Source organism: Euphorbia lathyris, chromosome 5, assembly GCF_963576675.1.
Source record: "Euphorbia lathyris chromosome 5, ddEupLath1.1, whole genome shotgun sequence".
Classification (NCBI taxonomy): domain Eukaryota; kingdom Viridiplantae; phylum Streptophyta; class Magnoliopsida; order Malpighiales; family Euphorbiaceae; genus Euphorbia; species Euphorbia lathyris.
In genome coordinates, this window is record NC_088914.1 from 5765768 (window position 1) to 5837856 (window position 72089).

Consider the following 72089-nt stretch of genomic DNA (forward strand, 5'->3'; position numbering starts at 1 on the left):
TGGCATGGATGGAAAGGTTAGCACCTACAAGGCTAGGTTGGTAGCGAAAGGATATCATCAAAAACAAGGTGTTGATTATGACGAAACCTTCTCTCCCGTTGCTATGTCCAAATCAATCAGAATCATGCTTGTAATTGCCACTCATTTTGATTATAAGATTTGGCAAATGGATGTGAAAACAGCTTTCCTAAACGGAAACCTGCTTGAGGATGTATACATGATGCAACCTGAAGGTTTCATATCAAAGGATGCAAATAAAGTTTGCAAACTTCAGAGATCCATTTATGGACTCAAGCAAGCATCTAGAAGCTGGAACAAACGTTTTGACGAAACCATAAAACAATTTGGTTTCGAACAAAATTGCGAAGAAGCTTGCATTTACAAGAAAGCAAGTGGGAGCTCTATAGCATTTCTCATACTATATATGGATGATATACTGTTAATGGGAAATGACATTGCTCTATTACAGTCAGTGAAAATATGGTTATATGGTAACTTCTCAATGAAAGACCTCGGTGAAGCAGCCTATATACTTGGTATAAAGATCTACAGGGATAGATCACGTAGACTGCTTGGTCTTTCACAGGCTACATACATTGAAAAGGTGTTAAATTGGTTTAGCATGCTTGAATCGAAACGAGGTAACTTACCCATGGTACATGGAGTAAAGTTAAACAATCATCAATGTCCTAAAACTGATGATGACAAACGACGCATGGCTGTAGTCCTGTACGCCAGCGCGATCGGTTCGATTATGTATGCTATGCTATGCACTAGACCCGACGTAGCGTTCGCGTTATCTGTAACGAGTCGTTACCAAGGGAATCTGGGAGACGAGCATTGGATTGCCGTCAAGAACATTCTTAAGTACTTGAGAAGAACTAAAGATATGTTTCTAGTGTACGAAGAAGGAGATCTGAAAATACAAGGATTTTCAGACGCTAGTCATCTCACAGATGAGAATGATTTTAAATCCCAATCAGGATACCTGTTTATCCTAAATGGGGACGCGGTCAGTTGGAAAAGTTCCAAATAGGGAAGCGTAGCTTTCTCTACGACCGAGTCAGAGTACATCGCTGCTGCGGAAGCAGCAAAGGAAGCAGTTTGGATTAGAAAGTTCATTACAGAACTAGGTGTGGTGCCTGACATTGTCAATCCCATTACTCTGTACTATGATAGCAATGGAGCCATTGCGCAAGCAAAGGAACCACGGTCTCATAATGCATCTAAGCATTACCTAAAGCGATACCACATAAGAGAGATTGTGGCTATAGGAGATGTGAGAATAGAAAGAGTACCTACAAAGGACAACGTTGCAGATCCGTTGACAAAGCCTTTAACCCAGAAAGTACATGATCGTCATTTAACTTCTACTGGGATAAGTTTTAGAAACAATTGGTTTTAGTCCAAGTGGGAGTATGTTGGGGTTTTGTGTCCTATAGTCAATTGTTGCAGGATACAAACTTATTGTAAATGAATTGTTCTTTATATCATTTGTTTTAATGAGATATATGTTTTATAACTATATAAAGGCAATCCTTTTTAAGCACTAAATAAAGTCTAATAAAAGGAAATCCATAAGTTTGTTTAAAGTGATTATAAAGTGTTTATACAAGCATGAAGTGAGACAAAACTTTATAATAAACTAATAAACTTAAAACCACCCCAAGTCAAGTGATATGTTTAGGATTGATATATCACTGTTGAGACTTGTATGTAACAATGTCTTCTGTCCGACAGAAAGCTGATCTCACAAGCTTCATATATACAGATATCTAGACAGTTACATAGATCCGATGAAACGTTGTTCATTGGGATTGGGGATCCGATTTGAGATAACAGGATGGGTAGATTCATCCTTGTCAACTGTTCATCTCATTGGTATTAATAGGTATAACTAATCCTCAGACTCAAAGGAATGTTAATTGGTCATCCTGAATTACTGAATGTGAGACTTTGATCCTGTGGTCCCATGATCCTTAACAGAGATGACTCTGGGGTGTGAACTGAAAAGGTTGGGTGTCACAGGAAGTAATTTTCAGGGTAGTTATACATTGGATTGAGCATTTATCACTCCCGATTAATGGGAGATACATCCAAGGATCGCTTGTGGAAGACTTGACTCTAAACCCTTACAAGGTGATAGCTTAAGAGTAGAAATACAGATTTCACTTAACCTATCTTTTTGAGTTTACTCGGCCTATACAAGTAAAACGAACGTCTCGCTATATGTGACTTGACATCACCCATAGTCATAAGATTCAGTTCAAGGATGTAGTTGATAAAGGATCGTATTATACCGTAACTAATACGGAAGGGTTAACGACAGAATCAACCTGTCTTCTTAACGGACTCTTGGGGAATGATTACAGAATTGCCAATAACATACTTTGTACATCATTCCGTTATGCAAAGGATTAAATATAATTCTTGAAGAAATTAATTTAATAGGTTGCATACGGCCAGAAGTAGTAAGGACCTAATGGATCACACATAAGACTTGGAACCAAAAGAAAGATGGATATGATTAATAGATGGAAGCCCAATTGAGCCCAGTAAGGCCCAAATACAAGGAGGGGGCCGAAATTTGTATGTATTAGTAAGGGATTGATTTTATTCCATTAATCCTAATTTGATTAGGATTATGAATTAAATTAATTAAGAGATAATTTTACTAGGAGTTTTAATTAGATTAATATTCTCCTACTATTATCCAATTAGGTTATTTATTATTATCCTAAATATATTAGATATATAGTGAGATAATAATTAGGAATCCTTTTTCGAATTGGATTCCTATTAAGTAACCTATTCCTATCTAACTAGGGTTTAGATACAAGCTAATATATACACCCCTCCCTATAGTGAATTTCGACCAAGCTCTAAGCCTCCCCACTTGTGATTTTCGAAATTGCTTAGAGAGAGAGAGAAAAGAATTCTATTCCCCAAGTTCGTGGACAAGAATTCATACGGAATTCCATCGATTGATTAATCTTTTTCATCCCTCTTTCTCCTTGATCTTGTGTTGGTTAATTAGAGGCAATCTATTTTGGTTGCATCTCATAAGGGTTGATTTTATCTTAACCTCACCGTATTCTACTTTGCGGTTGGAACCTCGGAGAAGAATTGTGGCCGCTACTTTAACAACGGTAGATTGTTCATCGAAAGGTATTCCTTCTTATCCCTCTTTATATGAAATAACGATTAACAGATTCTATGGTTAAAAGGAAATAGGCTAAAAATTTTATATTTCCGCTGCTTTACCTTAGCCCTAATTTCCTTCAGAGTTGGTATGGAGTCAAGCATCTTGACCCACTCAAGGATATCGTTAACATATTTGGTCTGACACATATGAATGCGTTGCTTGGCATATGTGATTGATGAGTGCCGAATCCACCAAAAATAATCCCAACTTCCCTAAACGAATAAATTGTAATAGAGCAAGTAGAGGTCGAACCCAAAGGAATAATATTGATTTAAAACTTCTGATGACCTAACAAAATTATTAAATGGGGGTTTAAAATAGTGAAGCTTATTAAATTAAAGGCAATAGGTAAAGACCATAACAAAACAAAGCAAGAATTAATGACGGTTTGTGAATGATATTTGGATGAATTCAGTCAAGGGGAATCGCATGATAATTCATACGTTAACGATCATTGACGGATAAAATTATAGTCTCATGCATTCGCCGGGTCAGTTGACGTGTTCTTCCTTAATAGTGAACTAGTTAAGCACGACAAATAACTTGTTCCTAATCAATAAACAACCCTATCTCAACTCCTAAGATTAAATTTATTGACAACTTAAAAATTAGAAGAACTTGATCTTAGTTAATCGTCTCTCAGCGTCAGCGATTTTAGACTAACTTATCCGTTCACTTGGCTCAGATAAACCCAACTAGATTTGTATTAATGTCATGTGGAATACAAACTCAGGTTTGTCCAACTTGAGTCCGTCCTTCCAAACATGAAGCTAGCTTGATTTAAAAAGCCAACAACTGCTTGTTTGGTTATCTTAGGTGAAACTCTAATAAAGCAAACCAGTCTTATAATTATTCGATTCGACAAACAACCTGCAATTATCATTCATCGAACGAACAATCAATTGAGAATAATTCTCTAAACATGATGAACAAATAAACAGATTAATAAATTGAGAAAAAGGTAACACGACAGTCTCACGATAACGAAGAGAATCTCCATTGAATTATCCATTAACCAAAATAAAGAAGTTAGCTCCGAATAGCCATGGAGCGTATATGTTTTTCTACTGGAAAAATAAAATGTAAAAATTGATGTCCTGAACTTGGAAAATCTGTCGTTCTTAAGTCTATTACGACTCCTCAAAATAAGGAACTAAATCCCTTCAATGAGCTTTAGAATCCTTCTTCAAATTTTAAATTAATTGCCTCCTCATTTGTCTCCTACAAATTCGTGCTTTAGCTGAAAATCTTGTTCTCAAATCGTCCAATCCGAATCAGGAAAGCAATCCTATTCGAAGCAGGAAACTGTCAGCCCGTAACTGCCTTAGTCTTGTGCAAGACTAACTCTGACTCAGACCAATATTTGCCCAATTAGCTTCGGATCACGACCCGCCATCAGCTCGGCCCAATTTAAGCCTAATTTATCTCCCTTTAGTCATCATTGGCCTGTAGAGATGAAAATACCAAAAACAAACAATAAAACCCGCAAAATAACAAAACATGACAATTATAAAGCACAAAAGCGGGATTATTTATTGTCGAATTATGCACTTATCAAACACTTCACACTTGCCCAGTGCTTGCCCTCAAGCATACCAGATCATGGAATTAGCTCCGCATACTCTTAGGTTGTCTTGTCATTCGTTCCTAATTCCCCTAAGCGTTATAAAGACATTGACTACCAATCATCCAAATCAAGAATCTTTCAAATTTTGGAATACTTCTAACTCCCAAAAACGTCTCAACAACACTGCACGTAATGTTTAAAACAAGAAACTAGAAGCAACAATACCCTCACGTGATCACTCTATGTGTTTAGGCTTATAATTCATTTTAGAGGATTCACTCAAGTCAAAATCATAGAATGTAGTTACCATAGGCTTACCAATCAATTGAACCTCCACCATGATGCGGATTCTCGCGAATCCGATCTGAGGGATAAATGTACCCCATCGTTATCAAGTAATAAATTTCTGGTTTGAGTTCAGGTTATCATCAACAGGATTTATTTCTGCAAGTATCAAGCTACTCGGTCTCGGATGTTATCTAGGCTTAGGGGGTTTTGAGTTTGGTTCTTTTGATTAATCTACTCCTAGGTTCAATTACGCTAATCCTAGCTAAGTTATCTAATTCTAACTAAGTTATCTACTTCTAGCTAAGTTATTCTATTCCTAACTAAGTTACTCTACCCCTAATTGATCTTTCATTAATGAAACTATTCAAAGGAACATGCAATGAACGATAATAATTAAGATAGATTATCAAGTCTATTGAATAAAAACCTAAACTGAGTCACTTGTATTCAAGGCGATTAACCCTACTTACCCTCCTGAGGTTCCTAGCGCGTGATTCCCTAAGGCCGAAACTAGGTCTAAAGCTCAGTAAATTGGCGCTTAATCAACTAAGAGGTCGTCAATCTCCTAGGCTCTGACTAGGTCAGATTCAGCTTGCAATATGTGCCTACTAGATTTTGGGGCTTTTGAATGAGTTAAACCAATTGAATAAAGCGTAAGACATAGATTAGACAAATAATCATAGAACAAAACAAGAGCTAAATTATTATTAAAGGCGAGATGATTGTCACAAGATACAATAAGACAAGTTCGGCAACTGTATCAAAGAGTACAAACATGGAAAGATAAAAGGAGATACAAAAATCCCTTTCAGGGAACCTGTTTACTCTGCAGCCGGCGGCTTGATCTTAAGGACGGACCTTGATAATTCCTCGAGGAAAAGCTTTGAAGCAGCTTCAATGGAGGTTGAGGAAGATGGAGGATATGGAGAGGAATTACAAGGGGAAAGCTAAAACAATTTACAAAAATGAAAGATATCTAATTTACAATTGAAAATTCCTATTTATAGACGTGTCTCGGGCCTCGTTTTGACCTATTTTTGTGTCCTAGTTGGTGTAGGAAGACGTGGGGCCGAACGTGGCTTCGTGGGGGTGGAATTGGTCTTTTTGACCAATTCCCGCAGGGTTGCTCGCCGAGCAGGGCTGCTCGCGCCGAGCAGGCCACCAGGGGCCTGCTCGACGAGTAGAAATGGCCCGTGGGGCCCTGCTCGCCGAGCGTTTTCGCCTGAAACGTGCTCGATCCATGCTCGATGAGTTCCGCACCCTTTTTCGTCCGTCTTCACACCTACACACGCATAAAAACTCCGAAAAACATTAGTCCAAAGGCCAAATTGATCTGTCAATCGCTTATTTTGAGCAAACGCTTCGTTTGGTGCGACTTTTGACGGACCAATTAGCTTCAAAAGATAACGGAATTCTAATATGCATGTTATTTCGGCCGTATTTGCCTAAATTGATCACAAAACGAGCCTAAACGATGAAAAGTAAATAGAACGTTTCCAATTTCTAACTAACTCACACAAAAGCATTTAAATGCGAGAATTGCTCGCTTATTAACCAAATTACTCTAAAAACCGTCCTAAAACCGTACCTAAAGATAGGGGTTTTTGACCCCTATCAAACCTCCTCGCACTTAAAACTTTACTTGTCCCCAAGTAAACTAAAAAACTAAACCCGCCACCACAAGCAAGCTAGAAAACCTCCCGGTTTGACTGGGTGCTTGACATAACTTCGAACATCTATAATTACATGCATTCGGAAATACAAAGTAGAGACACGATATCCAAAAGCCGCATTTCAATTATCATGGGTCATAGTTTTAAGCAAATGGACACATGTTCAATTAAACGAGTTTAAGGGGATTGCTAAGTAGAACACCTCACCATAGGTAGTTCACTCATTCACACAATTTTGGTGGCTAAGGTGTTTACTCTCGGCTTATGTTCTTGCTTAGGATTACGCTGATTTGGCACGTTCATCCGAGTTCCTCTACTATGCTACATGACTCCGATGATATCAAAAACAGCCTGTAATTGGGGTTGTAATGTGGTTAGAGGGTCAAAGGTACAACAAAGGTTAGAAGTTCTAGCGCTACAAAAACAAGGTTAAAATGGCTTTAGCAAATACGAAGTGACTGAGCTTTTTATTCATCCCTTATTTTTTATTTCTTTTTGAGATGTTTTCTTGAGACGTTTTTATTTTTAGGAACTGGGGAATGAAGTTCTTCCCTTTTGTTCGTCTCTTTTCTTTTCTTTTCTCTTTCTTTTTTTTCTGGTTTTCTTTTGGGATAGTGATGCTCATTCACTTCTTAACTTTTTGACTTGCTACTATAATGCCATAAACAAAGATAAAGCGCTAGAGAAAAACAAATGCTCAATTCGAGCTTTGCAAAAACAAAGGTTTAAGCAGCGAACCAAGATGTGGTTCGCAAAAACGGGTTAGAACGAAAGAAAAATCTACAAACTACAAAAATTTCGGCTCAAAGGGGCTTCCTAGAGTGAATGAAAAAGAAAAAAAAATAAGGTAAGGAAAAGGTTAATTCTAAGGAGGCTGATTCATCGTTTATCATCTCAAATCATTGCATGTAGGTTCAACACAGTATTAGGTGCAAAATCTGTAATCTTCCACAAGTCAAAGCATTCACACAAAAATGTCAAGAAAAAGAGCTTTTTGATGTTCGCTCTTAGGCTCAAATTCAGCTCACAATTCTTTGGGTTTGAATTTTGTGTTTACTAGTTTTCCCCAAACTCAAGTTTAATATCACATGCCTTCAATTCTTAAGTTATCTACCTAAGTAGTGATTTTAGCATTTCTTCAAAAGTAGGGTCTAAATGCAAACTGTAGCTCATGCTTTTACAGATACAATGGTTGTGTCCTACACCTAAACTAGTTGTCATGCAATTTTAGATTCGGTTTTCAGCCCTCAAAGACAAATAACAACGTTTAGATTCGAAGGAGGTTCACGATTTTAGGTCCTACACATGCAAAAACGTAAACAAAACCTAAAAACGCTAAACTAAACCAGACACGACGCAACAAAATTTTTAAAAATTATACAAATTTTTATAAGTTTGTCTACCCCTCCTCCTCACACTAAAACATGCAATAAGTTCCAACATTGCATTATAAATCATGAAGTGCAAATGTAAAGAGTTAGGGTGGAGAAGACAACTTACTGATCGGCCGGGGGGTATGGCCAAGGCATGTTGTAGCGCTCGCAGTAGTCTGCCGCTACGTACTCAAGACCCGAAAGCCTTCGGTCCATGTTCTGCTCAAAGTTGGTGAACCGTTGATCCATTTGCTGAACAATGTTAAAGGTCCGTAGGTTGAGATCTCGTATTTCTGCCATCATAGTGTTGATGGCTTGGAACTGGGCCTCCGTCCCCGACGCTTGGTGTTCCCTTTGATCTCCTGCCGTCGCAGGTTCTTCCTCCTCAGGTTCTTCATCCCTTTGCTGTCGTGGAACTCGTGTTCTTTTTCTTCCCCCTCCGCTAGAGCTTGCCCCTCCAGTTGGATTCCTGTTTAAGACTTCTTGAAAAGTAGATTTCCCCAAAAACTTGGAGTTGAGCAGAGTAGGGTAAATAGCAGTTTCGGGATTATCTAAATTTTTGAATTGGCTCTCAAGTGAGTTGGTGAGTAAGTGCACAAGACCTAGGGAACTGCGTTTTCTACTCGTTTGGCTCGAGAAGCCTTCAAATATGGTCTTAACATTGTCCATGTGTTTGTGGTTGGCCACGCACCACAGTATGAGCAATTCCGTCTTTGAGACTTTATTGCTCTCGTTTTTGCCCAATAAGTTGTGGGCCACAAATTTGTGAACAAGATTGAGAAGTGGGTCTAGGAGAGCGACTGGACTAGCAGTCTGGGAGTTAAATTCTGATATGTCTGTCAGTTGTTCCCAGGCAATATCTTTTGTCATAGGCTTCTCAAAGTCTGAGATTGCCTCTGGGTCGTTATAAAATCCCATTAGGGCTGCTAGTGTGGTGCCATCGAGGCGGTAGGGTTTACCGTTTAGCCTAAAAGAGTGTTTACCACCGCCCAATGGTAGCTCTTTTTTCCAAGTGGTTAAGAACTCTATGGTGAAGTTGTGATAAACTGGAGTGTGTGTGGTGGCTAGTCTATACCAGCCGTGGAATTTGAGGATTTCATTGAAATCCTTCTTTAACCCTATACTCGACAAGTAAGTTTGATCGACAACTACATGTGTGGCAAGGTCTTGCTTGGAAAACCTATCGTATAATACTCCCTCATGCTCATCAATAAGACCAAAGGGTGGATCATACTTATCTTGGAGGCTTTCGTCGAATTCAACCTCAGAATCGGCTTCGTTCTCGACGACGACCTTAGCTTTGCCCTTCCGACCCCCTGAGGAATAGACCAAAAATGGGAGAGTTAGAACATATTTACAAGTTTCAACATAAACCCCCAAATAAACCATTTATAGGCAAAAACATAGCTTTAGGCACTTAGGGACTAAACCATAAGTATTTGGTCCCTAAGTGTTTTACCCGAAATTCTCAAATTCATGTGAAATTGGAGATACCCAATGACTAAAACATAAGAAGAATGCAATTCACAACTCTATTGACAAGTTTCTAACTATAATTTGAATAGTTGAACTTTGAGCTAAAATGGGGATTTTGCCCAAATTGAGCAATTTCTCCAAATATCCACAAATTGAGAATATAAATCACACTCAAATCATAAATTAATCATTATGTCAACATAAATTTCAAGGAAATCAAGTATTTGAAAGCAAACAAGAGATTAATTTGAGAGAAGAAAGAAAAACCCAAAACTTAGGTTTTTCTCAAACCTCAAAAATTATCTCACTAAGCTAAAATCTAAGCATATAAACATGTTAGAAATAAAAAATATGTAAAGATTCATACCTTATATCTTGAATTCGGGTTAGAATGGTGAATTTGGAGGGTTAGGTTTTTGAAGAAGCAAAAAGGGGAAGGAGAAGGGGAGAATGGAAAAATAGAATAAAAAGAAAGAAGAGAGAAGGGAAGAAGAAGGTGGGGAAGGGGATGATGAGTCACCCCCCTTTTTTTCTTTTCTTACTCTTTTCTTTTTCTTTAATTTATTTTTCTTTCTTTTTCTCTCTTTTTTTTTTAGTTCGGGATTTTAAAAATCCCGAACAGCCCGTGTCGGCCGAGCCGGCTGACTGGACCGACCAGCCCGGCGAGCTGGGCAGTGCCTAACTTGCCCGGGTTGGGCGAAATATTTTTTTTTTGGAGTGCGGGGGAACAAAGTTTGACAGTGCAAATAACCAAACGAGATTAAAATTTAATATTCAATAAAAGAAAATAAAAGCAAAATAAAAATAAGAGGAAAAGAAAACGCAGAATCAAATTGTTCAAACTTTGAAAAAAACCGAGGAGAACCCGATTTCTCCCCCTTACTCAATCCTTTCTCAGGATCTTTGGGTTCTTCTCCGTTGTGCTCGGGAGAGAACCCTATGGCCTTTCCTGCCTGTCCCTATTAATCTGAGCCACCTGATTGCTCAAGTCCTTGCAGAAGGCTTCGTTGTTGGCAAGCCTAGCTGAGATCTCTTTCAGAAGAGTGATCACTTTGTCAGATTCCTTAGGGTGTTGCATTGGCCCTTGATTTTGCTGTTGGTATGAGGGCATGCCAAGCCCCTGCTCTCTATGCTCTTGAACAAATCCGCTAGGAGGTCGGAGCACATTCTGATTTGAATTCCCGTAAGAGAGGTTCGGGTGCCACTACACCATAAAACCCCTAATGCAACCAAGTGAAATTGTTGGCTTAGACCCATTTTTGAGTTGCAATAGGCCAAAAATAGGCCTAACGCAACAAATTTTCAATTGTTGCGGATGCTCCTGTAGCATTATTTACTAATGCAACATTTCTAAAGAATAGCAACAATTAACAATTGTTGGACATTTTTTAATTAGTTGCAACAAATTTTTTATTAAAGCAACAAATTTATAAAATAATGCAACATGTTATCATTGTTGCACTAAATCAAATGCAACTAAGTTATTTAATTTTGCAACAATTTTAATAGTTTTTGCAACACGAATTTTGCTTCGTATGCAACAAATTTTATTATTTGCAACAATTTTAGTTCAAATTTGCAACATAATTAGTTGAAATTGCAACAATTTAATTGGTTTCCGCAACATATTTATTAACTTTTGCAACTATTTTAACTGGAATTTGCTACATATTTGGTAGCATTTTACAACATTTATAATTAATTTTTGCAACAGTTGAAATCTGCATCTTTTTTGTTGCATTCTTTTGAATAATTTAGACCTATAATAAATACAAATTTTGCCTAATTTCGAAAAGTATAATATGAAATATAATAAATATACTTCTAAACAATGATCCAAATCATACATACAGAATCTCTTATAAAATAAGATAGAGTATCATAATATATGTCCAATACATAGTTTTCAAATTCTAAGAAATCAGGACCATCTTTCGTTAATATCACTCGTTATCTTCCCCATCATCATCATCCTGTACAAGAATTGACGTATAACTCATGCCAATTGAAAATTCTCATTATGAAATTATATTATAATGATGTACAAGTTATATAATATATTTCCCTTAGTGCTTGGCTCATTCGATACGTCATTTGCAGGAGAGAGAATCAGCTAACAAAGATGCGATCGAGTCAACATCAATATTTAAACTTGGATTGTATCGTGCCAATTGTTTCATCATCAAAGTCATCTTTGTATCCAACATTTTGTTCACTTCTCCCTCCATCTTTTTGTGCATTTCTGCCTCCATCTTTTTCTTCAAATTTTCTTCCACTTCTTGTCTCACTTCCTCCCTTAGGCTTATTTTTAATTCATTCACCAATTCAGGTGGAGCTTTCAGTTCTTGGTCCTTTTTCAACACATATTTGGCATCCCTACCAAGAACCCATGAACGGGATGAATCACCGAATAGCACTTGATCAACTAGGAAAGCATTTGTTCCATCTTTGCCTAAAAAAAGCAAATATATCAATAGAAGAAGTTCAAAAGTTCAAGGCGATTGTAACAAGAATAACCCGAACAAATTAGGAATCAAAAATATTTTTCATGCATTCCTATATATAATCAAAGAAATTAGCAAATATGTATCTGGTCTCTCTGATGGTGCTGCTAATAGTAATTTATTTATTACTCATACATTCCTATATATATATATATATAATATTGTTTCGCAACTTATAAGCAAAATTAAGATGAAATTTTCTTATAAAGATTAATGATGATGAGGGACCACTAACACCACAGCCATAAGATCTTTTTATAAAGGAAAAGCACAAAACAAAATTATCTCGTGATTGTGAATAAGGGTAGGCTCATCGCATGACCAATTATGGGAGACTAATTGAAAACAAGACCAAATGGTTTGAGGGATTTAATATTCTTTTTTCCTGTTGCTAAACATGACCAATTAAACATTTAATATTCTTTCTATAATCTAGGGAAAAGGTACTAAAATAAGTCTAAGGTTTTTGAAAAAATACCAATTTAGGTCCCACGTTCAAAATAGCATCAATATAAATTTAACGTTTACAACATAATATCAATTTAGGCTTAACATTTACAACATAACATCAATTTAGGCCTCACTTACATAATAGTACCAATATAGACTTAACGTTTATAAAATAATACGAATTTAAGCTTAACGTTTACAAAATATATCCAATTTAAGCTAAACGTCACAATTAATCATATTATATTCTTTCCCTATTAACTTTACATAAATTTAAAATAATGTAAATGCAGCCACAAAAATGTGAAGAGAGGAAAAAATATAATATGATTAATTGTGGCGTTTAGCTTAAATTGGATTAAGCTTAAATTCGTATTATTTTGTAAACACTAAGCCTATATTGGTGTTATTTTATACGTGAGACCTAAATTGATACTTTCTACAAACCTTAGGCCTATTTTGGTACCTTATGTGACGTGGTGCTGATTTGGCAGACTTAACGGATGATGTGTCACGTTCTGTTAGTAGTTCCTAAATTGATGCTATATTGGTGCTATTTTGAACGTGGAGCCTAAATTGGTACTTTCCCAAAAACCTTAGGCCTATTTTGGTACCTTATTCCTATAATCTATTTTCAAATATTTATTCATCAAAATGACCAATTAAAAGGGGTTCACATATAGTGGAAAAAATAAAAAATGCAAATAAAAAATAATCAATGAGAAACACCTAAATCCCAAAGTTTATGTGAAACTCACTGAAATTTGTTCAAATACAAATATATGATACTCATATAATCATACCAGGCCTGAAAGAATTTAAAATCACAAGTTTAGATGATATTGGTAATTTTGATGCCACAGACCTAATAGATTTGCATCAATGGATCTTTTGGAGATTCAATTTAAAATGACCAGCAGGAAATTGCCTATACAACAATCTGAAATTAAATGAAATAATCAACTTCAGCCCCATCAAATGCTATAACATTCTATTATGAATATGTGAAATGTTAACACAATTACATCACTCTTCGATGCTAAAGGAAGCCGTGCCTTTGAGGTTACTATAAGCCAATGTATTGCCACTCGCACAGGATATGCCCTATGCGAACAACAAAATCAGTCATGTAGCTTGGTCTAGCTTCAGTACAGACATAAGGCGAGGGAACTGCCCTTTTTGCAGTTTCCAATTAAAACCTATCCATTTAGATTTTGGTTCTTCTCTAATTCATATAGGAAACATATGGTTGACTCCTATGACTTGAACAAGACAACACCCGCATGCAATCACATTAATTGAAATATTATGATTATGTCCTGTGTAAGAATCCCAAATTCATCTAATAATTAGTATTACTAATCAAGTTAGATCTATCTCATCTAATCATAAAGGGTATTCATAATCAAGATATCTATCTATGATTCCAAAAGGAAAAGTTGAACAAAAACAAGAAGAAATGAAGATCCAATGCAATTTTTAATCACTGAATCATCCAGAAAAAAAGTGAATGAGATTTATGAGTACCGTTCGATTGAGATGTTGCCTTCCACATTTGCAAACAACACTGCAAGTATCATTTTGTTGGATCTCATTTCATCCATTTGAATCAGTATAAATTGGAAAACTAAGAAAATCATTTTGTAAACAAAATTTACGCACCTCTTGAACTGCAATGCCTTCTCTGCTATCATCAGTAACCGGACTCCATCCCACAAGCATTATTAATGAAGAGTGTTGCTGCTGCAAAAGTTGGAGTCAAGCTATTTTTGGACACATGTGGATTCTCAATATAAGGAGGATATGGAATATCATCTTCATCTTCCCCACCTTTGTACTGCCCTGACAACAACATCTTCTAGTTGAACATGTCTCAGAGATTTCAGAACTTTAACCTGAATCAACACATGTTGTTAAAAAAACATCTCAAACTTACATTCAAACCCCATTCATACACCTATTTCCCCTTTCCCAAGTGAGCAAGCGGCTCTTCAAGTGCCTGAGCATCAACCACAATTTGAAGAACGAAGGGAAAATAATCAATTATTTTCTAGCAAATTGCATAAACTAATTTAGTAAAAAAAAATACACAAAAGGGAATTATAATAAAATTAAAAACTAAGAAATTAAGACAGAAGAACCAAGAACCGAAAGTCCATGAGATCAAATATTAAGCAGAAAATTCAGTAGGTAATGAATCAAATTCTACAAATACTTAGAAGCAAAAAGGTACAAAGTAGAAAAAGGCCTGAGGGAAGGTGGAGCTCTGGCCCAAAACCTTACGTCTATACCAATCATGGCGGCCGCAGAGAGATGATTGCCCTAAGTTTTCCAGCGACATCTTTATGTTCTGCAGAAACGCTAAGAAGCTCCGAGACGAAGTTCTGGTTTTGAATGAGAGAAAGCTGCTTAACTAAAGAGAGAGGGAGAAAGACACGAACTAAGTTAGACTGATGGAGAGCTACAAACGGCGTTCAGTGAGGTGGAGAGCGGCGAAGAGAGGAGGCAAGCATCTGTAAATTGTTTCAAAAGAAACTAGGGTAATTACCCTTAATTGAAACCAATTGTTTATTATTCCGATCCTACCCCTACGAATTATAGGTTACCCCTCTCCTGTTTTATCAATCCTTAAATTTCACCCCAACTTTCTTTAATCCCTTCAATCATACTCTTCTATATATCGATTTAGCCCCAATTGTTTAAATATGGTTCGATTAAACCCTATACATTACCATTACATGCTTTAAATTATTGAAACTTCAATTTAACCTCCAAAATATTTCTTATTGTTTGTGCTTTGTAAAATGGGGGTCTCATATGATTGATTTTTTTCCATCCAAGGATTAAAAACAACTCAACCTATTATTATAAATTTTTTATACCCAACCAATTTTTTTGAAATACTAAAGATTGCAATATTTCTTTATAAATTAAAATTCCATCCATAGATATTTAATCTAAATAGAATTAAAAAGTATTTATTTATTTTTAGAAAAAATAATTTTGGTAAATAAATTCAAATTAATTTGTGCAAAGCACCATAAAACAGTAAAAAGAAAAATTTCGTATAAAAATTAGAAAATTTCTTTTGCAAATTTATATATTAATAAAAAATAAATATTTAATATTGTATAATTGTTTTCAAAAATTAATATTATATATTGTTCTCAAAAATAAATATTTATATATATATTAATAAAATAATAAATAATTTTACTTGCAACATTATATATTTGTTAGTTTTTCTTTATTTTTGTTGCATTTGATCAATTATGTAAATGCAACAATTATAATTTTGTTGCCTTTTCGGTTTTACCTTATTTTTTGCAACAATTTAAATAAATTGTTTGATTAACTTACTTAAAAGCAACATGACAAGCAACAATTAATATTTTGTTGCATAATTTTTTATCATTTTGCTAATTTGAAGATTAATGCAACAAAAATGCAACATTATTGAAATACAACAAAATAAACTTACTTAATGCATCAATTTTCAAGCAACAAATTCAAATTTGGTTGCAGTAGAGGTTTTATGGTATAGTGTGCTGAGGCCTCCTGTAGTTGCCATTGTTGTTGTTGTTGTAGGAGTTATAGTTGTTGGGGTTGTCGTTGTTATAGTTCTGATTGTATCTCGGCTGCCCCCCAACGTAATTGACCATCTCCACCCCATCTCCAGCGAAAGGGCTACCTGCTTGACAATCCTTTCCATTGTGGTCGCCGCCACAGTGCACGCAGGTGGGACGTCGGCTAAGTGTAGCCAACAATACATCCATCTTCCTACTCAAATCCGCAACAACTGGATTTTGTTCCTACTCTTCCACAGTAAATACCCGCTGCCTAGTGGGGCCGGTGAGCTTTTGTTCTTGCCACTGCACACTCTTTCTGGCCATCTCGTTAATCATGTCATATGCCTCTGTTGCTATCTTTCTAAACAAATCTCCACCCGCTGCGGAGTCCACAATGGCTCTGTTGGTGGGTGTCAGTCCGTGATAGAAGACGCTCACTAATTGATGCTTGGGTATGTCATGATAAGGGCACATGCGCAGCATTTTCCTGAATCGAGTCCAAGATGTGTGGAGCGCCTCATGCTCGGGTTGGTGGAAGGATGTGATCTCACCCCTGAGCATTGTTGTCTTCGAGGGAGGGAAGTAGTAGGACAAGAATTCCTTCTCCAACCCTGCCCATGTTGTGATTGAACCAGGCTCCAGTGTTCTCAGCCATTCCAAAGCTTGCCCCGTCAGAGAGAACGGGAACAGTTTCAATTTAGCAGCATCTTGGGGGACCCCATTGGTCCTTACAGTGTCTGCGCACATCAGGAAGCGATCCAGATGATCATTCGGGCTTTCATGTGCTTCTCCTCCAAACAGTCCAGTCTGTTGGATCAAGTGAATTATACCAGACTTGATTTCATATGTGTTTGCCGGAATGTTTAGAGCAGCAATGCCTGACAGATGCTGATGTCGGTGCGATGCCAGGATCTCACTCATCAGACGAGTGTCGGTTTCTGGCCCGGTGTTCTCAGGGTTTCGCTCATTGTTCCGTTCATTGTCAGTCATCTTGATAGGCTTGATAGGCTCGATGATCTCGTCTTGCTTCAGCTTTCCGATCTGTTTGCTCCTACGAAGAGTACGTTCAAGTTCAGGGTTAAGAGGGACAACCGGTATTTTCACTGATCTTGTAGGCATACGCTGAGAAGAGATAAATACAGAAATAAATGAAAGCTGAAGGGAAATCACACAAATCATACAGTTTTGTACAAGTATAAGAACAGTTTAGATAAACATTTACAGACATGTACAGATGAATTGATAACTATAAGTTCGTACAAACGAATACAAACAAGCGTAAGTATAAACAAGGATGGTTATCGTAAATGAGTATGTATAAATATGTGTATACAAACAAGTATAAGTGGTGTAGATACATAAAAAGAATCATGATTATGAACAAATATATATGATATTAACAAAAGATATATTCACAAAGAATGCCTAAACTAACAAGTCGACCTTTGGTCCGATATTGCAGAAGAAATAAATCCCCGGCAACGACGCCAAAAACTTGATGCGGATTCTCGCGAATCCGATCTGAGGGATAAGTGTACCCCGTCGTTATTAAGTAATAAATTTCTGGTTTGAGTCCAGGTTATCATCCACATGATTTATTTCTGCAAGTATCAAGCTACTCGGTCTCGGATGTTATCTAGGCTTAGAGGGTTTTGAGTTTGGTTGTTTTGATTAATCTACTCCTAGGTTGAATTACGCTAATCCTAGCTAAGTTATCTAATTCTAACTAAGTTATCTACTTCTAGCTAAGTTATGCTATTCCTAACTAAGTTACTCTACCCCTAATTGATCTTTCATTAATGAAACTATTCGAAGGAACATGGAATGAACGATAATAATTAAGATAGTTTATCAAGTCTATTGAATAAAAACCTAATCTGAGTCACTTGTATTCAAGGCGATTAACCCTACTTACCCTCCTAAGGTTCCTAGCGCGTGATTCCCTAAGGCCGAAACTAGGTCTAAGGCTCAGTAAATTGGCGCTTAATCAACTAAGAGGTCGTCAATCTCCTAGGCTCTGACTAGGTCAGATTCAGCTCGCAATATGTGCCTACTAGATTTTGGGGCTTTTGAATGAGTTAAACCAATTGAATAAAGCGTAAGACAGAGATTAGACAAATAATCATAGAACAAAACAAGAGCTAAATTATTATTAAAGGCGAGATGATTGTCACAAGATACAATAAGACAAGTTCGGCAACTGTATCAAAGAGTACAAACATGGAAAGATAAAAAGAGATACAAAAATCCCTTTCAGGGAACCTGTTTACTCTGCAGCCGACGACTTGATCTTAAGGACGGACCTTGATAATTCCTCGAGGAAAAGCTTTGAAGGAGCTTCAATGGAGGTTGAGGAAGATGGAGGAGATGGAGAGGAATTACAAGGGGAAAGCTAAAACAATTTACAAAAATGAAAGATATCTAATTTACAATTGAAAATTCCTATTTATAGACGCGTCTCGGGCCTCATTTTGACCTATTTTCGTGTCCTAGTTGGTGTAGGAAGACGTGGGGCTGAACGTGGCTTCGTGGGGGCGGAATTGGTCTTTTTGACCAATTCCCGCAGGGCTGCTCGCCGAGCAGGAAAGGCTGCTCGGCGAGCAGGGCTGCTCGCGCCGAGCAGCCCCCTGCTCGCAGCCTGCTCGGCGAGCAGAAATGGCCCGTGGGGCCCTGCTCGTCGAGCGTTTTCGCCCGAAGCGTGCTCGATCCAAGCTCGATGAGTTCTGCACCCTTTTTTGTCCGTCTTCACACCTGCACACGCATAAAAACTCCGGAAAACATTAGTCCAAAGGCCAAATTGATCCGTCAATCGCTTATTTTGAGCAAACGCTTCGTTTGGTGCGACTTTTGACGGACCAATTAGCTTCAAAAGATAACGGAATTCTAATATGCATGTTATTTCGGCCGTATTTGCCTAAATTGATCACAAAACGAGCCTAAACGACGAAAAGTAAATAGAACGTTTCCAATTTCTAACTAACTCACACAAAAGCATTTAAATGCGAGAATTGCTCGCTTATTAACCAAATTACTCTAAAAACCGTCCTAAAACCGTACCCAAAGATAGGGGTTTTTGACCCCTATCAAACCACATAGTATGAATTCAAACAGAAAATCAAAGGGACTTAACAAGGGTGTAACGTAGGTTAGGCTCATGGGTTGGAAAAGAGAGAGGGGAAAAAACTTTGGGGGATCCGAGAGTGGTAAAATAGTACAAACTACTCCAAACTAGGCCAAAACAAAAGTAAAACTGCATACTTACAAGACTACAAATTCATTAGTCTCACATGAATATCTAGAAAACAATTCAAGATAATCATGAAAACTATTGAGAACATAAACGAAAGAGACTAAAACAGCAAACGAACTAGGACAGAAAAATGACTATAACCTATTTATTCTTTTCTCTTTTTTTTTCTTTTCTTTGAGGCTTTTTTTTCCTGCCTCTATTTTTTTCTTTCTGTTTTTTTACGAATACCCACAATAAGTAATTATAGAGCACAACAATTTTGTTATCTCTTATGACACGAAACATAAAATCAAACGACCCAACACTCTGTACAAACTTCAACTGGACTCTGAAGGCTTAAAACTTATCCTTGGCCAAAGGAATAAACAAGGTATCAAGAATGGGGAAAAGGCTCAAATTGGCAGTCTAGAGGATGGTTAAATTTTGGTATGTTTTTTTTCTTTTTCGGGGTTCAAAAGCGTGGAAAGGTTGACATCAAAAGAAACCTAATGCCCTTATCATTTTAACAGTTCGAATTCATCAATCAGGTTTTGAAATGTATATCATGGCAAGTTCTAGAACTAACATACTATGCGGACGCACTCAGAAAAGAAAATAGAGCAAATGCGTAATGAGTTTGCTCTTTTCATTAGGCTCAAATGCTTACCAAAAATGGGGTGTAAAGTGGTGTTGCTGCTTCTAAGTCAACTTATTAAAATGGGTTTTCATGCAATGTTGGAAACAATTTAGTTTGTCAGCGTGTAGGCAAAGCATTTACTTGACTCCCACTATGCAGAAAGGCACTCGCAAGACTCGATAACTGTAACACCCTATACGTATAATTAATTTTTTTTCTAAACTATTCATTAGAGAAATTATTTATTTTAAACTAAGACTGTTCAGTAGACAGAAGCATTTATTAATGCGCTTACTCGTAGTAATATAAAACACATACACGTTAAGTATACATATGTATTTATACACAAAGTTTACAAACTTATTTAGTCCAAAAGTTTACTTATTCTACATGCTTATAATGAGAGGAGAGAGTGTGAGACGGAACCCAGCATACCGACCTTTCATCCATGAAATCTACAGTTCTTTAAGCGTCTAAAGTCCCAGTCTAACCTTCACTTCAACTAGCTGGAAAATTTAGCGATTTATATGAGTCGCAACTCAGTGAACATAAACATTCAATGAATACCAATCACACACAATCACGTAAACAAGTCTCACACCCAAGTCATATAGATGCAAATGAATGAACTGTTATATTAATGTTGTGACACCACCAGCCAGTCACTACCCGGGATCAAATAACATGTAACAGGTATAACATAATCTTGTTTCGGTCCATGTAATCAAGCAGTCCATGTATTGACCCTTTAGGTCCAAGTAGTACAAATGTTGACCGTATAGATCCAGGTAGTCCAAATATTGACCGTATAGGTCCATGTAGTCCATATATTGACCGTATAGGTCCATGTAGTCCATATAAATTCAAGTGGTCATAACTGTGACTGAACTGGTATGTCACAACGCCATCCATTTATGTTTCATGCAATCGTGTGCATATGTTCTATATCAATGAAATCACATTTAACATATACACATACTCCTCATTCAAATCCAACTATCACAAATAATATTCAACACGTATCACATTTAACATATACACATATTCGTTTAAATCCAACTATCACAAATAATGTTCACCAAGTATCAATTCATATCTATTCAAGTTAATTACAACAATTCACATCAATATGTATCCAATCAACACCACAATTCTAAAATCACAAACACAATTAAGAATTAACTTCACATCATGTTTATACTCACTTCTAAACCGCTAGTTTTCTCGATGACGGCTTGTACCCTCCTCCAGAATATCTTCAATATTACGAGCACCTATAATATAATTTAGCATATGATTCAATATAATTTACACACTCTTTAAACCCAAAAAAATTATTTACTTATTACTTTTTATCTTCCATTTCATTACACTTGTTTCCACCAAATGATATTTGTACCTATACTAGTATGACCATTAAACTTAAAAGCCTTATAACTCCTCTTTCACTTATCTAAATGAACTAATTCTAATTTTATTTTATCCTAGACTCATATATGCATACCATACTAAAGTTTTATAGAATGTCCAATTATACATAATTTATTACAAAATTTCTCTTTGGGTCTTACTTTAATCATAATTTGCCTGTACCAGTTCTATGAAATCACTCATAACTCAAAATATATAACTCCAAATGGTATGATTATTTTTCCTACTTCAACTAGACAAACAAGAGTATACTATATCCAAAATTCAGAATTTTATAATCTCTGTACAATTTATAATCAAATTTATAATCTGACCCTGTGCCAACATATAGGCAACACAACACATATTAACTTCTTTCCTAGTTATATCCTAACATACAAATTCAATAATAACCAAACTTTCCAGAACACTAACTAACACATATATGAACATTTATTATCTGTAATACCTCTCCAAATTAAGTCTTTAAAGTCTTCAAAAACGTATCACAAAAATAGCTTCAAGTATAGGATTCAACTTAGAGCTAGTCTAATAGATTATACCTTATCTCCCAAAATATTTAACCAAATTGCATGCAGTAAATTTTGGGAGTTACCTAAGACCTAAACTCAAAACTTTCCCTTCTTCAACTCCCTCAAAATCAGCTTCCAATACCAAATAATTCATGTAAGATGGTGTATAAACATACCTTTCTCTTCTTCTTCTTCTTCTTCTTCTTCTTCTTCTTCTTCTTCTTCTTCTTCTTCTTCTCTTTTTCTTCACTTTCTCACTCTAAAAGGAGTTTCTCTCTCTAAAGTTCTGGAAAGTTTGAGATTAGAACCACCCATCTAACCCTTCTCCAAACATATCTAATTGATCTTGGGTAGATTTCCCCTTTTGCCCATATATATCTCCTATTATTACAATTATATAAGTTTCATCCACTATGATTATCTTTATTATTGTTATTATTATTATTAGATCTGAAATTATGTATAATATTATTAAATCATAAATTTGGAAAATTACCTTTTAGTCCTTATACTTTTGAGATTATTCAATTTAGTCCCTATTTTTTGAAGACAAACTTAAATATCTATTTCATATACTTTCACTTATCCTAATATTAGTATCTACATAAATTTTCATGTATCCAATGACATAATGACATGTAAAATGCAATATTATTTTCTAATGTCTTGAATAATGTCGTGTAATGCATAAAATTGAGATGTTACATTTCTCCCCCTCTATAAAGAATTTCGTCCACGAAATTCAATACCTGATTCGTGAAACAAGTACGGATATTCTTTTCTCATCTTTTCCTCTGTTTCCCATGTAGCTTCTTCTATTGAATGACTTCTCCACAGAATCTTAACCAATGGTATCTCTTTATTTCGTAACTGTTTTGTTTTATACCCAATGACTGCCACTGGCTCTTCTACATAACCGAGGTCATCAGCAACTTCAATGCTTTGATCGTTTATTATATGTGTAGGATCTGATCGGTATCTTCTGAGCATACTTACATGAAAAACATCATGAATTTGAGCTAACTCTGGAGGTAATGCTAATCTGTAAGCAAGGGGACCAACTTTTTCAAGAATTTCATACGGTCCAATGTACCTTGGACTTAATTTTCCTTTCTTTCCAAATCTTATCACGCCTTTCCAAGGTGATACTCGAAGAAATACTTTCTCTCCTACATCAAATTCCATCTCTCTTCTATGCTGATCTGCATAACTTTTCTGTCTGTCTTGTCTACTTCTGATTACCTTCACTTTCTCCATTGCATCTTGCACAATCTCAGGACCTTCTAAAACACGCATGCCTTCTTCGTCCCAATAAATAGGACTTCTACATTTTCTTCCATATAATGCCTCATACGGTGCCATTCTTATATTGCTATGATAATGATTATTATAAGCAAATTCTATCAAAGTAATGTACTCATCCCATGCACCTTTGAACTCTAGAACACAATCTCGAAACATATCTTCTAATGTCTGAATTGCTCTTTCAGATTGCCCGTCAGTTTGAGGATGAAATGCAATGCTAAAATTTAACCTTGTACCCAAAGCATGTTGTAAATTCGTCCAAAAGCGAGATGTGAATCGTGGGTCTCTATCTGATACAATAGATATTGGCACCCCATGTAATCTGACAATCTCATTCACGTACTTCTTAGCCAAATTTTCAAGTGAACAACCCCACCGTATAGGTAAAAAGTGAGCTGACTTTGTTAACCGATCCACAATTACCCAAACAGCATCATTCTTGCTTGGAGTCTTTGGTAGTCCATAAACAAAATCCATAGTTACCCTTTCCCATTTCCAGACTGGTATAGATAATGGCTGTAGTTTTCCAATTGGAGCCTGATGTTCTATTTTGATCTGCTGACATGTTAGACATTTAGAAACATATTCTGCCACATCTTTTTTCATTCTAGGCCACCAAAAATGAGACCGCAAGGTATTGTACATCTTTGTCATTCCAGGATGCATGGCGTATGGAGCAGTATGAGCCTCTTCTAGAATTTCCTTACGTAGATTATCTACATTTGGCACACAAATTCTTTGTTCTATCATCAAAGTACCATTTTCAACTGCAAAGTTAGTACTTTTCCCCTGTTTTACACTTCCCATTATTTCCTTGAACTGTGGATCCCGAATTTGAGCTTCTTTGATTCTATCGTGTAACACTGGTCTTACCTTAAAGTTGGCCAACAGAACTCCATTCCTATTCAAATCTAACTCAACATTCATAGCGCGCAATTGCACCAAATAAGGAAATGTAGATACTTGAAAATGAGCCAAAACACTACCAGGTTTTCTGCTTAAGGCATCTGCTACCACATTCGCTTTTCCAGGATGATACTCTATTGTGCAATCATAATCCTTTAACAATTCCAACCATCTTCGCTGTCTCATATTTAAATCTTTTTGGCTCATCAAATATTTCAAACTTTTGTGATCAGTAAAAATTTGAAATGTTTCTCCATACAAATAATGTTGCCAAATCTTCAAAGCAAACACCACAGCAGCAAGTTCTAAATCATGCACTGGATAAGATAATTCATATGGTTTTAATTATCTCGATGCATATGCAATTACCTTACCATGCTGCATTAGAACACACCCTAAACCTTGATGAGACGCATCACTATATACCACAAATCCTCCAGTGCCAGAAGGAATCGTCAAAATTGGAGCAGAAGTCAATCGTCTTTTTAACTCCTCAAAACTTTTCTGACAAGCGTCTGTCCACTGAAATGAAATTTTCTTTCGTAATAGTTTAGTCAATGGAGCAGCAATAAGAGAAAATCCATCAACAAAACGTCTATAGTATCCAGCTAACCCCAGGAAACTTCTGACTTCTCCTACAGACCTTGGCGCTTCCCAGTTAACTACTGCTTCAATCTTCGTAGGATCTACATGTATACCCTGACCTGAAATCACATGTCCCAAAAATAAAACATGATCCATCCAGAATTCACATTTGCTAAACTTTTCATACTACTGCTTTTCCCTCAATATCTGCAGCACAATTCTTAAATGATGTTCATGCTCCTCTCTGCTCTTTGAATACACAAGTATGTCATCAATGAAAACAATAACAAACTTGTCAAGGTACTTTTGAAATACCTTATTCATTAATGCCATAAAGTTGCCGGTGCATTTTTCAAACCAAACGGCATCACAAGAAATTCATAATGCCCATATCGAGTTCGGAAAGCCGTCTTTGGAACATCCGGTTCTGAAATTTTGAGTTGATGATACCCCGATCTCAAGTCAATTTTTGAGAATACGCGTGCTCCCTGCAACTGATCAAATAATTCATCTATTCGAGGTAAAGGATATTTATTCTTCACGGTGACCCGATTCAACTGTCTGTAGTCAATACATAATCGCATTGTGCCATCCTTTTTCTTGATAAACAAAACTGGAGCACCCCACGGGGACACACTAGGTCGGATAAACCCCTTATCAAGTAGTTCTTGTAATTGTGTTTTCAACTCCTTTAATTCAACTGGCGCCATTCTATAAGGTGAGATAGAAATTGGTGCAGTTCCTGGAATCAAATTAATTGTAAACTCTGCTTCTCGACTAGGAGGTATACCCGGCAAGTCTGAAGGAAATACATCTGGAAATTCATTTACCATGGGAATATTCTCAAGTGCTACATCTGTTGCTTTAGTGTCAATGACATGCACCAAATATGCTTGGCATCCACCCTTCATTAAATGGAAAGCACTGATGGAAAAGATTAAACAAGTTGGTACAAGTTGGCGGTCACCTTGAAAGATAACTTTGGGTTGATCTGGTGGTTCAAAAATAACCTCTTTAGTGAAACACTTAACAGTTGCATGATGCCTTGTCAACCAATCCATACCCAGTATCACATCAAATTCTCTAATATTCAGCAATATCAAGTCTGCACTTAATTCTGCCGTGCCAATTTGAATCAAACAATTCTGATACACCCAATTTACTATCACAAACTCTCCTAATGGAGTCCCCACATTTAAATCAAACCCCAAGGATTCACAATCTATATGCAAATGTGATGCCAAATTTGATAATATAAATGAATGAGAAGATCCAGAATCAATTAATGCATAAGCTTCTAGATTGCAAATTGAAAGTTTACCTATCACAACTTGTGGTGTAGCAATGGCTTCCTGTCTATTCAAAGCAAATGCTCGAACTTGAGTTTGTGAACCCTGAGCTTCAGATCTACCAGTACCTCTAGCAGTATTCATTGTTGCTCCTCTGCCTCTTCCTCTACCTGCTGGGATAACAACCCCACTCCCCCTTGTATTTTGTACTGTAGCCTCTGAACCTTGTCTGTCAGATACTCCCCTTTTTGGACAAGCACGGAAGAAATGATCTAAGGAACCACAAAAGAAACATCCCCCAGTCAATTTCCTACATTCTCCCTCATTCCACATGTATTACAGGCTGATTTCAATCCTGAGCTTTGCCTTTGACTCTGTCTTGAATAAGATGGAACACTCATTCTTCCTCCTCTATTCGAAGAATATCCACCTCTAGCATTTGATTGTGAAGGAGATGAATTAGCTTGACGTTTGACAAACTTGTTACTCTACTCAGCACTAGAATGACTATAACCTCTTTTAGTTTGGAAATCAACTCTTTCTTTTTCCAACCTTTCTCCTCTAATAGCTGCAGCTTTTAGTTTTTGATAGGTTTCAAGATCAGAAGCTGTAATTTTACTTCGAATTTCATACCTCAACCCTTCTTCAAATTGTCTGCATTTATCTTTTTCTGTTGCCAGCAAAGAAGATACATAAGTTGACAGCTGATTAAATTTCACTTCATATTCAGCTACACTCATTTTTCCCTACTTCAAGTTCAAGAATTCTCTCCTTTTATCATCTAAATACACTTCTGGCATATAGTTATTGCGAAACTCAAGAACAAAATCATCCCATGTCAAGACAGGAGGCTGAACAGTACTGTTAGGAATAGTTTCCCACCAATCATATGCATCTCCCTGAAGTAAAAACACAGCATAGTCAAATTTTTCTTCAGATGTGCACTGCATCAAATTGAAAACCCTCTCTATCCTCTTCAACCATCTTTCTGCTTGTGTATGATCAGTGGTACCAGTAAATTCTTCAGCACCTTGGTTTTTCAGTTTATCGAACCTCCTTTCCCTTTGAACCATTTGATTCTGTCTCTGCTCAAAAGGAGGAGCTTGACGATGCAAATTTGATGCATGAGAATGTGCAGGTGATGCTTGTGGATTATTATTTGGGGCACCTATAGAAGGTGGTCTGACTGGTCCCTCTCTCCTCATTTCATTTTCATTTCTATTCTGGTCACCAACTTCTTCAACCCTATATGATTGTAATATCATATTATAAACAAATGATATGTATGTCATGCAATATATGCTTATGTATGTCCCTAAGGTCATATTCTTGTTCTAATACCAATAAATGTAACACCATATACGTATAATTAATTTTTTTTTCTAAACTATTCATTAGAGAAATTATTTATTTTAAACTGAGACTATTCAGTAGACAGAAGCATTTATTAATGCGCTTACTCGTAGTAATATAAAACACATACACGTTAAGTATACATATGTATTTATACACAAAGTTTACAAACTTATTTAGTCCAAAAGTTTACTTATTCTACATGCTTATAATGAGAGGAGAGAGAGTGAGACGGAACCTAGCAGACCGGCCTTTCATCCATGGAATCTACAGTTCTTTAAGCGTCTAAAGTCCCAGTCTAACCTTCACTTCAACTAGCTGGAAAATTTAGCAATTTATATGAGTTGCAACTCAGTGAATATAAACATTCAATGAATACCAATCACACACAATCACGTAAACAAGTCTCACACCCAAGTCATATAGATGCAAATGAATGAATCGTTATATTAATGTTGTGACACCACCAGCTAGTCACTACCCGGGATCAAATAACAGGTAATAGGTATAACATAATCTTGTTTCGGTCCATGTAATCAAGCAGTCCATGTATTGACCCTTTAGGTCCAAGTAGTACAAATATTAACCGTATAGGTCCAAGTAGTCCAAATATTGACCGTATAGGTCCATGTAGTCCATATATTGACCGTATAGGTCCATATAGTCCATATAAATTCAAGTGGTCATAACTGTGACTGAACTGGTATGTCACAAACGCCATCCATTTATGTTTCATGCAATCGTGTGCATATGTTCTATATCAATGAAATCACATTTAACATATACACATACTCCTCATTCCAATCCAACTATCACAAATAATATTCAACACGTATCACATTTAACATATACACATATTCGTTTAAATCCAACTATCACAAATAATGTTCACCAAGTATCAATTCATATCTATTCAAGTTAATTACAACAATTCACATCAATATGTATCCAATCAACACCACAATTCTAAAATCACAAACACAATTAAGAATTAACTTCACATCATGTTTATACTCACTTCTAAACCGCTAGTTTTCTCGATGACGGCTTGTACCCTCCTCCAGAATATCTTCAATATTACGAGCACCTATAATATAATTTAGCATATGATTCAATATAATTTACACACTCTTTAAACCCAAAAAAATTATTTACTTATTACTTTTTATCTTCCATTTCATTACACTTGTTTCCACCAAATGATATTTGTACCTATACTAGTATGACCTATTAAACTTAAAAGCCTTATAACTCCTCTTTCACTTATCTAAATGAACTAATTCTAATTTCATTTTATCCTAGACTCATATATGCATACCATACTAAAGTTTTATAGAATGTCCAATTATACATAATTTATTGCAAAATTTCTCTTTGGGTCTTACTTTAATCATAATTTGCCTGTACCAGTTCCACGAAATCACTCATAACTCAAAATATATAACTCCAAATGGTATGATTCTTTTTCCTACTTCAACTAGACAAACAAGAGTATACTATATCCAAAATTCAGAATTTTATACTCTATGTACAATTTATAATCTGACCCTGTGCCAACATATAGGCAACACAACACATATTAACTTCTTTCCTAGTTATATCCTAACATACAAATTCAATAATAACAAAACTTTCCAGAACACTAACTAACACATATATGAACATTTATTAGTTGTAATACCTCTCCAAATTAAGTCTTCAAAAACGTATCACAAAAACAGCTTCAAGTATAGGATTCAACTTAGAGCTAGTCTAATAGATTATACCTTATCTCCCAAAATACTTAACCAAATTGCATGTAGTAAATTTTGGGAGTTACCTAAGACCTAAACTCAAAACTTTTCCTTCTTCAACTCCTCAAAATCAGCTTCCAAAATTATGAAATAATTCATGTAAGATGGTGTATAAACATACCTTTCTCTTCTTCTCCTACTTCTTCTTCTTCTTCTTCTTCTTCTTCTTCTTCTCTTTTTCTTCACTTTCTCACTCTAAAAGGAGTTTCTCTCTCTAAAGTTCTGGAAAGTTTGAGATTAGAACCACCCATCTAACCCTTCTCCAAACATATCTAATTGATCTTGGGTAGATTTCCCCTTTTGCCCATATATATCTCCTATTATTACAATTATATAAGTTTCATCCACTATGATTATCTTTATTATTGTTATTATTATTATTAGTATTATTATTATTAGATTTGAAATTATGTATAATATTATTAAATTGTAAATTTGGAAAATTACCTTTTAGTCCTTATACTTTTGAGATTATTCAATTTAGTCCCTATTTTTTGAAGACAAACTTAAATATCTATTTCATATACTTTCACTTATCCTAATATTAGTATCTACATAAATTTTCATGTATCCAATGACATAATGACATGTAAAATGCAATATTATTTTCTAATGTCTTGAATAATGTCTTGTAATGCATATGTCTATATGAAATGAAATGCATAAAATTGAGATGTTACAATAACACTTAGGGGCCTCAGTACTAAAACAACAACTAACTTTGTCAAGCATTTGGAAGAAAATGAGCTAGCAATGGTAAAATCTCAACGGAACAAAACAAAGGGCATCCACCTCACACTAGTGTTCCAATATTATGCCAATAGTTTCACAGATTTCTATCCTAAAGAGTGTGTTAAACATGTACAAAACTACTAACAAAATGGACAGCAAAACATCTATCGAATGCAACAACCATATTCACATGAAAACACTTCTAATACATCATCCCTCCCCCTATTTTCTCCTAGCGCCGTCCTTGGTGCGAAATTTAATCAATTAGGGGCAAGGGCAGCCACCTCAACAACTAAAAAGATAAAATTCGAACTAAAAAACCAAAATATTAACGAGTTGTGGAAAGGCTTACTGCCTCTTTTGGAGGATGGGGCCTCGTGCCTCGTCCATTGCCTATAGCAGCCCGTTTCAGCTTCTGAGGGATTCCCGATAGTACTGTTGGCGGTGGTGCTGTTTGGCGCCTTGTAGGAACCGCTACATCAGCAGGGTGGTTGCCTCCATCGTGTGGTGACTCAGGCGGTATCGACGACGATGTGTCCATAGAAGTTGCGGCCATCACTGGTTGCGGTATGAAAACTGATTGCGATTGAGTAAAACCATTGTAACCTGAGGCTATGGTGGAGCTGTGTGTTAGAATTTGAAAGGGAAAATTTAAAGTGAGAAATTGAAGGAAATGAAAAGAGAAAGAAAAAAATTCAAATAAATAATTAAAGGAAGTGGAAGTTGATGAAATATGGTGATGTGAGGAGAAGTGAGTTCAAATGTGAAATTGAAAGTGAAGGAGAATTGGGTTAGTGAGGTGATGTGAGTGGGTCGAATTGGTGAGGGAAGAAAAGGGAAGTGGCGATGTTGTGGTGAGGGAATGAAGGAAACGGAAGAGACGGTGGTGGAGTTGTGAGGGTGCAGATTTGTGATGAGATGGAGATGAAGTGGGCCAGGATAAAAACTGTGACTTAACAACAATTGAAAAAAATTAAAACAACGGTCAAGTCAAAACTTTTTCCTCTTTTTAACCCTTCTTATTTAGCATACCATACTCTGCTTCTTAATGCTTTATTTGACCATTTTTTATTTCTTCGCTTCTTTTGGCCTTTATTCCTCAATTCTTTTCATTTCTTCACATCTATAAACCAAAACATAGAATTTTAAGCCCTTTGGAGAAGATGATGGTAGTTAAGTTGGTTAGTTAAATAAAAAACAAATCAAATGAAAATGAAATTATGAACATTGGTCTTGGGCAAGACCAAAACTGGACTGCCTCCCAATAGCGCCGTTAGTTAACATCTTTGGCTAGACGCTCTTGAGCTCTAAGGCTAGTCTCCAAGAACTTGTAGCTCCATAACTTCACCACTTTCAATCGGGATATTCTCATAAAATGGCATGACACGATGGCCATTTACTTTCTACGCTTTCCCATTCTCCAAAAGCTAAATTTCTACTGCACCATAAGGAAAGATATTAGTTACCAAGAAAGGTCCGATCCAACATGATTTTAATTTTTCTGGAAATAATTTCAAACATGAATGGAACAGGAGCACTTTCTGTCCTATTTGAAATTGTTTCTGAACTATCATTTTGTCGTCATGGAATTTCTTGGTCTTCAATTTGTAAATCCTTGAGCTCTCATTAGCTTCATTTTGTAGCTCTTGAAGCTCCTGTACTTGCAGCTTCCTAACACTTTCTATTTCGATGCTTTCTTCAACAACCACCTGTAATTCATCTTCCCTATAGGACTTAAAAGCATGTTCTGTTATTGGTCTGATAACATCTATACCACAAACGGAATGCACTTCGTTAGGAAATTTCATGACCTCATAAACATTAAATTGAACTATTTTACCATCGAATTCCATAGTCAGTGTTCCTTTGTGAACATCTATCTTGGTCCGAGCGGTCGTTAGGAATGGTCTACCTAACAAGATTTCTGATGCCTCTGAGGAATGATCATCATCTTCCATGTCAATAACAAAGAAGTCAGATGGAAAAAATAATCCATCAACCTGAACCAAAACATCTTCCAACAGCCCCTCGGGGTAAACAATAGATCGGTTAACAAGTTGAAGCACTACTCCAGTTTCTTCAAGATGACCAGCATTTAAAGAGGAATAAACAGACTTAGGTATGACATTTATAGACGCTCCTAAGTCACACATTGCCCTTTTAATACTATTATTCCCAATCTGACATGGAACAACGAACATACCTCTATCCTTACTTTTTTGGGGCATTTTTCTTTGAAGTACAGCCGACACATTGGCACCCATGGAAATCTTTTCATACCCAACTCTCTTAGTTTTATTAGTGCACAAATATTTAAGGAACTTAGCATATCGAGGAACTTGTCTAACGATATTAATTAATGGAATGTTTACCTCAACCTTGCAAAAATACCTCAAAGATGTCATTCTCTTCCTTTTCCTTCTTCGATTTGTCAAACCGATTCGGGTAAGGTGCTGGAGTAACTAAAGGAGGGAGTTTATCTCGCTTTTGCACTTCTTCTTCAAGAATTTTATCTTCCTCGATGACGTTCTTCTTGCTGGCTGGCCTGCTTAAAACGGGTTGCTCTATTTCTCTTCTGTTACGAAGGGTGATTTCGCTCACGTTTGGCTTTGGATTGTCCACTGGTTGAGAGGGCATCTTATCTTGAGATTGAATTTCACTCAGAGCAGTAGCTATTTGAGTCATCTGTTTATGGAGTTCCTACACATTAGTTGCAAGATTATGGACAACATCAGTTAAAGGCATACCTGAGTTTTGGGTGGATTGTGAGGCCGTGACTGATAATTTTGCTGTGATTGATAATTTTGCTGTCTTGGCCCATAGCTGAGGTTTGGATTATCACGCCACCCCAGGTTCTACGTATTAGAGCATAGATCGTACTTTCTTTGATTTTGCCCTTGGTACCCATTAAGTGCATTGGCTTGTTCAGAATTTTCTTCATACAAAATAGGGCATTCATCAGTAGCATGTTTAGTGGCAGTACAGATCCCACACTTTTTCATCTGCGCCGCCTTGCCCAAAGCTAAGTTCTGCACAAGACTAGTCAGTTTATTCAACTTTTCTTCGATGTTAGAACTGCTTGCTTCATACGCCTTCGTGGGACCTTCCTGAACTTTCCCAAACTGTTGAGAAGTTGCTGCAATTACTCTGATCAATTCCTTAGCCGCGGTTGGCATTTTATCAAGGAAACATCCCCCACTTGCCGCGTCCACCATTTTTCTTTCCATGCTAAGCATCCCTTCATAGAAATATTGGATTAGGGAATTTTCAGCTATGCCGTGTTGAGGGAAATTTTCACATAGCTTCTTGAACCTCTCCCAATACTCATGAAGCGATTCCACATCTTTTTGCTTGATTCCACTAATTTCTCTTCAAATTAGTGCCGCTCAAGAGGCTGGAAAATATTTGTCGAGGAATGATTATACCATCTGATTCCATGTAGTAATGGTTCCTGATGGCAAATTTAAAAGCCAATCCTTGGCCGCATCTTCTAACGAGAATGGAAACGCTCTCAACTTCACTTGTTCTTCCGTTACTCCTCGTGGTCTCATGATGGAGCACACCACATGGAATTGCTTAAGATGTTTATGAGGACTTTCACTTTCCATGCCGTGAAACTTGGGCAACAAATGAATTAACCCGAATTTCAGCTCAAAAGACACATCCAAGTTGGGATATGTGATGCAGAGGGGCTGATTGTTGAACTCCTGCACTTGAATTTGTCTTTGAGTCCTGTCTGCCATCGTCTCTTCTTCGGATCGTTCACTTTATTTATTGCAGATTTCTTCTTCTTCACTAGAACTCAAAATTTTGGCACTTTGTAATTTCTGTAACCTTACTTCCTTGCGAAACCTCCGAGCCAGTAATTCTATTTCTGATTCAAAGAGAAGTTGTTCTGAATTGTTGGACCTGGTCATAAAAGAAATTAAATCAAATTAGATTATTCCCCGACAACGGCGCCAAAATTTAATGAGTGCCGAATCCACCAAAAATAATCCCAACTTCCCTAAACGAATAAATTGTAATAGAGCAAGTAGAGGTCGAACCCAAAGGAATAATATTGATTTAAAACCTCTAATGACCTAACAAAATTATTAAATGGGGCTTTAAAATAGTGAAGCTTATTAAATTAAAGGCAACGTGTAAAGATCATAACAAAACAAAGCAAGAATTAATGACGGTTTGTGAATGATATTTGGATGAATTCAGTCAAGGGGAATCGAATGATAATTCATATGTTAATGATCATTGACGCATAAAATTATAGTCTCATGCATTCACTGGGTCAGTTGACGTGTTCTTCCTTAATAGTGAACTAGTTAAGCACGACAAATAACTTGTTCCTAATCAATAAACAACCATATCTCAGCGCCTAAGATTAAATTTATTGACAGCTTAAGAATTAGAAGAACCTGATCTTAGTTAAGCGTCTCTCAGCGTCGGCGATTTTAGACTAACTTATCCGTTCACTTGGTTCAAATAAACCCAACTAGATTCGTATTAATGTCACGTGGAATACAAACTCAGGTTTGTCCAACTTGAGTCCGTCCTTCCAAACACGAAGCTAGCTTGATTTAAAAAGCCAACAACTACTTGTTTGGTTATCTTAGGTGAAACTTTAATAAACCAAATCAGTCTTATGATTATTCGATTCAACAAACAACCTGAAGTTATCATTCATAGAATGAACAATCAATTGAGAACAATTCTCTACACACGACAGTCTCACGATAACAAAGCGAATCTCCCTTGAATTATCCCTTAACCGAAATAAAGAAGTTAGATCCGAACAGCCATAGAGCGTATATGTTTTTCTGCTGGAAAAATAAAATGTAAAAACTGATGTCATGAACTTGGAAAATCTGCCGTTCTTAAGTCTATTACGACTCCTCAAAATAAGGAACTAAATCCCTTCAATTAGCTTTAGAATCCTTCTTCAAATTTGAAATTAATTGCCTCCTCATTTGTCTCCTACAATTTCATGCTTTAGCTGAAAATCTTGTTCTCAAATCGTCCAATCCGAATCAGGAAAGCAATCCTATTCGAAGCAGGAAACTGTCAGCCCGTAACTGCCTTAGTCTTGTGCAAGACTAACTCTGACTCAGACCAATATTTGCCCAATCAGCTCTAGATCACAACCCGACATCAGCTCGGCCCAAATTAAGCCCAATTTATCTCTTTTTAGTCATCATTGGCCTGTATAGATGAAAATACCAAAAACAAACAATAAAACCCGCAAAAATAACAAAACATGACAATTATAAAGCACAAAAGCGGGATTATTTATTGTCGAATTATGCACTTATCAGTGATCTCAACACTAAGAAAGTATTCGACATGTTCCAAGTTGCGGATAGGAAATTTATGTTCAATATATGTGATCGTTGTAAGAAAAAGAGAGGAGGAGGTGCTCATAACCAAAATATTATCAACATAGCAAATAATAAATATTTTATCAATACCTTTGATAACTAGTGGAGAATTTCCGATTAGCTTCCATCCTTGTGGGGGCGTCGTTGGGTTCGACGGGGGGAAGCTCCGATGCTAAAGTCAGTATGGAGAATAGAGAACAAACTGAATTGACAAAGTAGGGTTTGTGAGTGAGAATGAGTGAATGTACCTCAATAGCTTCGGATGCAATCTATTTATAGTCGTGTTGTCATAACTCCCAGTAACCTGAAAGTCGCCATAAATGCCTCATTAATGGCAGTTATGGATCTTCCTTAAGTGTGATCGTTAGCTTATCAATGGCTCATTAATTGTCTTTATTAGGAATCGGCTCAACTGCTCGTCGGGCAGATCAAAGTGAGATGGCGGATCTCAGGTAGGTTTGACTACGGATCTTGTGTGGCGGAGTCTAGGTGATCCGCCACTCTGATGTCTTGCTTGATATGCCATCGCTTCTTAGACCGCTCCAATACGTGGCCGTTTTGGTAAATATCCTCTTTGATGCCTCTGATAATATTTTGATGTTATTAGAAGCCCCCCAAAGTTCCTTTAAAGTCATTTAGGGCTTTTGAGCTTCTTTGCGTGCTATCATAATGAACCGCATTAATGGTCACTCGGTTCAAGGCCATCCATCGGGTGACAGGTGTCCCAAGCACGCTGCTCAAGGTAACAAGTGATGCCTCCTTCTACTTCTCTCTTCCCTTTCCGATTCATTTCTCATTTTCCCCTCGTTTTCGTTTGAGTCTCCGCGGAGCATTTTCCAAAATCAAGAACCTTCAAAATCTTCAGTTTACATGTAAGTAAATTTTACTGTCTCGTTTTCTGGGTTTTTATGAGTTCTTCGTCTGGGTCTACTAATGAACTGTTTAATCTGACCTCCACTTCTTCCAAAACTCAAATTAGTTGGACCTCTTCTTCTGAGAGTTCTAGTTCTTCCAAAAGTACGCCTAGTCGGGATTTAGGTAACTCTGTGAGGGAGAGTAGGAGTCGTAGAACTCGTTTGGTTAGAATTCAGAATCTTCCCGCCGCCGTGACTCATATTGATCCGGTGATAGAATCTAGGATCTTTTCTAGGATAGAGGCTTCTTCCTCAACCCCCATTAGGAAAAAGGCGCCTCGGGCGGAGTCCACTCCGTCTCGTATGAGCGCTGTGGATTTAGCTGACTTGGCGGATCGCTATCCGTGGATCAAGAACTATGAGACTAGGTTGGCGGATGCACATCAGCGACCCGCCTGTCCGCCAATAGGATACTTGTCGGTGTATATTTGCCATGTGGAAAGAGGGTTCTGTCTTCCTCTTTCCAAGATGATAGCGGATATCCTGGCGTACTTCGGGATCACTGTCTGCCAGCTGCATCCAAATGGCTGGTTAGATGTAGCTTTAGACTGTTATTTGGCTTCAAAGCTAATGGTCGTCTTTAATCCTCGAGTCTTCCGGCCCCTTCATAAACCTACGAAGCGGAAATCCGAGTCTTTCTACACATTCTCCAAATTCAAAACTTATTCGCCCTTTTGCAATAAGGTATTGAACGTCCATCTTTAGGACAAAAAGTTTTTCTTCGTTAAGGTGAAGGAGGAAGAACCCCCTGGGATTCCCTTCAGTTTGGAATGCCAAACCTCTACATATGGCTGGGGATCTACGTATACTGACAAACAACGACGAGGAGGTGGCGGATCTCATGAAAAGCATTAAGGTCGATGCTTGGACATACGCTGATGCTTTGGAATTCATGATGAATAACATTCCCCTGATCCGCCGCAAAGAAAATGAAATTACTTATGCGAAGTTTTATCATCTTGAAAAAGGTACTTTTGTTCTTTCCTTTTGATTATTATTTTTTGCTCCCTTGTCAGGGGTTTGTCTGAGGCAAGTCGCCCCCTTGTAGAGATATGCAAAAAACAAAAGGAGGAAGAGGCCCAAAAAGATAAGCAGGTAGTGGATTCCCACAAAAGCTCTGAAAAGCGTCCTGCTGCTGATATGGGGGATCTTCCTCTTCTGAAAAAGAAGAGATCTATAACCCCCAGTGCTGGGAAGTTAATGGCGAATGCCATTAGGGCTGAGAAACCAATGGCGGGTCTAGAGAAGGTATTCATCTTACCGTCTTCCCTTTTCTTACTTGGATCTTGACCTCTGCCTCTTATTCCTTGCACAGGTGGCAAAGCCCGACTTGAGAGGTTACTGGCTCGCCAAGTACGGTGATAAAGGGTCTATAAAGGATGAATCTGTTATCAATGACCTTGACGAAGCCCTCGGTCAGCTTGGCAAAGTGCAAGAGAGTCAGAACACGTTCTCTAGATCAGCCCATGCAAAAATGGGAAAACGGGCTCTCCTTTTGGTGAGCGTTTTCTATCTCAATTTCACATTTTTGGATGAAAGAGTGATTTCTAGGAGGAGACTTTGTTCCTTACATTGTATTCTATTTTGACAGGCGTATACACATATGCGTGCTATGGAGGCAAAACTTCTATAAGGGGTGGCGGATAAGGCGACTATTAAGAGGCTGGAGAAGGAAGTTGCCGTAGCTAACATGAACCCCGCTTCCGCCATTGCCCTGAATGAGAGCAAAGATGCAGAAATCCGCCGCCTAAGGGAGAAGTTAGACAAGATGGAAGAGGATGCTAAGCATCACAAGGATGCTTTGTTGGATGCAGAGATCCTGGCTGGAGAACGTGCATATTACTACGGGGAGTGGATCATGGCGTATGTCTAGCTTGCCTATCCTGAGATCGATTTTTTGGATCCGGAGTATGTCGTCCCAAAGGTCGAGGACTGCCTTAAGTATCACAAGATCCCAAACGTCAAGGACTTTATCCGTGATCATATTCGAAAGATGATGAATGGATCCGCTGAAGAGGGAAAACCCGTGGTTGATCTTGAATCAGAGGATATTGGCGAAGCATCGCAGAAGGCGGATGACAAGGGCTATGAACTGATTGATTGTATTGGTTTCCCAAGAAGGAGCCACTGCTATAGAGAATGAGGTCCTTCTAGAGGGCGCATCTATTGTGAATGATCCTAAGGAGGATACGCCTATTTAAAGTTTAAATATAACTCGCGTACAATTTATTTTGATCCTTTTTGCAACCGTTTATTTTTACTTTACGCTTTATATCTTTCAGCAAGTAAACTTGTAGGTTTTAGGATTTAGTGTTTGGTCCGAGGTAGGTGGCCAACCATTCCTTGGAATGTGAGCCTTTTTGAAGGCTTTGGAGCTTTTATTCCTTTAGGGGAAGTTAAGCTGCCTTAGGCGATCGATTTGCTTCCTATCTTTGAGGTGAATCGATCCGCCACTAGGACTTAGGACTCTTTTTGGCAAAGAGCATGTAAGAGTGTAAAGATCTCATGTCTGAGAAACGTTTTAACTCTATCTCTGATGCTGATCAATTGTAAATTGATCCACCTCTGAGATTGTTCTCCTATATTTGAGGAGAAAATAGTTATGCCGTGATAGCATTATTCTACTTGTGGGAATGCGTTGGTTGCCCCCCTTCTTTTTTAATATGGAATATTCATATTGCTACAAGAAAAATACTTAAAAAGAACAGATAAGATAAAAATTGCTTTTTATTGAATGGGGATGCGCCTTATTACAGTAAGCAGGTCTTACATGTGAGCCTCATTAAAACCTTTAATAAGAAATACCTCATGGGATAGAAGCTTACTAAAGGAAAAAGAGTACTCAAGACCTTGATTACATTCTATTCCCTAGCAAAATACTTGCGGAGGTTCTGGATGTTCCATGTGCGTGGCAGGGTGTTCCCTTCCATGTCTTGAATTTTAAATATAGCGGGTCCAATCTTGGCGACTATTTTGTGTGGGCCTGTCCAGGTGATCCCCAACTTTCCTTTGCCTTCTTAAGATTGGATTTTGTCCGCCTTTCGGAGCACAAAATCTCCCACACTTAGATCCACAAGCTTTGCATTTCCATCGTGGTAGGCCGCGATCCTCTGTTTGTAGGCGGCCATCCGTACATACGCTTTTTCCCTCTTCGCCTCCAGTTGATCAAGATTTTCCTTTAATCTCTGATCATTCTCATTTTCGCAATAGAATGTAACTCTGTCACTAAGGACCTGGATCTCAATGGGGATTACGACCTCCACGGCATGGGAAAGGGCGAATGTTGTTTCGCCAGTTGCTGTTCGAGGAGTGGTTCGATACGCCCAAAGGACATTCATCAGCTGATCAGCCCATTTTTTGTTATGCTCCCCCAACCTTTTCTTTATGCCTTTTACAATTGTTCGCTTTGTGACCTCAGTCATCCCATTAGATTGAGGATAGTAAACAGAAGCAAACCTGTTTTGAACGCCTAGTCTTTCGCAGAAAGCTTTGAACTCTCCATAATTGAATTGCGTCCCATTGTCGGTGATAATCGTGTGGGGAACCCCATATCTTCCCATGATATTATCTTTGATAAACTCAACCATCCGCTCTGCATTTATAGACGAGACAACCTCGACCTCTACCCATTTCGTAAAGTGATCCACAGCTACTACCACATACTTCCTCTGTCTTTTAGTAGGTGGAAAGGGACCAACAATATCGATTCCCCAAACAGCAAAAGGTCGCCCTTCGATGATGGGTTTTTGAAGGTGTTTAGCCGTGTGAGATTCATTCGCATGAATCTGGCAATCGTGACAAGATTCTACCAGCTTCTGAGCATCAAGTTTCGCCGTGGGACAATAAAATCCTGCCAACCTGGACATCTTTAAAATGGAAGCTGATGCCTCATGGGCTCCACAAGTTCCTTTATGCAACTCCTTGAGGATCTGTTGTCCCTCTTCTGTCGTGATACATTTTAACCATGGATGTCCAAAAGATTTTATGTACAGGCAATCATTTATCATAGAGAAATAAGCTGCTTTTCTTACTATCCGCCGAGCTTCTTCTTTATCTTGAGGCAAAGTTCCATCTGCCAGATACTGGCGGATCGGTGATCTCCAATCGCTTTGGACCGATGTAAGAAGGGATACAGCTTCGGAGGCGAATGGCGGTGTCGTCTTGACTTTGAACGGGCATTGTAGGTCCGCCCAATGCTCCTTGCTAGAAGCCAGTTTAGCTAGGTGGTCAGCCTTTGTGTTTGATCCCCGAGGCACATGGACTAGCTCCCACTTGGTTTCCTTAACCTCAAGGTAGTTCAACATTTTTTTGACCTCTTCTACATATTTGGCCAGGATGTCATCTTTCACCTCAAAATTTTTTATTACCTGGTTGACCATTAACTTGGAATCACTATAGGTCACGATCCTCTCGGGTGTAATCTCCTTTAACAGGCGTAGTCCCAATATTAAGGCCTCATACTCTGCTGCATTGTTTGTAGCGAGGAAGTCTAACTTTGCAGTATAATGCAGTTTTTTTATATAATGTGGCCCCTTGATCACGACGCCTATACCTGCACCTTCACCTGAAGAAGCCCCATCAGTGTACATCGTCCATTCTTCAACCTAGGATTTGGGGAGAGTCACGCCTTCGTTAATGAATTCATTCATAAAGTCTGCCGAGACTTGGCTTTTCAAAGCGGATCTGCCTTCATAACGAACGTCAAATTCACCTAGGCGGATGACCCATTCCATCAATCTCCTTGATGTTTCTGGCTTTTGCAGTACTTTACTCATGGGTATACTAGTGCGGACAATGACCGTATGAGCCTGGAAATAGGTTCTGAGGTGAATCGAGGTGGTGACAACGGCCAGTGCCATTTTATCTAATTTCGAATATCGTGTTTCGGCGTCTTTTAGAACTTTGCTCACATAGTAGATCGGATATTGTTGGCCATCCTCTTCCCTTATCATGATAGTACAAATCGCTTTATTTGTAACAGAGACATACATGTAAAGATTCTCACCTTTCATCGGTCGGCTCATCAGAGGTGGCTCCGTGAGGAAGCATTTGATCCCTTCGAAGGCTTGCTTACAATCTTCATTCCACTCAAACGCCCTCTGTTTTTTTATCACTTCATAGAAGGGTTGGCATCTACGAGATGAACATGAGATGAACCTGCCCAAGGCTATGATACGCCCATTAAGACGATGTACCTCTCTCACATTTTGTGGCGTTTTCATATCCAAAACAGCTTTGATTTTATGTGGGTTTGGACTCACCCCGCTCTGGCTGATCATGAATCCCAGAAATTTTCCATAAGTCGCCCCAAAGGTGCATTTCTCGGGATCCCTAGGACTTCCCTTATGTCATCTGTATGCTTCTCCATGGTGGTACTCTTGATGATCATATCATCTACATAAACATAAAATTTGTCGCCTTTTCTTCCTTCGAATATTTTATTCATCATCCGCTGGTAAGTTGCCCCTGCATTTTTAAGCCCAAAGGGCATGCCGTTAAAGCAATAGGTCGCTTGGTGAGTCACGAACGAAGTTTTGATCCTGTCAGAAGGCTCCATCGGGATCTGGTGATAGTTCGACTTCACATTCGTGAAGGAATACATGGAGTGTCCCGCGGTTCCATCTACTAGAATATCAATACATGGTAGAGGGTAGTTGTCTTTGGGACAAGCTTTATTGAGATTTGTGAAATCAATACACATGCGGTAAGATCCACCTGCCTTCTTGACTAGTACTACATTCGCCAGCCACTGCGTGTAAAGTACTTCCTCGATGGCATCCGCCTTCTTAAGCTTAGAAATATCTTATTCTATCACTTTCTGTCTCTCAGGACCATGATTCCTCCATTTTTATGCTATCGGGACTGCATCCTTGGCGATATTTAGTTTATGAGTGATCACATCCGGACTAATCCCTAGGAGGATCTCATCCTTCCATGCAAAAACATCATCCGACTCACGGAGAACCTTTGTAATATCTTCCTTAATCTCACATTTTAGCCCTTTAGCAATCCGTACCTCCTTTCCATTTGCCATAAGAAACATCTCTATATCTCCCAGGGCCATTGTGACAAGTTCCTCCTCTTCTTCATCCAACATAACATCCTTACTTTTTCTTAGAAATGAAATGGTAAATGACCTGAGTGATTTATATACACTAACTAAGAAGTGCAACAAGAAAATCAAATCACTCAGCAGGCGATGTGACGAGATTGAAGAGGTCAAGCTGAGTGACATCCGATATCTCCTCCAAGACAACTCAGATTTACATAGCAACATTCAAATAATGCATAAGTTTGTCACGGAGGTCCAAACTGAGTCAAAGAAACTTAGAAAGGATGTTACAACCCTACAGAGTCGAGCAAAAGGCTCAAAATCCAATGCTGAGTACGCAAGTACTAGTCAGCATAAATAGTCCACCCAGTGTGACTGTTGTGGAAAAAGGGGACACACAAAGGAAGTGTGTTGGTTCTACAAGCGAATTGCCCAATGCGACTTCTGTGGAAGAAAAGGACACACCACTAAGGTGTGTTGGCATGCTCAGCACAACAATGCTGACCGCACTCAGTATGACCCGTAAAGGGTAATTCATTGTGACTTTTATGGTAAGAAAGGCCACTCCATAAAAATATGTCGTCACAAATTGAAGTACGACTTTGCACCTGTTTATACTAACAAGAAAGGACCCAAAAAGAATTGGGTACCTAAAGATGAATAGTTTAAAATGCAGGTTCGCTTGACATGCATGGAGAAATCAAAACTTTGGTACATAGACAACGCATGCTCAAGGCACATGACAGGTGATGAAACTCAGTTCATCACACTAGAGCTTAAACGAGGTGGAAGTGTAAGCTTTGGAGATAATAAGAAGGCTAAGATAGTCGGCTCAGGTACTATCGGAGGTAACCCAACTATTGAGTCAGTCTCCTTAGTTAAAGGTCTCAAATACAATCTGCTGAGTGTAGCTCAGCTTTGCAAAAGCGGCAGAAAGGTTGTAATTGATGATACTAAGTGTCAAATACTCGAGGGAAATACAAACGAATTGATTTTAACCCCTTGTGTAGAAAATGTATATATGCTAAATTTAGAAAAACAGTTTTCTAAAAACATATGCTTAGTGTCTAAAAAGGACAACTCCTGGCTATGGCATAGAAGACTTGGGCATGTCAGTATGGACCTTTTTGCCAAACTAGCTAGAAAGCAATTAGTTGAGGGATTACCCAAGTTAAAATTTGAAAAAGATCAATTGTGTAAAGCTTGTCAGCAAGGCAAACAAACTAAAAAGTCATTTCATAGTAAAAATATTCTCTTCGGACCTATCCAGCCACTCAGGTTGGGAGGTAAGAAATTTTCCTTGGTCATTGTAGATGATTTCTCTCGGTACACTTGGATCATCTTGCTGAGTAGCAAGGATGAAACTTTCGAGATGTTTACCACATTGATTAAAAAGCTTGAAAATGACAAAGACCTAAGAGTAGCTCACATTAGAAGCGACAATGGTGGAGAATTCAAAAACCAACAGTTTGATGAATTTTGTGAAACCAGTGGTATTGACCACAATTTCTCTGCTCCTAGAACACCTCAACAAAATGGGGTCATCGAAAGGAAAAATAGAACTATTGTCGAAATAGCTAGGACAATGTTGAGTGAAAATAGGCTTCCAAAGTACTTCTGGGGTGAAGCTGTTCACACAGCATGTTACATACTGAATAGGGCTCTAGTTAGACCTATACTTAAGAAAACCCCATATGAACTTTGGAAAGGACGAAAGCCCAACATTGGCTACTTTCGTGCCTTTGGGTGTAAATGTTTTATACTCAATACAAAGGATAACCTTGCTAAATTTGATGCTAAAGCTGATGAAGCGATCTTTTTAGGGTACTCAACAAACAGTAAGGCATATAGAGTTTTCAATAAAAGAACTGAGGTTGTAAAAGAGTCTGTACATGTTGAGTTCGATGAAACTGACCCCACAGGTAAGTCAGCTCCACACGAAGAAGATGAACCAAGCTCAGCCTCCGCTGATCAACCAGAAGCCTCTGTGTCTATACAAGGGCTGATCAAAGGTAAGCAAGAAAATGAAATATCATTTGCTGACCAATCTATTCCTGTAGAGATTGTAGAAACACCTCTTCCAAATGACTCAACATTGCCCAAAGAAATAAAGATTCCATGAGGACACTCAGAAAAAGCCATTCTTGATGCTGCTGAAAACAAGGTAATGACAAGAGATCAACTTAGGAAGTTCCTCAGTAATGTCGCCTTCGTCTCAATGCATGAGCCAAAGAACTTCGCTGATGCTGAGCACGATGAATATTGGATAAATGCCATGCAAGAAGAACTTGACCAATTCACCAAAAATGAGGTATGGGATTTAGCACCTAGGCCTAGGAATCAAGAAGCCTATAGGAACTAAGTGGGTCTTTAGAAACAAACTAGATGAGTATGGAAATGTAATGAGAAACAAAGCTCGACTTGTAGCCCAAGGCTATAGTCAGCAAGAGGGTATTGACTATGGAAAAACTTTTGCACCAGTTGTTAGGCTAGAAGCTATACTTATATTGTGTGCCTATGCTAGTTTTATGAACTTTGAATTATATCAAATGGATGTAAAAAGTGCATTTCTTAATGGTTTCATAAACGAAGAGGTATATGTTAATCAACCTCCTAGGTTTGAAGATCCAAAATTCCCAAACCACGTTTATAAAATCAAAAAGGCCTTGTACGGCCTAAAATAAGCTCGAAGAGCTTGGTATGAGAGGTTGACCAACTTCCTGCTGACCAGGAACTATGTCAGAGGAAAAGCTGACACAACCTTGTTCATTAAGAAAAAGGGAAAACATACCCTACTTGCATAGATATATGTAGATGATATAATATTTGGTGCTACTGACGAATCTTTGTGCAAAGAATTTAGCAAACAGATGCAAACTGAGTTCGAGATGTCCATGATGGGTGAAGTCAACGTCTTCCATGGACTTCAAATCAAGCAAGGTAAGAATGGCATCTTCATAAGTCAGTCCAAGTACACCAAAGAAATGTTAAAGAAGTTTGATATGATGGATTGCAAACCCATATCAACTCCCATGGGTACTGACACTGTCCTATGCAGAGATGAGAAAAGTAAGTCAATAGACAGTAAGCTGTATCGAGGTATGATAGGTTCATTACTTTATCTTACAGCTAGTAGACCTGATAGAAAGTTCTCAGTATATTATTGTGCGAGATATCAAGCTGACCCCAGATAATCTCATCTAACGGCTGTAAAAAGAATTTTTAGATATTTGCAGAGCTCAGTTGATGCAGGTCTATCGTATCCAACTTCAAATGACTTCACACTCATTGGATATACTGATGCTGACTATGAACGAGATAAGCTAGAACGTAAGAGCACTTTAGGAGGATGTCATTTCCTTGGAAGTTGTCTAGTATCTTGGTTCAGCAAGAAGCAATCATCTGTGGCCCTGTCTACAACTGAAGCTGAGTAGGTGGCTGCTAAAAGCTGTGTTGCTCAAGTACTATGGATAAAGCAACAGCTTGAGGATTATGGAGTAAAGACCGAAACAATAGAAATCAAATGTGACAACAAGAGTGCCATTGATCTATCTAAGGATCCAATCCAACATAGTAGGATGAAGCATGTCAGCATAAGGCATCACTCTATTCGAGATCGTGTACTAAAAGATGAGATCAAGCTGACCTATGTGCCAACAAATGAATAGCTGGCAGATATCTTCACTAAGCCCTTGGGACGTGATCAATTCAGTGTTGGGGTTTAGTGTCATATAGACAATTATTCTAGGATACAACCTTAATGTAAATGAATTGTTTTTTATATCATTTGTTTTAATGAGATATATGTTTTATAACTATATAAAGGCAATCCCTTTTTAAGCACTAAATAAAGTCTAATAAAAGGAAATCCGTAAGTTCATTTAAAGTGACTATAAAGTGTTCATACAAGCATGAAGTGAGACAAAACTTTATAGTAAACTGATAAACTTAAAACCACCCCAAGTCAAGTGATATGTTTAAGGATTGATATATCACTGTTGAGACTTGTATGTAACAATGTCTTCTGTCCGACAGAAAGATGATCTCACAAGCTTCATATATACAGATATCTGGATAGTTACATAGATCCGATGAAACATTGTTCATTAGGATTGGTGATCCGATTTGAGATAACAGCATGGGTAGATTCATCCTTGTCACATGTTCATCTCATTGGTATTAATAGGTATAACTAATCCTCAGACTCAAAGGAATGTTAATTGGTCATCCTGAATTACTGAATGCGAGACTTTGATCCTGCTGTCCCACGATCCTTAACAGAGATGACTCTAGGGTGTGAATGGCAAAGGTTTGGTGTCACAGGAGGTAATGTCAGGGTAGTTATACATTGGATTGAGCATTTATCACTCCCGATTAATGGGAGATACATCCAAGGATCGCTTGTGGAAGACTTGACTCTAAATCCTTGCAAGGTGATAGCTTAAGAGGAAGAAATACAGATTTCACTTAACCTATCTATTTGAGTTGACTCGGCCTGAACAAGTAAAACGAACGTCTCGCTATATGTGACTTGACATCACCCATAGTCGTAAGATTCAGTTCAAGGATGTAGTTGATAAAGGATCGAATTATACTGTAACTAATACGGAAAGGTTAATGACAGAATCAACCTGTCTTCTTAACGGACTCTGGGGGAATGATTATAGACTTGCCAATAACATACTCAGTACATCATTCCGTTATGCGAAGATTAAATATAATTCTTGAAGAAATTAATTTAATAGTTGCATACGGCCAGAAGTAGTAAGAACCTAATGGATCACACATAAGACTTGGAACCAAAAGAGAGATGGATGTCATTAATAAATGGAAGCCCAATTGAGCCCAGTAAGGACCATTTAATTAGGGGGGGAACGAAATTTATATATAATAATATGGAATTATTTTAATTCCATTAATCCTAATTTGATTAGGAATATGAATTAAATTAATTAAGAGATAATTGAGTTAGGAGTTTTAATTAGATTAATATACTCCTATTATTATCCAATAAGGTTATTTAATATTATCCTACATGTATTAGATATATAATAAGATAATAATTAGGAATTCTATTCCGAATTGGATTCCTATTAATTAACCTAATCCTATTTAACTAGGGTTTAGATACAAGTAATTATATATACCCCATACTATATGAATTTCGACCAAGCCTCCCTAATCCCACCTAGTGATTTTCGAAATCCCTAGCTTAGAGAGAAAAAGAAAGAATTCGACCCCCCAAGTTCGAGGACAAGAATTCATACGACTTCCACCGATCGATTAATTTCATCCATCTTCTTTATCTTTGATCTTGTGTTGATTAATTAGAGGCAATCTATTTTGGTTGCATCCCATACGGTTGATTCTAACTTAATCCCATTCTGTTTTATTTTGTGATCGGGAACTCGGAGAAGAGTTGTGGGCACTTCATTAACGACGGTAGATTGTTCATCAAAATGTATTCCTTCTTATCCCTCTTTATATGAAATAACTATTAACGGATCCTATGGTTAAATGGAAGTAGGCTAAAAATTTTATATTTCCGCTGCTATACCTTAGCCTAATTTCCAACAGTGGTATCAGAGCCATCGTTAAATCCGTTATTTCATATATGAAAATTTAAAAGTTTTTCAATAGGATTGAATAAATATTTATGGTTAGGATTAATTAACAAATAGTTTTGATTAATTAATTCTAAAGATAAATAAGTTTTAATTAATTGTTAATTAAAATTGATTATGCGTATATTCCTAATTATTTTGGTTGATAATCATTATAGAAAAAATCTATTAGTTTTATAGTTAGATTAATAAAATCAGTTTTATTAATCCTAAAAGATAAAACAGGAAATCTATGGTAGGTTTTTCTATTTTCTGAAAATCGTTTTAAAATCATTTTAGAACTAATATATATACAGTAAAACCTCTATAAATTAATAATGTTGGGACCATGAAATTTTATTAATTTATAGAGGTTATTAATTTATCGAGTATAAAATTAGTGATCTAGCTCAAGTCGGGACCAGAAGAAATTATTATTTTAAAGAGATTATTAATTTATCAAGTATTAATTTATGAAGGTTTGACTGTATATATATTAATTGTATAAAATAAAATAAAATAAAGTTATGTAATGCGACAGCAGCCCGAGTCGCGCCTCGCGGTGCGACTGGCCGCTGTCGCGCACGGCAGCTGCCGCAAGGCAGCAGTGTCCCTCGCGCCCTAAGGGCCGATGCCAATCGGCAGCGGCCCACTCTCGGGCCCGGCCCGATACCCATTTGTTTTTAAATAGTTTAAAAACGTTTTATTTTAAATATATATATATTTCAGAAATTAATAGTTTTCTGTTTTTGATTATCGAATGAAAATTTGTTTAAAAGTTTGTTTTACCAATTTGTAAATCAAAATGTTAAATGAATTAAAATCAAAATAATTGGGACGTGCATAATTAAAGTTTTGTATAGTTATATTAATCTAAAATTTTAATATAAAAGGATACGAAACTATTAGAAGTAAAATTGGATGAAAGTTAATTTTATAAGTTAATGTGATTAACATAAATATTACATATGATAGTTATGTAATCAACCAATTAAATTTATTTAATTGAGTCTATGCATGTTTGGAGTTATGGACATATTTGGACCCTCTTTAGTCTTTTGGTATTTTTGAAATAGGGCCTGTGAGTCCTGTCTATCTACTATCTATTGTAATTTCTCCTCTCATCTAATTTCCTTCAATTCAATTAAAGTTTTCTTTAGTAGTATAGAAATTAATATGTAATTTCAAGGCGCCATGGAGAAGACGGTGGATCTAAAGAGAAATATATAATAGTTAGTATTTCCTTAGGTTTGCCCTTTTATTCCGCCTCTGGCTCGACGGAATAATTTAGATGATATGTCCATAACACCAATATATGTGAATGTATGTGTCTAATGTATACTAAAGCAAATCAAGACTAACTATTATATATTGCCCTTTTATTCCGCCTCTGGCTCGACGGAATAATTTAGATGATATGTCCATAACACCAATATATGTGAATGTATGTGTCTAATGTATACTAAAGCAAATCAAGACTAAGTTAGATTATGAGACCTAAAATAAAAATCCCTCGTTAAAAAGTTAAGTAAATAAGTAAGTTATTAAAATTGGTTGCCCCTCCCTAATATTATAATTCAGCCGGCAGTACTGGGGGCCTTTGGGTTGTTGAGAAAACTCAAGCTCGGGGTCTTATGGTAACACCTGAATTATCGAAAATTGTTCTTTCATGAATATGAGGTAATACTTAAATTAGATTATGATAATTGGATGAGCAAACTCATATTGTCATAAACTAATGGACAATATGGTTGAGATTAATATGAGTAGCATATTAGTTACTAATGTGGTTAGTAACCCAATAACCTAGGAGTCACATTCTAGATGTGATTGATTACATGAATCTACCTACAAATGGGACTAGCTTGTTAAGCAAACTCAAGGCGAAATCTCAGGAGTTAGGATCCTAGCTCACTAAAGGATTTGTGAAATTCTTCGAATTAATATGGAGGGCTATTAATTTGGCAAAATAGTGGGAGCAATCTGAAATAAATTAAAAGGCCTATAATTTTAGATTGTGATACTTTAAAGCAAATGAATGACATATGTTTACTCTTTCTCACTCTCAGGTTTTATTTAAACACACTCTTAAAATCATGACTAACACCGATCTGCGTTACATCCTTACCGATAATAAATTGAATGGTTCAAACTTCACCGACTGGTTTCGTAACCTCAAAATTGTTTTGAAGTTCGAAAGGAAAAGGTATGTACTTGATACACTGATACCCCCTTACCCAATGGATGATGCTCCCTACCAAGAATTTTATGCTTACTTGAAGCATAAAGCTGATGACGATCAAGTAGGAGACATCATACTTGCATCATTGACACCGGAAGTTAAAAGGCAACTACATTCAGATATGGATGCCTCTTCCATGGTCAAGCATCTTAAAGAGCTATTTGTGAAAGAAACTCGGTGCGAACGCTTCAAAATAACCAAGGAGTTATATAAAAGCAAGATGCAGGCGGGCACATCTGTGATGGTACATTATGCCAAGATGATCAGCCTTATCACCAAGTTTTCTAGTATTGGAGATGCGATGGACCATGAACTAAGTGAAAACTTACTTCTTCAGTCCCTCCCTGAGAGTTACTCATAGTTCGTCATGAACTATCAGATGAGTGGCTTGCAAACCTCTCTTGTAGAGCTTGCACATATGCTCGAATCAGTCGAGCCCATTATAAAAGAAAACGAGGAGATGTTGGCCCTTGCTGTTGAAGGATCAAGGAAAAGGAAAGGGGTCTCTCCCGATCCAAACCATCTTGATAAAGACAAGGAGGCTGTGTTCACCAAAACAAAGGGAAAGGAATTAAAGAAGCCCAAGGGAAGGTGCTACTATTGTGGTGACTTTGGGCATTGGAAGAGAAACTGCGTGGAGTACCTGACCTTCCACAAGAAGGAAAATGACGGTACTTCAACATCTGGTATGTTTTATATTGAAATAAATACAGTTTCACAGTCTGAATCTTGGGTACTTGATACTGGATGTGGATCTCATATTTGTACAAATATGCATGAGCTAAAACAGACTAAGGAACTAAAGAAAGAAAGCATAAACTTGCGAGTTGGAAATGGAGCAAGAGTTGTCGTCCTCGCAATTGGAGATTATGTTTTATCTTTGCCCTCTAGGCTTGTAATAGAATTAAGGAATTGTTTATACGTTCCTGAGATGTCTCGTAACATTATTTCTATTAGCCGTCTAGTTGATGACGGTTTTCATATTTCAATAAAAGAGAAACGTTGCGATTTTTATAGAGATTTGATTTTCTATTTCTCAGGAATATCACAAAATGGGATTTATGTGTTGAATGATAATATTTCTGTTTTCGCAATTGATACCAAAAGACATAAGCTAGATAATTCAACTTACTTGTGGCATTGTCGTTTAAGCCATATAAACAAGAGACGCATGCTAAAGCTACATTTAGATGGGCTTCTAGATCCAATCGATCCCGAATCATTGGAAACATGCGAATCATGTTTAAAAGCAATAAAGGTGAGCGTGTATCAGACACTCTAGGACTCATTCATTCAGATGTATGCGGTCATATGTCGGTCTAAGCAAGAGCTAGATTCAGATACTTCATCAGCTTCATAGATGACCATACTCGATATGGTTACATCTACTTGATGAGGCACAAATCAGAAGCTTTTGACAAGTTCAAATGCTTCAAGAATGAAGTGGAAAATCAATTAGGAAAGAAAATAAAGACGCTTCGATCCGATCGAGGTGGCGAATATCTTTCTGATGATTTTCTGAATTATTTAACTGAATGTGGGATATGCTCACAATGGACACCTCCCTATACACCACAACACAATGGTGTATCCGAGAGGAGGAACCGTACCCTATTAGATATGGTACGATCCATGATGAGCATGGCCTTACTTCCAAAAACATTCTGGGGCTATGCCTTAGAAACTTCCCTCTTCACCCTGAATCGAGTACCAACTAAATCCGCTAGTTCCACGCCATATGAATTGTTCGTTGGTAGGAAACCTGTGTTCTCGTTTATGAGAGTATGTGGTTGTTCAGTATATGTCAAACGCATTGCGTCCGACAAATTAGATTCTAAATCTAATAAATATTTCTTCATTGGATATCCCAGGGAAACCATAGGGTATTACTTCTATCATCCAGATGATCAGAAAGTGATAGTATCCAAGCACGCAACCTTCTTAGAGAAAGAGTTTCTCGAAGAAACACAAAAGGGAAGCGTGATTGAACTTGACGAAGTTCAAGAAGAAGAAACACCGACTGAAACAATAGAGGCGGTTGAGGTACCCGAAGGAGTCCCATTAGATGAGACTCCAGTGCCACCCATTCGGAAGAGTTCGTGAACTCCCAGTTAGATATGGTTTTCTAGTGGGAGATGATAATGAGGTTCCCGTGTTAGACGATGAACCCGAAAACTATGAAGAGGCTCTTACTAGTCTAGATTCTAAAGCATGGCGTGAGGCCATAGATTCTGAAATGGATTCCATGTATACTAACCAAGTGTGGACTTTGGTTGATCCACTTGAAAGGATAATACCCATTGGGTGCAGATGGATCTTCAAAAAGAAGACATACATGGATGGAAAGGTTAGCACCTACAAAGCTAAGTTAGTAGCGAAAGGATACCATCAGAAGTAAGGAATTGATTATGACGAAACTTTCTCTCATGTGACTATGTCCAAATCAATCAGAATCATGCTTGCAATTGCCGCTCATTTCGATTATGAGATTTGGCAAACGGATGTGAAAACAGCTTTCCTAAATGGAAACCTACTTGAGGATGTATATATGATGCAACCTGAAGGTTTTATATCAAAGGATGCAAATAAAGTTTGCAAACTTCAGAGATCCATTTATGGACTCAAGCAAGCATCTAGAAGCTAGAATAAGCGATTTGACGAAACCATAAAACAATTTGTTTTCGAACAAAATTGCGAAGAAGCTTGCATTTACAAGAAAGCAAGTGGGAGCTCTATAGCATTTCTCATACTATATGTGGACGATATATTATTGATGGGAAATGACATTGCTCTCTTACAGTCAGTAAAAGTATGGTTTTGCTCTCTTACAGTCAGTGAAAGTATGGTTATCTGGTAACTTCTCAATGAAAGACCTTGGTGAAGCAGCTTATATACTTGGTATAAAGATCTATAGAGATAGATCGAAAAGACTGCTTGGTCTTTCACAGGCTACATACATTGAAAAGGTGCTAAATCGGTTTAGCATGCTTGAATCGAAACGAGGTAACTTACCCATGTTACATGGAGTAAAGTTAAACAATCATCAATGTCCTAAAACCGATGATGATAAACGACGCATGGCTGTAGTCCCATACGCCAGCGCGATCAGTTCGATTATGTATGCTATGCTATGCACTAGACCTGACGTAGCGTTCGCGTTATCTGTAATGAGTCGTTACCAAGGGAATCCGGGAGACGAGCATTGGATTGCCGTCAAGAACATTCTTAAGTACTTGAGAAGAACTAAAGATATGTTCCTAGTGTACGGAGAAGGAGATCTGAAAATTGAAGGATTTTCAGACACTAGTCATCTCATAGATGAGAATGATTTTAAATCCCAATCAGGATACCTATTTATCTTGAATGGGGCGTAGTCATTTGGAAGAGTTCCAAGCAGGGAAGCATAGCTTTCTCTACGACCGAGTTAGAGTATATCGCAGCTGCGGAAGCAGCAAAGGAAGCGGTTTGGATTAGAAAGTTCATTACAGAACTAGGTGTGGTTCCTGACATTGTCAATCCCATTACACTGTACTGTGATAACAATGGAGCCATTGCACAAGCAAAGGAACCACGGTCTCATAATGCATCCAAGCATTACCTTAAGCTACCACATCATTAGAGAGATTGTGGCTAGAGGAGATGTGAGAATATAAAGAGTACCTATAGAGGACAACGTTGCAGATCCATTGACAAAGCCATTAACCCAGAAAGTACATGATCGTCATCTAACTTCTACTGGGATAAGTTTTAGAAACAATTGGCTTTAGTCCAAGTGGGAGTATGTTGGGGTTTAGTGTCCTATAGACAATTGTTCTAGGATACAAACTTAATGTAAATGAATTGTTTTTTTTATATCATTTGTTTTAATGAGATATATGTTTTATAACTATATAAAGGCAATCCCTTTTTAAGCACTAAATAAAGTCTAATAAAAGGAAATCCGTAAGTTTATTTAAAGTGATTATAAAGTGTTCATACAAGCATGAAGTGAGACAAAACTTTATAGTAAACTGATAAACTTAAAACCACCCCAAGTCAAGTGATATGTTTAAGGATTGATATATCACTGTTGAGACTTGTATGTAACAATGTCTTCTGTCCGATAGAAAGCTGATCTCACAAGCTTCATATATACAGATATCTGGACAGTTACATAGATCCGATGAAATGTTGTTCATTAGGATTGGGGATCCGATTTGAGATAACAGCATGGGTAGATTCATCCTTGTCACATGTTCATCTCATTGGTATTAATAGGTATAACTAATCCCCAGACTGAAAGGAATGTTAATTGGTCATCCTGAATTACTGAATGTGAGACTTTGATCCTACTGTCCCACGATCCTTAACAGAGATGACTCTGGGGTGTGAACGGAAAAGGTTGGGTGTCACAGGAGGTAATGTCAGGGTAGTTATACATTGGATTGAGCATTTATCACTCCCGATTAATGGGAGATACATCCAAGGATCGCTTGTGGAAGACTCGACTCTAAATCCTTGCAAAGTGATAGCTTAAGAGTAAGAAATACAGATTTCACTTAACCTATCTATTTGAGTTGACTCGATCTGAACAAGTAAAATGAACGTCTCGCTATATGTGACTTGACATCACCCATAGGCATAAGATTCAGTTCAAGGATGTAGTTGATAAAGGATAGAATTATACTGTAACTAATACGGAAAGGTTAACGACAGAATCAACCTGTCTTCTTAACAGACTCTGGGGGAATGATTACAGACTTGCCAATAACATACTCAGTACATCATTCCGTTATGCAAAGATTAAATATAATTCTTGAAGAAATTAATTTAATAGTTGCATACGGCCAGAAGTAGTAAGAACCTAATGGATCACACATAAGACTTGGAACCAAAAGAGAGATGGATGTCATTAATAGATGGAAGCCCAATTGAGCCCAGTAAGGCCCATTTAATTAGGGGGGTCGAAATTTATATATAATAATATGGAATTATTTTGATTCCATTAATCCTAATTTGATTAGGAATATGAATTAAATTAATTAAGAGATAATTGAGTTAGGAGTTTTAATTAGATTAATATACTCCTATTATTATCCAATAAGGTTATTTAATATTATCCTACATGTATTAGATATATAATAAGATAATAATTAGGAATTCTATTCCGAATTGGATTCCTATTAATTAACCTAATCCAATCTAACTAGGGTTTAGATACAAGTAATTATATATACCCCCTACTATATGAATTTCGACCAAGCCTCCCTAATCCCACCTAGTGATTTCGAAATCCCTAGCTTAGAGAGAAAAAGAAAGAATTCGACCCCCCCAAGTTCGAGGACAAGAATTCATACGGCTTCCACCGATCGATTAATTTCATCCATCTTCTTTATCTTTGATCTTGTGTTGATTAATTAGAGGCAATCTATTTTGGTTGCATCCCATACGGTTGATTCTAACTTAATCTCATTCTGTTTTATTTTGTGATCGGGAACTCGGAGAAGAGTTGTGGGCACTTCATTAACAACGGTAGATTGTTCATCAAAAGGTATTCCTTCTTATCCCGCTTTATATGAAATAACGATTAACGGATCCTATGGTTAAATGAAAGTAGGCTAAAAATTTTATATTTCCGCTGCTATACCTTAGCCTAATTTCCAACATTCAGCATACTAAAGGAAGCTATCAGTATGTCAAATCCACTCTAATAAAGCTATATGAAAAGTTGAATATTGATTGACTGCCATATTGAATGAAAAGTTGAAACTTGTGCAAATGCCATGCTGAGTAGATTAAAAATAAGTAACTACTACTTACTAAGCTTGAAATATAGAACAATCATCCTATGCTGAGTTGACATACATATTGAGTGATTATCCTGAGTAAGTATATATACTGAGATTACCTAGAGATGGGAAATTCATTTTCACAGAACTAGGTACTCAATTTCGCAAATACTTCAAATTCTAGCAAAACTGAGTAGAAACCCACTTGCATCAAATAAATGCCTACACGTGTAACAACTAGCACCTTGAAAAGACTCATAATAATGGCAAAACCCATGCGCGGAAGATTTCATAAATGACAGAATCTCTGTCGATTCATCGTCCCTAGGGGAAACGGCTAGTTAAATGAATAGGGGCTGGCGTAGATCTCTATAAATAGTGGAAGATTTCCCACTTAATCCTCTTTACGCTTAAATCCCTTGACATTCAAATTCTTCTATCTCTCAAAATTTCCAAAACCCTAAAGATTTCTAAGAATGACGAACTCACAAAATATCTCCGGTGGTGATTCCGGCAAAAATCACACCGATGAAAACCCCAAATATCCTATTCCTAACAAGAACCTCCAAGCTGACCCATTGAGCTCCTCCAAGAAGAACAAACCTACGAAAGACAAGCAACCCATGGTCAGGACCATGATCAAAGTTCATAAAAATGTCAACAATCTTGAGGTTCTCAAGTGCAGATGGTTTTCTCCAAGCTTAATCACCGCTGAGAAACCATTCTGTGACTGGATTAATAAGAACCAGTGGGCATGTTTGTTTTCTCTCTCTGGAAAAACCTATCCTATGTTAGTACGAGAATTTTACTCGAATCTACATGTTGATGAAGACGATGCTGACTACCTGGAAACCCATGTGAAAGGTCACAAGATAGTCATCACCCCATCCTATCTAGCAACATTACTAACACTACCAGAAGAAGGGACAGAATTTAGAACGACTAAAGAAAAGATATCAAAGGATCTAGCTGACCAGATGAATGGGTTCTGCAAACCTAAAAATCATAAAGGAGAAATACCCAGTACGTGTATGGGGCAAGACCAGAAGATGGCCCACTACATATTGACCAACTTCATATTTCCAAAGCTCAGCTCAGCTTCATCGGCCTCCAACTTTGAGCAGTGCTTCATATGGCACATGCTGACCTACACCCCCTTCAACCTACCGGTCTATCTAGTTGGTTCTCTTCAACGAGGAGGCAAGAAACTTTGATTGGGATCTCTAATCACAAAAATTCTCTAGGATAAGCAGATTGAGACCATAAATGAAACTGATAGCTTGGGGAGTGAAATCACAGCTGCGTTGCTGGTTGGGTTATTGTACAATCAACCATTGAAAGGATATGAAGAAGTTGAAGATGATGAGGAAGAAAGTGATGCTGACCAGCAAGAGGTGCCTAAAAAAGAAACAGAAGTCCATGCTGAGTCACCCAAAGCAAAAAGAAGAGAAAAGCACTCGAAACATGTGCTAAGGATATAGATGTTGTGCCAAGAAAAAAGTGGGCAATGGGTAAAGGCAAGAGCATTGATACTGCCCAACCTCAAGTTACACCGAGGTCAGTAGAGAAGAGGAAAGGGCAAGCTGAGCCCACAGAAGAAAGTGAGGAAACCCCAGAACAACCTTTTAAGAAGAAGAGTCGAAGCTCTGGTTTAAACATTGTGGAAGCTGCTCCTATTAATTTGGTAATAACACCAGAATCCCACTATGCTCAAAGTCTTGGAATTAACCTAGAGAAAACACTCGTTGAGCAAACAGAAGAAGCAGCTGAACAACAAAAGGATGACACTCAAGCTGATGACGAGGAAGAAGTTCATCCTGAGTCAGATGATGTTGAGCAACATCAAGAGGAACATGTTGACCCAGAAGGAGAAGTTCAGCAAGAGGAAAATCTTCATGTGGAAAATCCTGCTGCTGAAAATGAGGACATAGAACCTGATGCCGAGGATGATATTCAAGCTGAATTTTCTCCTCTGAAAGCTAAGTCACTTAAGAGGCTCAAGAGGAAAGCCTTCAAAGCTCCTATGTTTGATCTTCTTGAAGATTCCCCGCCTCTTAGCCCAATCACGGATCTCTCCAACATCCAATTTGAATATTTTTCCCATGTTGCGTCTCCTCCTAGGGCATCGGAGCAAAATCAAGCCTCTGTTACTCATGCTGAGGAACATGCCAAGACTCTAGTCAATCCAAACTTTACTGAGCAAAATCTCGAAGTCCCTGCCGCTCAACATGGTGAGCAAACCACAACTCAATCTGCTCAAATTCCACATCCAGGTCCAGGAACTGAGCCATTTCAAGAACCAACCCTTGATCACTCAACTCAAGCTGATAAGAAGCCAACTCCACCACCATCAAGCTCAACTTCCATACCCGCTGCTGAGGAAAATCCAGCTGGTCAATTTGCCTATCTTTGTGCAACTCAATCTGGTCGTCGCATCATTGAAACTGCCCACTCCCTTCTCCAGGAGTTCAATACTTCTGTTGCTGCTGGGTCTGCTCATCCTGAGTCATCTAATATCTCGCCCATTGCTCAACTTCTCACTAAAATCAAAGGACTCAAGGACCTTATAAGTGTTATAACTTCGGTTCAAACACAGCAACCCAAGCAAGATCAAGTGGCCAAACTGACTGAGCTCCTTATGCACATGGTTAAACACATGGACTCCCTTGAAGGCAAAATCAACAATCTCTCTGTGGTCAATCTGGACTATGTCACCTCCGCTGAATTAGCTCAACATTTCGCTAAACTGACTACAGAGCTGACCAATCTGCGGCCTTCGGTAAATACTGACTATGCCTCATCTGCTGAGTTGCAAGCATGCTTTGCCAAGCTAACTGCGAATCTTACCTGCACACGTGAGTTAGTTTCTTCCACTTCTCAGTGTACAGTTGAGCAACTGAGTGAAGCAGTAAGCCTACTCAACATCAACAAGACACAGATGAATGTTGATCCCAACGATAAGCTTCTAGGGTTCTCCCAAGCCATTCTCAAATCCATGCGCATCAATAATGCTCAACACGTCTTCTATGATCAAGGAATGTTAAAAATGTACCATCAGGCCTATGCTCAGCTTACCAGCTCTCTCACTTGGCTCAGGAAGTCCCATGAGTGTATTCTGAGCATGATTAGTAGCTCTCTAAATGTTCCTTGGCCAATTCAAGATGATAGTATACCTATAATTGATGGTCTGAGAGAAAGTACAAGACGGCTCCAGCACTATTCAAACATTCTCTCCACTGCTGCTAGGAAAGAAACCTTCCTTTATAAACCCGATGATGGCAAAACGGGGGAGAATAGTCAACAAGGAACTCAGCTTGCAGGTGGTGTATCAGGGAGTAAAGATAAAGGCAAAGGAGTATATCAAGCTGAACACCAAGCACAAGTCAATCTGAAAAAGAAGAAGTAGACTAAGTAGACTAGTCTAGAACTTAGCCCATACTTCATTTTATGCTATCTTATTTTGTGCCTAATCTTTGTAGTTTTCTGCTGAGTCAATGTCAAACATCACTTTATCAAACTTGAGCTTAGTATTATTTGCTGAACTGATTGAACAAACAAATCATAGAGGAACACATTCAGTACACATCTTCATACATAATCAAATTGATGTGATAAAATATTTCCAAACTTGATTGTTTCTGAAAGCTGACCTAGACTCAACTAAATTAGATCTTAGAAGGTCTAGAATTAAATCTAGTCAGTACAAGTCTTTCTAATTTATCTCTATTAAATCTTGGTAGGTTTAGAATTAAATTAATAGATGCAACCCTTACGAGGGAGCAACTTCAGAAACATGAAAAATAATTCAATCATGGAGAATTTCAAAACTGAGTTCCATAATTATGTATTTTGCCAACATCAAAATGGGGGAGTTTGTTGAAATACCTTTCCACAAGATTTTGATTTGACAAAATCATCCATGATTAAGGGATAATTAAATTTAAGTGCTTTGATTTTGTTATACTAATATGTTGTTCAATGATGAGTATAAATATAAATATAAAAGTAAGACAGGACAAAGTCAGCATGGAAGCCTAAAATATCGAGCTGAGTGGAATCAAACTTAGCACCAAAAGACTAAGACATAAAAATCGAACTCAGCATAAGAAGCCGCGATAACGTTCGTCTTACCAAGCTAAGCTGACTAAAACTAAACTCATCATTAAAGTTCAAAGACAAAGAACAAAGCTGGGTGAATCTTCAGGACAGCATGAAAGATCCGTTCATAAAAAGACAAAGTCTGCCAACTTTCTACACCAATAATCGAATCCTCGAAAATACACAGAAGATTGATTTCGAGAAGAATGGGTCATTAGATCTTTGGTAAAAGACAACTGCCGCAAAAAGACAAGTCTACAGGAAAAAGACAAAGTTGACACCTGAGGAAATCAGAAGGCAGGATTGGCCTGCACAATCTGAAGCTGACCAGAACTTGTCTGCAAAAAGAGTCGTTTTGGTGTTAACAGCTAAAACAATTCAAATGATCCAGATCAGATTTCCATCTATAAAAGGACAATCAAGAACCTTGGATAATTACTGAAGCACCAAAAGAAAAATACAAGAGAGAAAGAAACAATTTCAAAGCACTCAAATACAAGAAAGATCTTACACAAAACTTTTCATTCTTTGTGTAAATGCTAGAGTGATTCTTTACAATCTTCTAAAGTGTTCTTTACTGAAAAGAGAACAAGTATTCATCAATTGTAATATTGAGAGTGTTGTGTTGAGTGCTTGGTTGTAAGCATTCAGTGGTAGAGAAATCTAGGTGCTGGGTTGTAGCACTTAGTAGGAGTTGAGTAGACGAATAGAGGAAAGTACTCTTGCATATTCAACTGCCTTGTAAACGGTTTGTGCTCTACCTTAAAGAGCTCAGTATTGGATTCAAAAAGCCCGGAGGACTCTGGGGACTGGACGTAGGCAGAACCAGGATAAGTGATACTGAGTAATCTCTAAACTCTCTCAATATATATATATATATATATATATATATATATATATATATATATATATATATATATATATATATATATATATATATATATATATATATATATATATATATATATATATATATATATATTCCATGTGTTGTTTGATATATTTACTCAGCCTATAAATTTGCTGAGCTGGCCCTGGTGCTGAGTTAGAAGCTGACCTCCAAGAGTGTCAATTCCTAATTCACAAGAAAGACAACCTTAGTCAATATCTGACTAAAGTTGTCTTGCGACATTTCTCACCAAGCCGACCAAAAATCTGAGTTTACCAACTCATCTAAAAAGAAATTAAGTTAGTTAAAATTAACGCAAAAAGTTATATTAGTTCCTAAACCCCCTTGGAATTAATCACACGGGACCAACAGATTTTTGGTGTAATTTCCTCAAGTTTTATTATTTGACCCCTGATTAATAATTTGGTCATATTTGGCCTCTGACCTATATCAATTGGTGCAACTGTTGGTGTGCCCTAGTTCATAGGCATTGGTTCTTATAAAATGCATTTGTGTCACATTAATAAAGGCATTAATCTAGTTCATTATATCTTGTGCTATAATATGAATAGAGAATCCATTGATTGACAATCATAAAACCATATCCCAAGTCTATTCTATCATGGGAATGATTATGACCACAGACTTGTATATTTGATGACTGTATGGTAGTAAATAATACTAGCCATAACACTTGTTAAGTCAGTTGTGAATATGGGTACATGTTGCATACATGTGACTGGATCGATCCGCCCGAGAAAACTACATGGTGGTTGTGTCATTAGTTTTCTTAAGTAGGTCTCTAACTGTCTTCAGACTAGATTTCATTATAATATCAATGTGGGAGCCGGTTCACTTTGACATACGCCTAACAGGTCTGTAACAGGATGCCAAATACGAGTATGATTGGGTGAACAGGTGAACACATTAGTATTGATAGTGAAGTGATGGAATTACCACTCACATAATAGTGAGATGATATCACAGGCCACTTGATAAGTGAGATCGATAAGTGTGTGGCCACACCCAGATAAGTAGTTTACTTATCTGATTCATTAATCTACTTAAGATCAAGAAATATCATAAACATCAGAGAGGATGACAGCCGCCATGCCTCTAGTTTATAATATCGATATCAAATGGTAAAAGACGTTAAGAGATAACTACAGGGTCTCTGCATCTTTAGACTGCTGAAATAGCTGTATTGGTTAGGGGCAGTAATGGTTTGCTAGAACCCACTTACTGTCTGTGGGCCATGAGCCCACTGCTAGCTAAGGACAGTCCCATAGGATCGTGCGAATTGAACATCTGAGTTAGAACTTATAGAACGGTACACTGGAGGGATGAGATTAATTAATTGGTTGACGGTAAAATGTCAAGGTAATTAATTGGTGGTTAATTGATCGATTAATTGATACTTTGTATCAATGTAATTGATTAATGGATTTATGCGTTGAGTATTTAATTGGTTAATTAGTTTATGGGATGTAATTAATTAATTTGTAAATTAATGAAATTGCATTCGTGAATAATTAATCAAACTAATACGTCAATTTATTAATTAGTGCTATTTATTTAATTGGGGTGATTAAATTTAATCTAATTGTAACTAATTGCATAGAATAAATATTATTGGTATTTATTTAAGTGATTATGTTAGGATTAGATTAGTTTTGTAATTAACCAATTAACCCGAAACCAATTAGGTTTAGGATTAACTACACTATATATAATAAAAGCCTAAAACCTAAAGCTAACCTAATTAACTACAACATATTCGGCCAAGAACTAATCCATGTATATTTATATCCTTAAACGGATCAAAATGTTTTATTCAATCAATGGTTAATGGGCAAAGATCAAACTAAAAGGAATTAGAAATAAATTTTAAACCGCAATTCTGCTACGCTACAGTTGATTAACTGGCAATAATTCCTAACAGTGGTATCAGAGCCATGGTTTAGTTCATTTTGATTGATTGAAAATTAATAAGATTTGGTTTTTATTATTTTTCCAAATCAGTTTTGAGAATTCCTATTAATTCCTCGCGTAGAAATTGTTCTAGGAAGTTTTCGATTTATTATTTCTGTCTGTATTTTGTATTATTTGGTTCTGAAATTAATTTTGAAATTATTGAAAATTAAATAATAAAAAATACAGCAGCAATTTTAAACAGTAAAAGAAAAAAAATAGTTTCGGACACGGAACAGCAGTCACGGGACTGCTGTCCGCGAACAGCAGCCCCGCGGCCGCTGTTGGACGGACAGCAGCACTACTGCTGTCCGCCAGACAGCAGCCCCCGTCGCTGTTCCGGGTCCGCTAAATAATTCATAATTTGTTTAATTTTGGATTTGATGGGACTGATTTTAATCTTTAGATTTTTCTCGGGTAATTTTAATAAAATCAGGGCCCTAATACCGTTTAATTTATTAAACACGTTTTGAATAAAAAAAAAATTAATTGGTATTAAAACGTTTTTTATTGGCATGCATATTTAATTTTAATCGAATTAATAATTTGTATAAAATTGAATATGATTAATTTGTGAAATTGGCCCAATAGACCGTGACACCGGTTTAAATTGGGAGGGCTAAATTTTAGATATGTGACGACCCTAAAATTCAGTGGGAGCAAAATTGTAATTTTGCATACAAATGGATGTTAACCGTTTGGGCCTTTATGGGCCTTAGTCACATATGGTAAAATTGGCGATTTCACCCTAAGTAACTCGGCTTAACTTTATTAGATGATTTTGGAATGACATGATCATGCATTATATTTATATGTCTTACCGTGCAGCAATGTGGTATAGAGTTCTATGGGCCCTAAATTAAAGTCGGTTTGTAATTTAATTATTTTGGGAAATATGGCCCGTGTGCCATTCTTTTATTAATGCAATTTTAGAATAGGTTCTATTTATAAAATTCTAATTGATCGTGAAGAAGCCCAGATGGTCCAAGCCCATGGTGGGAGCCCAAGGAGAGTTGAAGCAAGCCCGTGAAGATTAGATAGTTTATCTAGTTTCACTAGGATGTATTATAAGGCCCATAGAGTCTCTATGTTTATTTTAATTATACAATTGCTTCGTATAACATGAAATATAAGTAGCAACGATCACCAGATCATCACCCGCGATAATTATATGTTAAAGCTGTATCACTTAATTAATCCGGATAATGAAATATTGAGTCGTTTAAAAGTGCTTTCCAGATTCACACCTCTTCCTCCCAGGTAGTGCTACAGTGTATGACGTGCCCTAGCAGGTATGCTGTAGTAATTAGTGGGCCGTCGAGGGTTAGGATACTTCGGTATGCCTAACACGTGTATGGTGGTTGGACTCAACGTGGGTAGCATTAGCTCAGAGCGGGCCCTAAGCACAGATAGGCTAAGTGTCACAAAGCCCATCAAACCAAGAGTCCTCGTGGAGGATTGGATAGTTTATCCTACCAAGTCGTCAATGGTCGACGGCGGAGCCCTAGCTCGGTCGATTGTTGATGGATTGTGGATCTTGGTCAAGATAGCCAAATAAATATCACCAATAACGAATTAAAATGGATTATTAATTTGATCTTTGGCTTAAGCCCTTTATTCTAACTCTAATGTAATTTTTCCACGTAGATAAAAATCATCAAGTTACATAAAAAGAAATAATGACTGCAACAAGCAACAACTCACTCAAACCACTCCTGGAAAAGGAAAAACTTTCAGGGACTGATTTCCTTGACTGTTCTATGAACTCACAAAAAGTTTGTAGACACGAGTGGAAGGAATCTGTACTGATTGCTACCTTACCAGCCAACAAAGGGAACACACCTAAGGGAAAGGCCAAGTCCAAGTCCAAGGCGAACGCCCAAAAGACCAAGTCAAAGACAAGGAAGGCGACAGCTCCTAAAGGTAGGTTGGCCTTGGCAGATGATCTCTTTCATGAGTGTAATGAGAAAGGACACTAGAAGAACACGTGTCCAAAGCTAAGGGAGAAACAGAAGGCTAAAGCTTCTGGTTCTGGCATTTATGTTGTTGAGATAAATCTGGCTATTTCTACATCTTGGGTTTTAGACACTGGATGTGGTACTCACATTTGTTCAAATGTGCAGGGACTGAGAAATAGGAGGTTGTTAGGATCTGGTGAAGTGGATCTTCGAGTCGGCAATGGTGCTCATGTAGAGGCCTTGGAGATCGGAGATTACACTTTAGAGATGCCTACTGGTTCAGTTTTAGAACTTAGAGATTGTTGTTTTGTACCTGCAATGCGCAGGAATATTATCTCAGTTTCTGTGTTGGATATTTCCGATTTTAATTTTAATATTGGACGTGGTAGGATTTCTATACATCGTGGCAATATTGTTTATGGAACCGCATTTCTAAAAAATGGTTTGTATATCCTTGATCTAAAACATAGTGAATCAATCTATAACATAAACGCTAAAAGGATTAAGACTAATGAACTAAATCCTACATATATCTGGCACTGTCGTCTGGGCCACATAAATGAGAAACGCATAACTAGGCTTTACTCTAGTGGAGCGCTAGGGTCATTTGACATGCAGTCTTATGACACGTGTGAATCTTGTTTAAGAGGGAAGATGATAAAGGCGCCTTTCACCAAAACTGGTGTAAGGGCCACAGAGCTATTGGAACTGATACACTCAGATGTATGCGGTCCAATGAGCACTAATGCTAGATCTGGTTTTCTGTACTTTGTTACCTTCACAGATGACTATACCCGATATGGGTATGTGTATCTGATGAAACATAAATCTGAAACTCTTTTGAGATTCAAAGATTTTAAAAATGAAGTAGAAAATCAACTTGGCAAGAAAGTAAAAGCGCTCCGGTCTGATAGAGGGGGCGAATACTTGAGCCAAGAGTTTGTCTCATTCTTAAGAGAGTGTGGGATTGTATCCCAACTCACTCCTCCTAGTACACCCCAATGGAATGGAGTGTCAGAAAGGAGGAATAGGACCCTGCTCGACATGGTCCGCTCAATGATGAGTCAAGCTTCTCTCCATATCTCCTTTTGGGGATTTGCTTTGGAAACTGCTGCTCATATAATTAACAATACACCGAGCAAGGCAGTTGAAGGAACACCATATGAATTATGGACAGGCCGAAAGCCCAACGTTTCCTTCATGAAGATTTGGGGTTGTGATGCACATGTCAAGAAATTGATGAGTGGCAAACTAGAGTCCAAATCTGTCAAATGCCAGTTCGTGGGTTACCCTAAGGAAACTAAGGGTATTACTTCTACAACCCAGCCGAGAATAAAACATCCGTGGCCAGGTTTGCAGTCTTTTTGGAAAAGGAATTCCTTTCCAAAGTAGACAAAGGGAGCAATATTGATCTCGCTGAGATTCAAGACTCACCGACTCCTACAGCAGATGCTGAGGATGCTCAGGTAACTGATTTAGGTCCTCAAGAAATTGAGGAGGCTGAACCAATTACACATGAACCTAGAAGGTCTAATAGGACACGTCATCAACCCGAAAGGTACGGTTTTGTCGTGACTGATGATGGGGACATAATGGTCGATGACCAGGATGAGCCCAAGACTTATCAAGAGGCTATTGAAAGCCCACAATTAGATCAATGGCGTAAAGCTATGGAGGCTGAAATGCAGTCTATGCGTGATAACCAGGTGTAGAACTTGGTGGATCCACCTCCGGGTGTTAAAACAATTGGCTGCAAGTGGTGTTTCAAATTAAAAGCCGACAACACCTTCAAGGGGCGATTGGTGGCAAAAGGTTATAGACAAATCCAAGGAATTGACTATGATGAAACCTTTTCACCAGTTGCTATGTTCAAATCCATTAAGATAGTACTGGCCATAGCTGCATGGTATAACTATGAGATATGGCAGATGGATGTTAAAATCGCTTTCCTGAATGGGAAGTTACTGGAGGATGTCTACATGACACAACCAGAGGTTTTATCGATCCGAAGTATCCTAACCGAGTATGTAAGCTTCAAAGATCCATTTATGGATTGAAGCAAACATCTAGGTCTTGGAATCAGAGATTCAATGAAGCCATAACTGAATATGGTTTCGTGCAGAATCCTGATGAACCCTGTGTGTATATGAAATTCAGTGGGAGCATATCCACTTTCCTGATATTGTATGTCGATGACATACTGCTCATTGGAGGCGATATACCAACACTGCAAGGAGTGAAGTAGTGGTTGAGTAAATGCTTCACAATGAAAGACTTAGGAGAAGCCGAAACGATCTTAGGGATCAGGATCTATAGAGATAGATCAACAGACTTCTAGGCTTGAGTCAGGCAACGTACATAGACAAAGTTTTTAGAAGATTCAGCATGGACCAGGCTAAGAAAGGATTCATGCCTATGCGCCATGGGTTGAAACTTGGTAAGAAAGATTGTCCTCAGACAAAGCAGGACAGAGAGAACATGGAAAAGATCCCATATGCATCAGCTATAGGATCTATCATGTATTCTATGTTATGTACAAGGCCAGATGTTGCATTTGCACTTAGCATGACTAGCCGGTACCAGTCAGATCCCGGCGAGGAGCACTGGAAGGCAGTTAAGGCTATCCTAAAGTACCTTAAGCGTACCAAGGATCTCTTTTTAGTTTTTGGTGGGCAAAAGGAGCTGGCAGTATCATGTTACACTGATCGAGGCTTTAAGGATGATAACCGACCATATACTAGTTATGAATTTCTCAAGAATGGTGGTGCCATTAGTTGAAGATCCTTAAAGCAGCCAACCATTGTCGATTCTATGATGGAAGCTGAGTACATCGTTGCATGCGATGCTGTAGAGGAAGCAGTTTGGATCAAGAAGTTCATAACTGATTTAGGAGTAGGTCAAACTCTCCTAAGATCAGTTGATGTTTTCTGTGACGTTAATTGGGCCATAGCACAAGCACTGGAGCCCATGTCACACAAGAGATCCAAACGCGTACTTAGATAGTAACACCTTACCCGGTGACATTACATTGTAGAGGGTTGACACCGAGAACAATGCCGCTGATTAGTTTATCAAAGAACTTGGTAGTACTAGATCTATAGTGTTTAGGGCAATACCCGCTTGGAACTAGTTCAAGTGGGAGACTGTTGGTGTGCCCTAGTTCATAGGCATTGGTTCTTATAAAATGCATTTGTGTCACATTAATAAAGGCATTAATCTAGTTCACTTATATCTTGTGCTATAATATGAATAGAGAATCCATTGATTGACAATCATAAAACCATATCCCAAGTCTATTCTATCATGGGAATGATTAGGACCACAGACTTGTATATTCGATGACTGTATGGTAGTAAATAATACTAGCCATAGCACTTGTTAAGTCAGTTGTGAATATGGGTACATGTTGCATACATGTGACTGGATCGATCCGCCCGAGAAAACTACATGGTGGTTGTGTCATTAGTTTACTTAAGTAGGTCTCTAACTGTCTTCAGACTAGATTTCATTATAATATCAATGTGGGAGCCGGTTCACTTTGACATACGCCTAACAGGTCTGTAACAGGATGCCAAATACGGGTATGATTGGGTGAACAGGTGAACACATTAGTATTGATAGTGAAGTGATGGAATTACCACTCACATAATAGTGAGATGATATCACAGGCCACTTGATAAGTGAGATCGATAAGTGTGTGGCCACACCCAGATAAGTAGTTTACTTATCTGATTCATTAATCTACTTAAGATCAAGAAATATCATAAACATCAGAGAGGATGACAGCCGCCATGCCTCTAGTTTATAATATCGATATCAAATGGTAAAAGACGTTAAGAGATAACTACAGGGTCTCTGCATCTTTAGACTGCTGAAATAGCTGTATTGGTTAGGGGCAGTAATGGTTTGCTAGAACCCACTTACTGTCTGTGGGCCATGAGCCCACTGCTAGCTAAGGACAGTCCCATAGGATCGTGCGCATTGAACATCTGAGTTAGAACTTATAGAACGGTACACTGGAGGGATGAGATTAATTAATTGGTTGACGGTAAAATGTCAAGGTAATTAATTTGTGGTTAATTGATCGATTAATTGATACTTTGTATCAATGTAATTGATTAATGGATTTAAGCGTTGAGTATTTAATTGGTTAATTAGTTTATGGGATGTAATTAATTAATTTGTAAATTAATGAAATTGCATTCGTGAATAATTAATCAAACTAATACGTCAATTTATTAATTAGTGCTATTTATTTAATTGGGGTGATTAAATTTAATCTAATTGTAACTAATTGCATAGAATAAATATTATTGATATTTATTTAAGTGATTATATTAGGATTAGATTAATTTTATAATTAACCAATTAACCCTAAACCAATTAGGTTTAGGAATAACTACACTATATATAATAAAAGCCTAAAACCTAAAGCTAACCTAATTAACTACAACATATTCGGCCAAGAACTAATTGCTTTTGAAAGCAATGATTTTGGGCGGCCACTGATTCATGAAAGTGGATTGTGATTTTATTGGCTAATTACATAATTCCTCCAGTTCATCCTCTGTTCTTCGGCTAGCACCGGTTCTGGCTCAATAGCTGTTCGTGCACCTGACTACGGAGATCTTACTACCTTGTGGATTCTTCAGCCGTCTCTAGAAGAGACAATCCATGTATATTTATATCCTTAAACGGATCAAAATGTTTTATTCAATCAATGGTTAACGGGCAAAGATCAAACTAAAAGGAATTAGAAATAAATTTTAAACCGCAATTCCGCTGCGCTACAGTTGATTAACTGGCAATAATCCCTAACAGCAATTTCACCCAATTTAAATGAAGACTTCACATAATTGTTATTCTATTAGCACGTAAAGATATTTTGACACTTAAATTTGATAAAATTTAGTTTACAGATTTGTTTTCTTTTTTAATCTAATTAATTATTTTGACATAAAAGAGTTTATGTGACAAATAAACTTCAAGACATGTGGCATGTCAACATTATATGTCAAGATATCATTACATATGAAGGGGTAACAGTTTTGTCAACTCTCCATCTAAATTGCGTGAAATTTCACCAATTGAGATAGTCCATGGGCTAAATATGACCAACTAATAGATCACGAGCTAAATGGGAAAATTTTGAATAGGTTAGGGGCTCAATAACACTTTAAGTTAAAATTAAACAGTGAGAACGGGAACCTATTGTGGAAAAAATGTGGGGTAAATTACAAAACTAGGTCAAATGGAAGCCCCATTTACATATTTAATCCATTTACTTAACCTACTACATATCTAGACTGTTTTTGTGTGACTTTTCCATAATACCTTCAATATTTACGCGCGGTTGTCTTCCTCCCGTATGACTTCACAGAAGTTATCATATGCGAAGCCTGCAAAGCTAATGTTTCGTTTAGTTGATGATTTTAATTAGCATATGCAAAGTCCGTGAAGCTAATGTTTGGTTTAGTTGATGATTTTAATTAGCATATGCGAAGCCTGCGAAGCGTATGTTTAGTTTAGTTAATGATTTTAGCATATGCGAAGCCTGCGAAACGAATGTTGGTTTAGTTGATGATTTTAGTTTGCATATTCGAAGCCTGCGAAACGAATGTTTGGTTTAGTTGATGATTTTAATTAGCATATGCAAATTCTGGATGTGTTTTTAACAAAATTCGCTAAGTGGTATATAACAAAAAATGGCAAATAACAACAGATTCTAACATTATCAAAATTTACAACAAGATTGCCACAATAACAACATTAAAATCAAAATAAAAATGAATACACCAACAATCATTCAGTGAGATTTATGATTTCCTACGGATTTAGTCCGTGAAACCCAGGATTAACTCATTCTAGTTTAGTTAGAGAAGAAATCTCTTTGTTGATTTAGGATTAAAATCAACTCATTCAACATTAATATGTATCAGTTGGTATCAGAACCAATCGTTTTCCTAACATAGACTTCTTGGATAATGATTCAATCAAGTTTTTCACAAGCCTTAAGAGAGTTTACCACCAAGAGCCTTGAAGAATGGCAAATCGAGTTTAAAAAGATGGATTTTAAGCTTGTCGAAGCAATGGGAAAGACAATAGAAAACGTGGAGCAAGAACGAGCCCAACGAAAAAGATATAGAGAAACCTTCATCTTACCTCCTAAAGAATCATCCCAAATCGGCCCTCCATCACACAATGAAGAAGTAAATCCTAAACTTTCAGTTCTTAATATTGAAGTTATAGTTAAGCCTATTGGTAGTGAGGATTTGGTTGTTTATGACATTGCTAGTGATTTAGATTCTCAATGTGGGTTTATTGATAATAGAATGGTAGATGAGAATTTTAATCCATGTGTGGATGAGGAGGAAGGAGTGTTTGTAGTTGAGGACATTGGGGAAACTCATGTTGAGAAGGGTGCTCTCCATGTGTGTGATGAAATGTCCTTTGGGCATAACTATATTTGTATGCTTAAAGAAAAGGAAGGTGCCTATGTCAGAAGATATCCTTGATAATATCTAACTTAAAACGATTAGAAATGAGTATTTTGAAGTGTCAAAATCAGATACATGAGGATGTGAACGTCCAAGATATTTATAAGTGAAGTTTGAGGAATACCTGGACACGTGGCAATATTTAATAGGTCTTTGGACTCTATCTTTCCGTACTTTGATTCTTTTGAGCTTGAGGAGTGTGCTTTTGAAATCCAGACAGCTCATTGGTTTACGTGTTTCCTTAAACAACTCCCTAAGATGTGATCTTCAAATGTTTCTTAGCTGAAGGCATGGGTTCGCCTAATAGGAACATAATGATGGGTTTTAATGGGTTTGGGCCTAGGTCTTATTTTCGAATCATAACCCATAACCCATGTCCAACTGATAGAAATCCAATTTAGTTAATATTGTACCAGTATTAATACATGTATATATTTAAAAAAAATTATTCCATATATTTGTAAATGTATTTTTTTTTTGCCTTATAGCCCTAGGCCAGTGCACTCCCGACCTAGTCCCAGGATCGGCCCTGAATGCGAAAAATGGAGAATACTGGAAAAACAAGGAATATAAAAAAAATAGAAAAAACGAAAAAAGAAAAATGCAGAATATTACTTTTTGCTGCATATTTTTCATATTCTCTGTTTTTCTCGTTTTATTGTTTTTTGTTTTCCACAATTTTCACATATTCTGTTTTTTCTCTTCATTTTTATGCATTTTTTCCAATTTACATGCTTAACCTATGTTGAGTTTTTCACCTTTTTGTGTGTTTTTCTCGTATTTTGTATTTTTCTCATTTTTCTTATATTCTTCGTTTTTCTTGTTTGTTGCATTTTCCTTTATCTAGG

At 37.4% G+C, this 72089-nt stretch overlaps 1 protein-coding gene across 6 annotated transcripts; it reads right to left on the reverse strand.

Moving 5' to 3' along the window:
- Positions 1-11402: 11402 nt before the first annotated feature.
- LOC136231389 (uncharacterized) lies at positions 11403-15044 on the reverse strand. 6 transcript variants are annotated; one of them, XM_066020746.1, is made up of 5 exons: positions 14820-15044; positions 14367-14431; positions 14199-14279; positions 14064-14103; positions 11404-12034 (listed from the first exon to the last, which is right to left on the reverse strand). In XM_066020746.1, exons 3-5 carry the CDS (start codon positions 14256-14258, stop codon positions 11673-11675), a joined length of 462 nt encoding a protein of 153 aa, XP_065876818.1. In that variant the 5' UTR covers positions 14259-14279; positions 14367-14431; positions 14820-15044; the 3' UTR covers positions 11404-11672. The 6 variants fall into 6 exon arrangements, 5 of the variants coding, with proteins under 5 accessions (XP_065876818.1, XP_065876817.1, XP_065876814.1 ...); XM_066020745.1 differs by adding an exon at positions 14473-14535 and having other exon boundaries at positions 11405-12034; positions 14199-14373; XM_066020742.1 differs by having other exon boundaries at positions 11405-12034; positions 14199-14431.
- Positions 15045-72089: the final 57045 nt, after the last annotated feature.

What these genes read in the sequence shown, in the direction of transcription:
- LOC136231389 (XM_066020746.1), bottom strand. Translation starts at nt 14,258, where the DNA reads ATGCTTGTGGGATGGAGTCCGGTTACTGATGATAGCAGAGAAGGCATT. An exon ending in AAGGCATTGCAGTTCAAGAG is followed by an intron (nt 14,104 to 14,198) that starts GTGCGTAAATTT and finishes TGATACTTGCAG; the next exon opens with TGTTGTTTGCAAATGTGGAA. An exon ending in GGCAACATCTCAATCGAACG is followed by an intron (nt 12,035 to 14,063) that starts GTACTCATAAAT and finishes TGCTTTTTTTAG; the next exon opens with GCAAAGATGGAACAAATGCT.